Here is a 68,907-nt window from a genome sequence, read left to right on the forward strand (position 1 = left end):
TCAGAAGCTGAGTGCAAGTGACATAATCTTGATAATAATCATTAATTATTCTCCCGTGGATCACTTATTTGAAAATGTAATAATCATTTATCCCCCGCCCCCCCCCCCCCCCCTCAAAAAAAAAACAAAAAAAACAACAACAACAGTACATTTCAGGCGAAATACAGGCAAATTTGAATGATTAATAGCATGAAACAGTACATTGTCTTCTATGTTGGTGTTTGAAAATTGCTTTCTTTTCTCTCATCAAACAATTGTCTGCTTTGTTTATGATAAAGACAACATGGCCTTTCTGTCTTTTATTTGATTTTACTTTGTAAACGGAAATCCTTGACGAGTGGACAGCAAAGTGGCCTTCAGACGAAATGGTCAACAGTCGTTCGGTGGCGAACTTGAGCATTTTCGTGCGCGATACATCAAGCCATCGACGAAGCGTCCGGTGTAGACCGACACACATCCGGCTTATTATCCATTCGTTCAACATAATTATAGAGACGCTCCCGATCACATAAAGACATTTGAAACGTGAGCAATTATTCTTCATTATTTCGTGCTCGACTTCACGGTTCCGACGCGTTCTCCTCGACTTTCATTTGACCTTTATTTTTCCAGCATCACCGGATGTTTTTTTTTTTTTTCCCCAGTTTTGTTCACGCGTGCTTTCTTAACACATCTTCATTCCCAGCTGTAGAACAAATCGCCATCAGCTGGGTTTGCATCAAGTAGCACCTTGGTGACCAAAGTAGTGGAATTTTTGTAAGCATCTTCAAGGTGCGTTGTGCAAAGTGTCGACTATTGTAACCTTTAAAAGCTGCCCGATCTCTCTTTTGTCGCGGCGAGGCACGCGACAAACGAGCATCGAACCCCCGGCAAACAAAGAGCTTTTTTTTCTCAACGTCAACATTTTTCCTCCATATTCCATAGTGATGAGTCATGTGTCCGTCGAGAATGTCCACGGTCTAGAACAACAGGTAAGCAGCTCGTTTCACGTCGCTTGTGGCGTCATGCGGGGGGGAAAAAAGTATTAAATGGCGTTAGCTTACCGGCTAACGAGCGCTAGCGAGATGCTATCGTGCTAGCATTGGGTGCGCTTCGGTCGGATACTCGCCGGACCAAATGTGCCGAGCGGTCTTCCTGTTATTGGTATTCCCCGCAACATTCTTGACGTAACTGTCATATTTATCATTCCCACAAATATGCCTTTCCAATTATGTCGTTTCGTGAAGCGTGACAGCGCTGACAAAATGTTGCTTGATGCAGAAAAGGGATTTGACCAATATCAGCGGCCTCCGTCGGCGCTGTCCGGTGAGCAAATGAAACGCACCCAGCCTCTTATCTTCACTGCGTTTGTCTTGCAGCTCGACAAAAAAAAATCTAATCAAATGGAGGTGCGCTAAAGCACGCTCCGAATGCTGCCTTTGACAGCGCGACACGCTTGCTGTCACTTCCAACGCACGATTGTTGTTTTGGTGAAAAGGTTCAATTCGTCTGCGTCACTGGCGGCGTCGGAAAAGCCATCCGAGTGTGCCTGCTTAAGCGGCCAAATCAGATTTCGAATATTTCGCCAAATGCTTTGAATGGGCCGCAGAGGAGCTGAGAACGTTTCATTCACCGATACGTTTGCTTTCCCTTGCAATGCAGCAAAATGTGTTGAAGGATTTAATGGATGGTAAATGGCACAGTTCGGTACTGTGCCAAAAAAGAAACCGTCTCGAGCCGCCGCTGGTTTTATTGTTTGTTTATTGTTGTTCCCCCCATTTCATAGAGGCAGGTTTCTGCAGCTTGACTTTGCTATGCAATGTGATTTCCTTGTGTATCGTTTTGAGCGAGTGGTTCCCCAACCATTACTGAGCCGAAGCACATGCAGTTTTTACACTGTCAGAGAAAATCTCCCAGCAAAAATGGCCCAAAAAGTATACAGCCTACAAACTTAAAATCATGATGACATCTGGAAGTTGGCACAGACAGATAAACAAAGGTACACTACAAATGAATAATAATATTTGGGCCACGGCACACCTGACGGTGCAGCACGGTGGTTGTAGGTAATTCAATTTTCACTTTGTCATGCACTGGATGCTATTCAGGTATAACTATATACGGCAGTACTTTTCAAGTTTTTGAAAATACAAGCAGTCGTTTAGCTGATTTATTTTTATTTTCTGTGCTTTGACCTGTGAGCAGAAATTTGGAATATTAGCAGCGTATGGTGGCAGTGAACAACTCGACAACAAGGAACCATTCTTAAAATACGCTTCAAGCCGTTTACTTTCAAACTAAACAAAAATAGAATTACACAATTTGTATTTGAAACAACCACAGCTTTGCCTTAAGAAATTCAGCTCAGTTTATTGCTAACAATGCAAAATGCCATTGACAGGCTAATGAATGGCATTGGTGTTTTAACTACAGGTGGGACTTGAATGGATTAATCATGATTGATTAATTACAATGAAATTAATTAGTAAAACAAACAAAAAAACACATTTTAATCATATTTTGAGTTCCCAAAAATGCGGAACCTTTTTCATTGCACAATTTCCTGGTACACCGTTTACACTGACGCACACGTGAGAGCTCTGCTACTGGAATGGAGGAATTGATTGAAATAGCGTTGCTCGGACTGATGGAGGCAAATTAGATTAAAAAAAAAAGTAAACTACCCGCTGATAAGCGCATTTTTGAGTTTTCATCGCACCGAAGCACTTCAACCCTCCAACATGCGATCCAGCTTTTTACCGCCATGTAGAAACCATTTCAAGTAAAAAAAAAAAATGGCTCTGGTAAAAATGGTTAAAATGGCACTTTAACTTTAGGTCTGTTTAATATTGACGTGGGGTATTTCCCATGAGTTTTTCCTTTGTTTTGTATTGAAATGGAATTAAATGCGTTTTTCCCCAGAGTTAACGATATTCCTGTCTGTGTCAATTATTTGATTCAGTCATCCACTAAAATCTATTTCAATTAAACCATGTTGCGTTTTGGGACAAATATTGTTTTTATGATGAAAAAGGCGATTAGTCGAGATTAATTAGATTAGATGATTTTAAAATGTTTGTCCTCTTACGAGTTAAACCCCTTTAAGCAACAGACAATTGAACGCAAATGGTGGAGTAGCACTTGTAGACAGACTATATCCCAGCATTCACCGGCATATATATGATATGACGACCCTAACGCCTCCGCCCGCTACTCTAACTGCTGTCGGGCTGGCAAGGGGCTCATGCTTTTCCCTGCTTGCGTCAGTTCCCCGCTTGTTTTATCCCCGCTCGAAAAATGTACGTGAAAGAGTTTGAAGCTATATCTCAACAATTCAGTACTAAATTGTTCTGTTTTTTTTTCACATTTTCAGCACTTACCTTCAAACATATTTAATGTATTTAGGAACAAACCGCGTGAATAACTTTGGTTCGTCTTGAATACATTTGTATTTTTTATTTTATTTTTTTTAAAATCCGCTACAGAACCCGCACGTGAAGATAAAAACAAATCCAGGCATTTATCAGCCTTGGTTGTATTGTGTGTGGTGTGCTCCGATAATATCGACACAGAACACCACACGCGCAAAGATTTTGTTCCACCGGCGACCGCCGAACAAGTCCTCCAAAGCATAAATCTTGTGTGATCTAACAAAACCGAAGAAGAAGAAACACTTCAGTGTTCGCGGTGATGTTTCCCAAAGGTTGCCGAAAGCGGGACCGTTGTTAAATGGCAATGACGCCCCCAGGGACGTGCTTTGGAAAATACTTGGGTCAGCCCCGACTCTTTTCCGATCCGTTAAATCGGGGGAAAGCCACTTTTGACACAGATCGGAGCACAGGATAACATGATTAGACATAAGATAGTTTGGCATTTGTCGCCTTTGGTCAGGAAGGGGCAAAATCGGGGCAAAAACAGCCCAATTGTCTTTGTGAAGCGGGCCTCGCGGATACTATTGACAACGTGATGATTAGTTTGAGTAAATCTTGACTGTTGATGTGCTTTCATCCCCAGCTCGCTGTCCTAGACTTGAATGTGGGAGACGGACAAGGTGGTGGCACCAACCGTAAGCACTTCCTACATGTTTTATCTGTAAGAGCAGTTGGTAATCCATCAAAAACCCTGCTGATAAAGCAAGCAGCGATGCCTTGGAGACATTGAGGCAGCTGCATGGGGCCATAGAGGGGCACTGTGATATTGCAGATCGCCACCATAATTGTTGCATCCAGGATGTTTTTAGGTGTTGATTGTATGTACCTGCCCTATTTACTGATTATTAGAATGAGGCTGATGTCTCTCTCGTGTCTGCAGGAAGATACATTCCTCCACATTTACGGAACAAAGATGGTCCTAAAAATGGTGAGGAGCATCTATTTAGTGCTTCTTCCAACAAAATACTTTTTTCTGGATCCTAGAGGCCCACGTGACTCAGAATGCTACGTTTTGTAAAGCTAACTTGCCCCATTAGTTCACTACGAGCTCTACAAATTGACCACTGTTCACCTTTTACGAAGTCGCATTCAGACCAAATGAAACCATTGGTGAAATGTTGTCTTCTTGTTTTAGGAGGAAATGTGTTCGCTGCCAGGGCCGGCTACACCATCGCACCCGCCGCCGCCTGTAAGTTGCCTTGCCTCGACACTTTTAAGACGTTCGTCCTTCTTGCCGTCAGTTTTTCAGTTCTTCTTCTCTCTCTCCAGTCGGTTGGGACGGGGGCCGCGGCAACTTTGTCAACGGCTACCACGACAACCGCATGACTGGCGGGAACGCTTATAACCGAGGACCGCCTCGCATGGAGCGAGGCCGAGGTGGTGTGGGCGCCGGCGGCTATCGTGGCAACAGAGGCGGATCCTTCAATCCCATCAACACCGCTCCGCCGATGGGCTTCGGCTTGTACGAAAACAAAGGTGGCGATCCCGTTTGGCTGCGTCGAGCTGCTCGGTTGAGGAAGCGTTGATGCCCTTTGCTTCTTGTGTTCTGTGACCTTGTCAGATGCTGGCGGGTGGAACACTGCCAAGGACGCCTACAGCAGCTTTGGAAACAACAGAGGAAAGTCTGCTTTCTTCAATGACCGAAGCAACGCAAATCGTGGACGGTGAGATGACAGTAAAGTTCTCACCTCTCAATTTACGCGCAAGCTTCATGAAAGTCACTAAATAACATTTTAGCCAAGTGTACCGGAATCTTGACTTGGCCAGTTAATTTAGTTTTTTTGCTTTGTGTTACGATCCAAAATTTGACGATATGCCGCCGTTCGAGTGTAAGTGGAAAACAAAATTGAGCAATTAAGCCCCTTTTAATACCCTCGCATGTGGACAAGGAGAGCCACAGTCATTGCACTTTCAGCTGTTTATTGAACGTGACAAATAAATACAGTGCCTTAAAAAAGTATTCAAACCCCTTGAGCACCAACTTAGGTTTTTTTCACTGCAAGTTTGTCTGATCGACCAAAACAAAGTTGCTCAATGGAATGTTCAGATCAAAGACTATTCATGTGTTAGACATTCCATTGTACCTCGAGCTTCATGTTTAGGGTCGTTGTCTTGCTGGAAGATGAATCTCCTTCCCAGTCTCAAGTCTTTTGCAGCCGCCAACAGGTTTTCTTCCAGAATTGCCAAACTGTATTTAGCTGCATCCATCTCCCCATCAACTCAGCAGCTTCCCTGCGGTCCCTGCTGAAGCGCAGCATCCCCACAGCATCTTGTCGCCACCACCGCCGTGTGTCACAGTGGGGATCACGGTGTGGTCAGAGTGACGAGCAGTTTTAGCGCTTTGCATCGAGGCCAAAAAGTTCCACTTTGGTCTCATCTGACCAAAGCACCTTCTTCCCCATCTTTGCGGTGTCCCCCTACACGGCAAACGGCACTTTCTTTCAACATGTCTTTCTTCTTGACGCTCTACCAAAAAGTGGAGTGTACAACTTCGTTGTCCCGTGGACAGTGTTTCCCACCTGAGCTGGGGATTTCCTCAGCTCCTCCAGAGTGACCCTGGGCCTCTTGGCTTGCAGTTGTGCCTTACTTTTCCCATTTTTGGGTGATGGATTGAACGGTGCTCCTTGAGCTGTTCTTGTGCTTGGGATATTTTTTTAGAACCTAATCCCGCTTTCAACATCTCCACAACTTTATCCCTGACTTGTCTGGTGAGTTCCTTGGTCTTTATGATGCTGTTGTTCCCTCGTGCTCTCTAACAAACCACATAGGCTTTCATACTAATTAGGTGACTTCAGAAAGCAATTGATTGCACTGGATTGTATATAGGGGTATCGGCGTACAGGGGGATGAATACAAAAGCACACCGCACACATTTTGACAACCTTATATATATCACGTGATGTTTTTCTGTTTCTGCTAAGGTTTGACCACGGTGGCTACAGTGGCGGCGGAGGTGGGAATAGCCGCTGGGTGGAGGAGGCCAGCAGCGACGGAGACTGGTCCAAACCGACGCCGCTCAACGAACGACTCGAGCAGTAAGTCACGCCGATTGCCGGCTTTGCACGATGGGCTTGTATTTACGCTCACCCGTGTACAGTCTCATGATATCCAAGACAACAGCTGCATAATTTTAATTCTGCGAAGTTTGTCACAGTGTCGTGAGTGGAACCAGCTTTTTAAAGGCACATTTTTTTTAAACAACCCTTTCATTGGCCCTCATTACAGTTTGCAGCTGTGCGCAAGTCTGTGGAGACTGCTCAGTCACGAGAGTGTTAAATGTGCTTGGTAGTGATATAGGGGTACTTTTCACATTTGAACCAATACGTCCGTCCATCCATTTTCTTCTGCTGAGCCGAGGTCTGGTCGCGGGAGCAGTAGCTTTAATAGGGAAGCTCAGACTTCCCTCTCCCCAGCCACTTCCAGGGGGATCCCGAGGCGTTCCCAGGCCAGCCGGTAGACTTGGTCTCTCCAGCATGTCCTGGGTTTCCTCCCGGTGGGACGAGCCCGGACCACCTCACCACGGAGGTGTCCAGGAGGCATCTTAATCAGATGCCTGATCCACCTCATGTGGCTCCTCCTCAATGCGGAGGAGTAGCAGCTGTACTCTGAGCCCCTCCAGGATGACCGAGCTTCTCACCCCATCTCTTACGGGAGAGCCCGGACACCCTGCGGACCGGTAAATTTGAGGGAGAGGGCACCCAACCCTTTTCCGACTGAGGACCATGGTCTCAGATTTGGAGGTGCTGACTTTCATCACCACTCTGCTGCAAACCGCTCCAGTGAGAGTTGGAGATCACGGCTTGATGGAGCCAACAGAACCACATCGTCTGCAAAAAGCAGAGATGCAATACTGAGGCCACCAAACCGAACCCCCTCTACGCCTCTGCTGCGCCTAGAGATTCTGTCCATAAAAGTTAGGAACCGAATCGGTGACAAAGGGCAACCTTGGCGGAGTCCAACCCTCAAAGGAAACGAATCCGACTTACTGCCGGCAACGCGAGCCAAACTCTGACAGCAGTACGGTACGCAACAGTACCAACTTTCGGGACGTTTCTGGTAATAAATGTTAATGTTTAAATACATTTAAATAAAAAATCTCAAAAATGTTCTATTTAACATTTATTTTTCAGTATATAAACTTTAACTACTATTTTAAAACAAATGAGCAAAAGAGGAATGGTTTAAAAATAAGGTATAACACTTTACAAATAATAAAGTATAAATGATACAAACAATAATGTAGCACAAACTACACAAACGTCTTTGCGATGAATGCCAGAAGGAACGAAGATGAATAGTAATTGTATTGCAGTGGTTTATGATAACTAATGCAAGTTAAAAAGCCAAGCTTTTCATTAAACGCATGCGTAATGCAGTACAACATAACCTTGTAAGGACCGTTGGCATGCTGCTGCACCTCTGCCGCGTTTTTTCGCCATTTTGTACAGACTTTCATTGATTTACTAAACATTGTCTCATATGAATGCGGGACTTTAAACTCATTTGTTAGACTCGGCGACCCCAAAATGATACTTCAACGGCCTTTAGCTTCATGCTGCTTTACTGCCTTGCCACTCGTTAGCCAGAAGCTAGCTTCGTCAGCGAGACTCACCTCCTCTCGGTGCGCTGGTCAGCCTTTCTGGTGTGCCCCACGCAGCAGTCCCGCTCGGGCCCGTCCCACGCCCACGGATTGCCGTCTCTGACGCACCGACCGGCCGTCTATGGATTGCGCTGTATCTGACACTCACGAGCGCAACTCCGCCGCGTCGTTACTCTGTGGCAGAGATGTTACGTCTTTTCGAGCAGGACCTTTTCCACAGTACTTGTGAGCATGTTTGATCTCCGCTAGTTTGTTTTGAGTGACGTCATTGCACTCTGGTGCGGCACTGAGTGCGCCTTGTGCGCCTTGGAAATCTAGTGCGCCTTGGAAATTGACCAACTCTTCCACTCCCGCCGCCCGGACAGTCACAAGGGCACGCGAAGACACCGAAACACAGTGAATCACGTGAATCGGTACTCTGTAGGGCCGACCAAATCAGTTCTGTACCGATTTCGGTACCCATCCCTATTGCTAGGACAATAATCCACAAATCGTGATCAACTGGTCCTTATTGTGCCCTCTAGAGAGTTGTTCGCCGGCAGCAACACTGGAATTAATTTCGAGAAATACGATGACATTCCTGTCGAGGCGACTGGACAGAACTGCCCTCATCACATCGAGAGTGTAAGTCAGAGTGGAATTGATCTGTCGTTGTTTTTTTTTTTACCTGATATTTTGTTTGCAAGTAAATCCAAGGCTGTCCGCTGTGTAGTTCCAGGACATAGACATGGGTGAAATTATCATGGGCAACATTGCGCTGAGCCGTTACACACGCCCGACCCCTGTCCAGAAATACGCCATTCCAATTGTCAAGTCCAAGCGAGACCTCATGGCCTGCGCACAAACAGGTAGGCTATACCGCATGTGATTTCTGTCTTCTACACATAATCAGACTGAAGCTGCTTATTTTGCTGTGTTTTTGCATAGGTTCTGGCAAGACTGCTGCATTCCTGCTGCCAATTCTCAGCCAAATCTACGCAGAGGGACCAGGAGATGCCATTAATGCGGCTAAAGCCTCTGGGCAGGTGTGGAATTTATTTTCACTTCCACCCCTTTTTAAAAGAAGACCAATTCCTTTATTTTTACTGAAGACATTTGGGTTTGACATTAAACGACATGCATGACACGAGATCAGCATTTCATCTTTTATTTCGAGGTAGTTGCAGATGGATCTGACACACAACTTAGAAGCTAGCACCTTTTGTTGAAATGGACCCATCCATCCATCCATCCATTTTCTTCCGCTTAACCGAGGTCGGGTCGCAGGGGCAGTAGCTTTAACTGGCCCAGTCTTCCCTCTCCCCAGCCGCTACAACCAGCTCTTCCGAGGGGATCCCGGGCGTTCCCAGGCCTGCTGAGAGACATAGTCTCTCCAGCGTGTCCTGGGTCGTCCACGGGTCTCCTCCCGGTGGGACGTGCCTGGAACACCTCACCGGGGAGGCGTCCAGGAGGAATCTGAATCAGATGCCTCAGCCACCTCATCTGGCTCCTCTCGATGTGGAGGAGCAGCTACTCTACTCTGAGATCCTCCCGGATGACCGAGCTTCTCACCCTATATCTCTAAGGGAGAGCCCGGACACCCTGCGGAGGAAACTCATTTCGGCCGCGTGTATCCGAGATCTTGTTCTTTCGGTCACGACCCACAGCTCGTGACCATAGGTGAGGGTAGGAACGTAGATCGACCGGTAAATAGAGAGCTTGGCCTTTCGGCTTAACTCCGTCTTCACCACAACAGACTGATACAAAGTCCGCATCACTGTAGACGCTGCACCGATCCGCTTGTGGATTTCCCGAGATACTTGAACTTCTCCACTTGGGGCAGGATTTCATCCCCGACCCGGAGGGGGGGGCACTCCACCCTTTACCGACTGAGGACCATTGTCTCAGATTTGAAGGTGCTGATTTTCATCCCAGCCGCTTCGCACTTTGCTGTGAACCGCTCCAGTGAGAGTTGGAGATCACGATTTGATAGACAACAGAACCACATCATCTGCAAAAAGCAGCGATGAGGCCACCAAGCCGGACCCTCTCCTATGCCTCGGCTGCGTCTAGAAATTGTGTCCATAAATGTTATGAACAGAATCAATGACAAAAGGGCAGCCTTGGCGGAGTCCAACCCTCACCGGAAACAAATCTGACTTGCTGCCGGCAATGCGGACCACACTCTGACACCGGTCGTACACGGACCGAACAGCCCTTATCAGGGAGTTTGGTCGAACACCTTCTCAAAGTCCACAAAACACATGTAGACTGGTTGGGCGAACTCCCATGCACCCTGAGGACCCTGCCGACGGTGTAGGTCTGGTCCGTTGTTCCCTCGCGTCTGGGCAAGGGACACCTAGATCCATTTATTTTATTCGTCATAAGGGAGTCTTTAAGCTGTGCTTTGTCTGGTCCCTCACCTCGGATCTGTTTGCCATGGGTGACCCTACCAGGGGCATAAATCCCCAGACAACTTAGCTCCTAGGATCACTGAGACACACAAACTCTTCCACCATGATAAGGTGACAGCTCAGGGAGGAGTGAAACACCCTTTGTGAGCTAAATTATTGTAGCATGTGACTGACTATATATATATATATATATAATAATTTTTTTTTTTTTTTTTTTAAATAGTGGAGTCTTAGCCTTTCCAGCCAGGTAATGTCATCTCCAATTTTTTTGGTGAAGTCATCTGCAAGCAGCAGGCCTCAAGACGTTGTTGCTTATGTCACCAACAGTTGTTTTAGGGGCTTTTCCACTCTCAAAATGTTTGCCGTCATCTGCTGTGGTTTTCTTTGCTCCACCCGTTCAACCTCTGTTAACTTTGGCATGCCGTTGTTTGACCAATGGCTCTGACTGATTTTCTCTCAGCTTCACAATTGCTACTTTTTCACCCGAAAATATTTCTCTTGTCCACTCTGGTGTAAATATAGTCTGCACAGGCAAAAAACCCATCTGAAAACAGGTGTAGATGTTCAGTGCAGTTTGTTGTGCAGACACACACACACACACACACACACACACACACACACACCAAATAAATGGGAGACTGCTGAGACAAAGATAAAGCTGCAAGAATGTTCACATGATCCCAAACATACAAGCCTGTATGTGAAGCTCGGCGGAGATGATGTCGTGGCTGCCTCTGGGTTGGGCTCATCAAGTTTTATTGATCAATGACATGATTGTAGCAGCAAAATGAATTCTGAGTTTTGCAGAAACATTTTGTCTGCCAATTGAAAAAGAGATGCAATCAAGTTGTGCGTTTCTCCATCATGCAGCGAGCTCGTCATTCAAATATACTGCCCAAACAACGACGGAGGTCATCAAGGGGGAAAATGTGGAAGGTTTGAGACTGGCCATGTCAATCTCCAGACTTAAACCCTATAGAGCTTACATTTCACCTGCTCATGTTTTCAGTTTACAGCAAAAATAAAGGAAATGGTTCCAAGACTTTTGGTGTGGAGTGTATTGGTGTTAGTTTGGATTAGATTGGATCCGAATGTGACAACCACTCATGAGCTAATGGTGTAAACTGTTGCCTCTTACAAGAATCATGTATGCCATCATTTTTTGGCTTTGAATTTTTTTCCACCTATACGCTGCTGCCTATTGAGTTAAAATTTGGTGATTATTCCGCTTATTATAGGAGAATGGAAAATATGGCCGTCGTAAGCAGTACCCCATTTCTTTGGTCCTGGCCCCTACTCGAGAGCTGGCACTGCAGATATATGATGAAGCCAGGAAGGTAGGTTTGCATAATGAAAAAGAAGATTAAGAGAATATTCTTGATTTTCCATATTTTTGTGTCTCCTTTTCTAGTTTTCCTACCGGTCCAGAGTGCGTCCCTGTGTCGTGTACGGAGGAGCCGACATCGGCCAGCAGATCCGAGAGCTGGAGAGAGGCTGTCACCTCCTGGTGGCCACGCCCGGAAGACTGGTGGACATGATGGAGAGGGGCAAGATTGGGCTAGACTACTGCAAGTAAGATCTGGACAGGAGCGGAGGTTTTTTTTCACCTTTTCATCCAAGTTTGTTGGGCTTGCACGATGACAGGTTTTCAAAGTCCACACTAATTCTTGTTGTCGCTGATGATGCTGTTGATATTTTTTCAGGAAAAAAACATTAGGACATGCTTGGCAAAAATCTTTATTCACTCAAAATGCACAGCGCATACACCAAATTCACACAGAAGATACACATTGGAACACAAGAGTGTGGAAGTGGGCAGGCTGAAGGCTGTTTCATGAGAGTATCTCCAGTATCTCTCGCGCTGGCAAAATATTTCTGCCAGCGCTAGTACTTCTGGGGTCCACAGTCGCCACGGCATCAGGGTTAGATTTTTGTAAAACGTTATCTGCCGGTCAATGCAACGGCATGCTCCCAAAGTCAAATAAAACTGTTCGAGTTTCAGCCAACAAAAAGCACTGCTGATGTGTGCCTTGTTTGAGGCTTCTGTAGCAGTGGTTCCCAAATGCTTTTTGCAGCACCCCCCTTTTGGGAATAAAATTATTTTCAGCCCCCGCCCACAGTTTGTCAATAAATAGGCAAACGCTTAGCTTGCAAACATTATTCCTTGGGAATCAACAAAAACATGAACAACAAACATAACTCCAATAATCACTGCAGTGGTCACTTTTACAGTTGAAAAATTACACTGGCGAGCCACCAAGAATAAATAGGTGTAACCTAATAATGAAAAGTGTTCATGGTAGCCCCGCGCCCCTCCTGTCATAACGCCGGGCCCGCCCCAGTTTGAAATCCACTGTTCTATAGTATTAGCCCCTGTGAACGGCAGGCACACAGCACCGCTGGGCGGAGTAGAGGCCGGGCAAAATGAAGAGCGACGAGGAGAACTTTTCCCATCGTGGAAGCGTTACGCCAACGAAACATATGGCGACACATTGCTCGTTGTAGTTTGGAGCTTGTGGACGATCAAAGGCCAACTTGGAGCCGGTCGGTCACAAAGAATCGAGCCACGTAAGTGGGACATAACTCCTTTCAACTCTTCCGTGCTTTTCCGGGTCGACGTACTGTTTTAAAGGCGATGGGCACATACGATCACCCAATTATACGATCGCTACGTTCTCAGGGCGAGTTCAATAAAACGATGACTCTTGTGTGGTTGCTGGCTTACCCCAAATGATCAGTCTGCATTTTATTTTATGTTCCTCACTATTATATTTGTTGGCAGTCAACAAAACCCACTTTTAAATATGGATAGCAGTTCAGAATGTTTTGTGTGCATAAGCACGACGACCCCGGCCAGGTGCAGTCTTGCTCGCTGTCCCTAATCAAGTGGCCGGCCTCCCAGATTAAAAAACTGCTTTCTACTTGAAATCACCACGAAAGGAGGAAAAAACAAGACAATGTGGTGTTGATGTACAACCCCAATTCCAGTGAAGTTGAGACATTGTGTTAAACAATAAAAACAGAATACAATGATTTTCAAATCATGTCCAACCTACATTTAATTGAATACACTACAAAGACAAGATAGTTAATGTTCAAACTGATCAACTTGATTGTTTTCAGCAAATAATCATTCACTTAGAATTTTATGGCTGCAGCAAGTTGCAAAAAAGACTGAGAAGGTTGAGGAATGCTCATCAAACATGTTTGGAACGTCCCACAGGTGAGCAGGCTCATTGGGAACAGGTGGGCGCCATGATTGGATAGAAAAGGAGCTTCCCTGAATTGCTCAGTCATTCACAAGCAAAGATGGGGCGAGGTTCACCTCTTTGGGAACAAGTGCGTGAGGAAATAGTCCAACAGTTTAAGGACAACATTCCTCAACGTACAATTGCAAGGAATTTAGGGATTTCGTCATCTACGGTCCATATCATCATCAAAAGGTTCAGAGAATCTGGAGAAATCACTGCATGGAAGCGGCAAGGCCGAAAACCGACATTGAATGCCCGTGACATTCGATCTCTCAGGTGGCAGTGCATCAAAAACCGACATCAATGTGTAAAGGATATCACCACACAGGCTCAGGAACACTTCAGAAAACCAATGTCAGTCAATACAGTTCGGCGCTACAGCCGTAGGTGCAACTTGAAACTCTAGTATGCAAAGCAAAAGCCATTCATCAACGACACCGGCTTCTCTGGGCCCAAGTTCATCTAAGATGGACCGATGCAAAGTAGAAAAGTGTTCGGTAGTCCGACGAGTCCGCGTTTCAAATTGTTTTTTTAAATTGTGGTCGTCATGTCCTCCGGGCCAAAGAGGAAAAGAACCATCCGGACCGTTATGGACGCAAAGTTCAAAAGCCAGCATCCGTGATGGTATGGGGCTGTGTTAGTGTCAATAGCATGGGTAACTTACACATCTGTGAAGGCACCATCAATGCTGAAAGGTACGTACAGGTTTTGGAGAAACATATGCTGCCATCCAAGCAACGTCTTTTTCATGGACGCCACTGCTTATTTCAGCAAGACAACGCCAAACCACATTCTGCACGTGGTACAACAGCGTGGCTTCGTAGTAAAAGAGTGCGGGTACTAGACTGGCCTGCCTGCAGTCCAGACCAGTCTCCCATTGAAAAGGTGTGGCGCATTATGAAGCGTAAAATACGACAACGGAGACCCCGGACAGTTGAACAGCTGAAGCTGTACATCGAGCAAGAATGGGAAAGAATTCCATCGACAAAGCTTCAACAATTAGTGTCCTCAGTTCCCAAACGTTTATTGAAAGTTGTTAAAAGAAAAGGTGATGTAACACAGTGCTAAACATGAGCCTGTCCCAGCTTTTTTGGAACGTGTTGCAGCCATAAAATTCAAAGTTCATGATTATTTGCTAAAAACAATCAAGTTTATCAGTTTGAACATCTAATATTTTGTCTTTGTAGTGTGCAATTATATATAGGTTGAACATGAGTTGCAAATCCTTGTATTCTGTTTTTATTTATGTTTAACACAACGTCCCAACTTCATTGGAATTGGGGTTGTAGTTTGCTTAAAGACGTTACTAAACTGTCAACGATTGCGTTGTCTCTTACAACTACTTTTGACCAAAGAATGAGTGGTCTCTTGTGAGCTAACATGAATAGCTATGCTAGCTACGCATTAGACAATCGGTCCATAGCGAACGCAGGTATTGACGTGGATGAATTTGCTTTAATAATACGACTCTACCCGTTCTGCAAAATTCTTGGTGTGCCTTTAGTGGTTTGTAAATAATCCAGTCATTTGGCGTAGCGCTCAAGGGACCGGAAGAGGGGGGGCGGGATCGGTCCTTAAAATCGGAAGTGCGTGGCATAACCCCCCTTGACGACAACGTCAACATATATTTGATTGACCGGTGAAGGGGTTGCCTTCAGCGGACTAACCAGTACTAGGCATAACAGCTGACAATAGGTTGCTGAGTCATAATTAGAGCTTGTTGAGTGGGGGTATCTGTGACCCTGAGTTTCAAATGTCCACTTTTGGCCGTAGGTACCTTGTCCTGGATGAAGCGGATCGAATGCTGGACATGGGCTTCGAGCCGCAGATACGGCGCATCGTGGAACAGGACACCATGCCTCCCAAAGGCAGCCGGCAGACCATGATGTTCAGCGCCACCTTTCCCAAAGAAATCCAGGTGTGTCCGTTGATCCCCTTTCCCGAGCAACCGCCCTGCGCTCTTATTGGGCTTGAACCGATCTCGAACCGGAGCGAAAGCCCTCGTTTTGTCTCCCCTGCAGATTCTGGCCAGGGATTTCCTGGACGACTATATCTTCCTGGCAGTGGGACGAGTGGGCTCCACCTCCGAGAACATCACTCAGAAGGTGGTTTGGGTGGAAGAGAGCGACAAGAGGTCTTTTCTCCTGGACCTGCTCAGTGCCACGGGTGAGATAGTCAGAACGCACGATCGGTTTTCTGTCCCTGTGGCGACGTTCCACACGAATGCAGGCGCACGCACCAATGTTAGATTCTCAAGGTGGTCGGGGGACGGGTGAGGGGGCAAGTGTAGTGGTTGGTGTTGATGGTTTGGTGTGGTTTTATCCCAAGTCATCCCCAGCGAAGTGCAGGACAATGCTGGAGAGAACATGGAGAAGCCTGGTAAGCTCTTCAGCAAAGAATCTCGCATCCACAACCTTTCTTTCTTTCTTTAGTTTGTACTTGCCTGCGATACTCATCTTAGTGTGGTATCTCATCGGTTCTGTGCGTCCTGGCATGAGTCGGAGGTCAAGTCCAACATGCCCCCAGTTTTTATTACAAAAACCATCTGTGCGACATGTTTTTAATCAGTGGTCACAGTTATTAATATTATTACAATTATTTTTGTTGTGTGTTCCATATGTCCTGCAGTGCATGTTTTTCTTTTGTCATCACCAATATAAGCAGCTGTAATATTTGAGCAAAGCTTGTTGTAACTTGATTCGCGCCTGCTTTATTGCTCACTTGCGCCAGTCAATTTTAGGTGCGCTCTTCTCTTTAGGCAAGGACTCGCTGACTCTGGTTTTTGTGGAGACCAAAAAAGGCGCCGACGCCTTGGAGGACTTCCTGTACCGGGAAGGTTACGCCTGCACCAGCATCCACGGCGACCGCTCCCAGAGGGACAGAGAGGAGGCTCTGAACCAGTTCCGATCTGGAAAATGCCCCATCCTGGTGGCCACAGCTGTCGGTCAAATTCAAATGTAGCAAAATGCTTCGCAGCACGGCCATGTGGGCATTTTTTAAAAGCTGCTGTCCCCACCGCTCAGGTTGCGGCTCGTGGACTTGACATCTCCAATGTGAAACACGTTATTAACTTTGACCTGCCCAGTGACATTGAGGAGTACGTTCACCGTATTGGACGCACAGGACGAGTGGGAAATCTGGGTAAGACGAGCTGCTTGTGTAACTGAGTGGTAAATACTGGATAATAGTGAGTGCGAATGCTTTCATCAGAATCAGAATCCTCTTTATTTGCCAAGTATGTCAAAAGCACACCAGGAATTTGTCTCCGGTAGCCGGAGCCGCTCGAGTACGACAACAGTCAGTCAATTGAGAGAGAATACTTTTGAAACATAAAAACACAGTCACTGAGCAATAAAAGGTTACCAGTAATGCCGGTACAATATTTTTTGTTTGTTTGTTTTTATGGCCACACTCTCAACAATACAAATAAAACCTATTTTCCTTCAGGACTGGCCACGTCGTTCTTCAACGACAGGAACGGGAACATCACTAAAGACCTGTTGGACATCCTGGTTGAAGCCAAACAGGAAGTTCCTTCCTGGCTGGAGAGCCTGGCCTATGAGCACCAACATAAGAGCAGCAACCGCGGACGCTCCAAGAGGTCCGCAAACGTAGCAACCTGAGCACACCGTTTAAGATTCCTTGGAGACGTTGCATGCAGTCCAAACAAATCCATTCGCTTGGCAGGTTCGCTGGTGGTTTTGGAGCACGTGACTATCGTCAGACGGCCGCCGGAGGCAACGCCGGAGGCTTTGGAGGGCGTGGCGTTCGGAACCAAGCGGGACACGGAGGAGCCCGCGGCTTTGCAGGAGGTGCGGCTGTGATTTTAGTTGTTGAACGCCGTTTTCACAGAGGTCGACCCCCCGAGCATTCTTTAGTAAGCAGCAGTAATGAATAGGTAGGGTTGAAGGAAATACAGCAGTTTCTCCCAGAAAGTGGAGAAAATGAGCTTTTTGAAAAGAAGCGTATCAAGCAGAGCACTGACGCTAATCTTTTGCTGCAGTGACGCCACTTGCTAACGCCTCGCCGTGTAATATGACCTGGTGACGAGTAATGCTAATGAAAGGCCCACAATGACCAACCGCACATTATGGAACACGTCATAAAGCGGACCCAGTTACAAGCTGAGCCGTGAGGCATTCTGGGATGCCGTCAACTTGCCGACGCGACTGTATAAACTTCGCTCTGCCGTCGTCAATGCGCCAAGTCACGTTGTCATCATGTGGAAAACCCACGTGGACATACTCTACCACCTGAACTCGTCTCTCAATCAGAAGGCTGTGTGTTCGATCCTCGGCCCCTGTAACCATGACCGAGGGGGTCTTTGAGCAAGATACCGAACGCCCAGATGCTGTTGCTGATGATCGTCATCAGCATCAGCATCAGGAGGCGGTACAAAAAGCGCTTTGAGTACCTTAGGTTGGAAAAGCGCTATACGAGTGAAAGCCCGTTTACCAAGCAGCCAGCGGGAAATGAAACCGTTCACTGTGCTGTCCACAAAGTGTTAACTCTCTTCGAAAACTCGACGTCAAATTTGAAAAAACATTGCTGCGTTACAGCTGCTTTTATATTGTAATCCCCAAAAAGGATTTATGCTAAGTGAAGTGTAGAAATCCATCCATCCATTTTCTGTTCCGCTTTATCCTCACGCAAGCACGCTGGCGTCTATCCCAGCTATCTTCGGGCGAGAGGCGGGGTTACGCCCTGAAGTAGTCGCCAGCCAATCGCAGGGCGCACGTAAACAAACAACCATTGGAACTCACATTCACACCTAGGGGCAATTTAGAGTCTTCAATGAACCCACCCTGCATGTTTTGGGGATGTGGGAGGAAACCGGAGTACCTGGAGAAAAGCCACGCAGGCACGGGGAGAACACGCGAACTCCACACAGGCGGGGCCGGGATTTGAACCCGCAACCTCACCACTGTCAGGCGGATGTGCTAACCAGTCTGTCACTGTGCCGCCAAGTCGAGAAATACTTTTTAAAATGAAAACGAGTAGCCTATTTATGTTACGTAAAATCCAGAGACTATCATCCTTTTCAAAATGTAAAACAAGTATTTATGTTCAGTCCAAAAAGGCCATCTTTATTTTGAATAAAGACTTTATTCATAAACATGACTGTAAAAAAAAAACACTTCCAGTAAAGTAACGGCAAAACCGGTTGGCATTTATACGTTTGGGCGGTGTTTTCAGCATCTGCTGAATGTTACCAATAATAAAGTAACTTGGTTACTTTTCAAATGAATAACTAAGTTCCATTTTTCAAGTTGTGTTGATTTGATTGAATAAGCTGTCCTGTAGTGATACCTCTAACGTCTGCAAAGTAGTTTTGGCCAAAAGTAGGTTTAGGAACGGCTCGGTCAACGTTTCTTCTGTGCGTCTTTCCCGCAGGCGGCTTCGGAACCTTCTACACGAGCGACGGCTACGGAGGCAACTACTCGCACTCTCAAGTTGACTGGTGGGGCAACTAGACCATGAATTCTCTCACGCATTTTGTCTTTCTTCCTTTCTCAACTCTGCCGTCTTCACCACATCTGCCGCCCTAGTTGACATTTAGAACCCGTGTGCATGCTCTACAAATATACTCATTATTCAGCACCCCCGCAACCTACCTGGACAATGTAATCTACATTTATTTCATGCTAAAAGCTCACAAGAGACAACATGGTAAAAGGATTCTTCCGTTCGGCTATTTGACAACATTCCCCCTGTAGGATGTTTTCTTTTGTCACTTTTAATATTTGAGTTTTAGCTCTGTTTTGTTCTGCCCTCACTCAGTCACACAGACTTCCTGCGAGCTGCTCCCGATCCACGCGTCATCTTTGTGTTGAATGCATGTCCGCCATACAAGTAAAACGTACACAACTGAGACATGAAACCAATTCGGAAATGGGAACTGGCGGAGGCCTCCATCTGGAAGAGAGGCCACAAATATTGCTCTTATTTTTTAAACCCTTTCTTTTAATTGAAGTGCAGATGTCTTAGATTTGTGAGGAGACCCAGGAAGTTCTGGGATGGAAATTGGAACGCTAGCAAGCATTGTTGCTCATCACTTGAAATGGAATCGTAGGACTTGTGCTTTACTTGGGGAAAAAAATAACAACAAAGTAAAATCATTTGTTTTTGTACTGTGCCTTCAAGAATTCAAGCATTGGCTTTTCTTATTTCTGTTCTGTGAAAAACACACATTTAATGTCATGTATAGGTTTGTTATCTTGATTTCTCTTTGGAAGGAAACAAGCTAGACTTGAACTAAATCAAACCTTGGCAAAACAAAACTAAACTTCGTAAAACCGCCATGAGGAAACTCAAAGGTGATTCCTCGTTCTCTGATCCGGTTCCTAAAAGCATCAAGTTCAACCCTCCTGCAGTAGGCTTTCTGCTTTGAGAAATCGGATGTCAATCTTGTGGCTCTGCTTTGAGCTGGAAGTCAAGAAGTTCCTGGCGCAGTCGCCAAAAGTTGGCAGTTTCAGTAACTGCGCCACTAAGCAGTGCAGCGGTCAAACTTCAACGCATCAAACTTTTAGGATGTACATTTTCTTTTTCTTCCCCCCGATCGATTGGTGACCTTGCTGCTGCTGTTTTGTGAAGTTCCATTTGTCAGCGCACGTCTGTCGTGCCAACTCTTGGCGTCCGTACGCTCCTGGGAACCTGACTCCGCCTACAGCCGCCAACTTTGAAGCCCTTCTTGGCCAAAAGCGTCTTTCAAGGGGAAGCGCAACTCGAAAGACTCCGAGATCCAAAATTCCCTGCTCACTCTATCCTGGAGAGTCACATGAAGAGTTTTCTCTTACAACAAAAAAATCATTCCAGTATTGCTTTGAGTGTTTTTGGATAAATTGCGGTCAGGGATGAATGCATACGTCGGGCCCGAGTGTCTCCCAGCAGGGCGGCCGCTGGGAGGCCGCTTAGAGGACTGAGGCAAACACGAGAAATAGTTTGCTTACTTTTGAAGGTTTGACATCGGCCCGCCCAGTCTGTTTCTCCAAACCACACTTTGATGAGGATGATGGGCCACGCTCACATTTTGCCCCACCTGGCGAGTAGCCGCGCTAGACGACCGAAAGCCACAAATCGAGGACTTGCCCCGTTTTGCGCGTGGCCCTGCTGCGAAACCAGGTCGTGTCTCGTCGAGGAACGCCACCTTTCATTCCTAGTGTCAAGTCAAAAAGTAGGGGTGCAAATGGATTTTATTTACATGGAGATCTGAAACACATTAACATGTAGATAACGTGTACATAGTTGAAAGTATGCTCGGTCGCAACGTTGTCTCGAGAGCCGAGTTCAGTGGACATTTAGATTCCATTCAATAGATTTCCTCAAAATTGCTCACTGGCTTTGATGAAAACAGCCAAGCTGTGGGCTCAGACAGTAGGACATATGCAAGTGTTGTTGTTTTTTTTTGGTCAAGCAATTTAGACATGCAAAAACAAGTGTTAAGAGTTCTCCAACCAGGTTTTTAGTTATGCTGGTGGGGGAGCGGAGGGGAGGGTACCCCCTTTTTTTTTTTTTTGGTTCTGTTTGTTGTTTTTTTAACTGCGTTTCACTGGGAGGTAGTATTCAGTTGAGTAGTTTGTTTGGAGGTCACATTCATTGTAGAAAAAGTCCCCCCCCCCCCCCCCCAAAGCAGCATTTTTGTTTCGGTGCAGTGGAGAGAGCTCGTGCACATCATCATGTATCCCGTGGAAGCTGGTTCTCCCGATTGTGAGCTTTCTAGAGACGTGTTCACGGACAGCCGGTTTTGGGGATTTCAGTTCTTGTGGTTGAGCTGCAGGAGGTTGCAGGCAAAATGGCAGAGAACGATTTTGACCAGAATTGTTGCGCACTCGACACCGAGCAGACGGCAGAGTTGCAAATGACAATCGGTCGAGGACTTAATTCTCATTTCTTCCGTGGCGCTCCCCCCCCCCCCCCCCCGGGTTTTGATGACATCTCAACATGTCTCATTCACCAGGGATCTTTTTGTGATTTGCGTGCGCTTCGTACGCTCGCGAACGCTGACATGCTCGGTGCCTTGAAATTCTTCCTTCCGTGTGTTGTTCTCACACAGGCACTTGTTTATACCTTCCCTATCACTTTAGCTGCTCGTAAATGTCTAAACCTGCAACCCGATGTTGTTTATTCGCAGCAGGTTAGCCCGCTGATGTTAGCATTTAGCTCAAAGCACTAATTGCACAGTTTCTAGCGTAGCTGTGGGGTTTTCTGCGTTTTCTGGGTCTGTCGTTGCCATCTGGTGGCGAAGCGCGGTATGTCACACATAGCCTCCATAGCACATCATTTACCTTGCGATGCCTTAAATTCAAGACGGATTGTCCGGATAAAAGTGATATTGGTTACACTTTGTAATGTCTTAGCTTGGAGTCGGTTGTATCGATTGCACCGCCACGGCAGAGAATTCAGACTTTTAAGACGAAGAAGTGTGGTGTTGGGGAACAATTTAATGGTGCTATGCTCTCCCTTTGCTGCGGCCTCCAGGCCTTCTGTTTGTAGAAAGACTGAAAATCCTACTTTAGTTTTGACAAAAAGTACTTCAAATGTCTTCTGTAGCCCGGGTACTCCAACGCCTCTGAAGAGGTGCATATGAGCGAGTGTTTTGAGTTGCCAAAAGAAAGACTTCTCAGCAGTGATGCGTGTGTGTGTGTGTGTAAAAGGATGTTCCTGATGTGAATCTCTGTTTGTGGGGACTGGTTTGTGTTTTAGTTCAGAACCACGGCAAGATCCAGCTGTTTGCACCCAAAGTTCTTGTCTACTTTCGGTAGTTTGTGTAATTTATCAAACCTTTTTGAGAAATATTTATTTTTATAAGCCTAGTGCAAATGTTTAAAAAAGTGACTTGACCAAAAGACAGTGAACAAAAACACTGGCACATGAATGTTGGATGTCATTGGTACGAGTGAAAATTTCTATTTTTCTGGGGTAGTGTGAGCTTTTTAATAACGGCGTAATAGGCTCTCTCTGAGTCCGTCGCGTGACGAGCTGGAACGGCACACTCTCGCCGAACCGTTAGCTCGAACGGCATCGGCGCTCGCAGACGTGACGCGCGGAGAGAAACCGATTACCCCGAAAGTCTCATTGGACTCCGTATCAGATCCGCCAACCTGTTTGTACAACAGGTTCCGATGCCAATCGTGACGACGACGATGATAACAACACACCATTAGCAGCCATTTTCAATTGGCCCCCAAAAAATTTAAATTTGAAAGAATTCCACCAAATATGCCAAGGTTTGGATTAAATTGTAAGAATCAAAAACCATTTTGTAAGAAAAAAGAAAAACAAAAAACAAACATGCAGTACAAACATGTCCAGATTCGCGCCAAGTCAGTTTTGTTGTCGTCGTTCATTTGTTTTGACACTTTTCCTTCCTGTTAATACCTGTCGTGTGATTGTCTATCAAGTGGGGATGTTCAAAGTCTGTAACACAGAAGTAAGTGTGCTTCTATTGCTATGTTCTTGTGATCTGCATATTTTCAGGCACGGCGCGCTCACTGCCGAGCGTCCGGCCAGTCAGGAAATGGGCGAACGATGTACGGTGATACCATTCGATCTCGTTTTCCGTTTCACTGTCGTAGCTCTTCTGCCTTTGTGGTCCAGAATGCACATTCCCCATCGGTGGCACGTCAAAGATATGCAGCCTTTTCTATTCCCAACTTTGTAAATGCGAGTTGACGGCCCTTTAAGTTGTTTACAAATGGCAACCTGGGGAGGAAGAAAATACCCTACAGAGAGCCAACTGAGGTGATACGGCGACAGCAAACACTTTTGGGTTTTATTCGGTAAGGTGATTGATTGCGAGGAAATCTCAGTTGTACTCCCAGTGTGTGTGAAGCCTGATGTTGCCCCATGACTGACTGGCCAGACAGTTCAGCGTGGACACACGGCGCCACCAGCCTGCTAGTTAGTATTTGCTTTATGTATTAGTTTAGCAGTTGTGCACGATGAGGAGCACTAAAGGAAAAAAACAAAAAAAAACTATTGTGCATCCATTGTGATTTTACCACAATTAAAGGTTTGGATTTGCAAAACTAACTTGCTTCTGTTCCTTCTTGGTTGTACGCTTGAGAAAAGATCTCACTCAAGCGGTTGGATCATTTTATTTTTGCCGTTAAAGTGGCACGAAACAGGCGCAAAAAAACGTCAATTGGACACACCGCGGAGAAGAGTCATGTTAACGAGCGAGCTTGCCAAATTTGAATGGGGGAAGAAGAAAAGAATTGCCAAGTATATAAAATCAGGCTTCAGAACTCGATTTGTAAAGGGCCACCTCTCCGCACTCACGACGCTGCGGGCGTCTCGAATGGATGCGCCAAAAGGAATCGAACATACTGAGCGGGCGATAGCTTAGACCGTGTCAAAAATCCCCGCTACGAGGCTTAACTTCAAACTTGAATGGTTATTGGGGAGTAGAATCGTAAAAAATAAGCACACAAGTCCACTTAGCCTCGTGGTCGGCGACATCACCGTTCACTTGCATCAAGTTACCCACCAAGCCATGTCTCTGCTGAAAGTTTACAAAACTATCTGTGCAGTCACGTTGAGGTTCAGCTCGCCATCTGCGTGTCTTTCAAAAGTCAATCCATCGCATTTTTATTTATAACAAACGTCACCGAGCTGTTCTGTAAATTGAGGCATCCGGCGAAGACGCATTTTCGTTAGCCTGCGAACTTGCACGCTGGAGTGGTAAACGCGGCTAACGCTCAACCGAGCAGCCAAACGAAATGACATCAGTTTGTACTGGGGAGGGAACTGGCACGAGAGTTTTTAGCCCCGCCCACAAAAAAAATCAGGAAAATTCCAACAGGTGAAAAAGATGCTTCAGCTATAGCTCGACAATTCAGCATTCTATTGTTCCAAGTTCAAACATATTGAATGTATTTAGAAACAAAACACGGATATCTGCTTCGTGCCACTTTCACTCTCTTAACGGCTAACCGTTTCGCTAAAGCAGAAGGCCAACCGGCGTCTTGTTTTGTCAAATAATGAGAAAGGGGCACCTGCATTTTCTACTTGAACTACAATGTTGGTTGAGTTTTGTTTTTTTCAGAATCCTCTTTATTTGCCAAGTATGTCCAAAAACCACACAAGGAATTTGTCTCCGGTCGTCGGAGCCGCTCGAGTACGACAACAGACGGTCAATTGACAGAGAACGCTTTGGAGACAGAAAGACATCGACAAAAAAAAAAAGTCACTGAGCAGTAAAGGGTTGATAGTTGTCTGGTAATGCCGGTACATTTTATTATTTTTGTTTTAGCTGTTCAAGTAGGGCGACACGGTGGCCACGTGTACCTCACAGTTCTGAGGTTGTGCGTTCAAATCCGGTCTCCCTATGGAGTTTGCATGTTCTCCCCGTGCGACTTTTTTTTTTGGGTTCTCTCTCCGGTTTCCTCCCACATCCCAAAAACGTGTGCTAGGTCGATTGAAGACTCTAAATTGTCCGTAGGTGTGAATGGATGTTTGTTTCTTTGCGCCCTGCGATTGGCTGGCGACCAGTTCAGGGTGTACCCTTCCTCTCGCCCAGAGTCAGCTGGGATGGGCCCCGGCACGCCCGCGACAGAGAACGGGTGGATGGAAACAAGTGCGCAGTTGGAATCGAGGCAAAATAAGACCGCTATTGTCCGCGTCACCGCAGATGAAATGCGTTCACGTTTATGTCACAGTGCTTTGGTCCGACAAATGTTGCGCAGTACAGAAAATTGAGCTGGTGGTCAAAAGCCGTGTCGCCTACTCGTTGGTATTTTCCGACACGCTTGGAATCGCTCTTGGGCCCTCTGGTGTGTCTGACCAAAAGTCTGGGTGGTCCTGGTACCATCTAACTGAAAACACACACAGGACATGAAATGTTAGCTGTGATGCTGCGCGTTTGGCCAGTCTTGCGTGCGCCTGTTGTACCGGTCCGTTCGATGCCTTCAGGCCAGGAGACCTCGGCCTTCCAACCCAACTGCTGCAGCTTCTCGCTTTTGATGGGGTAGCGGATGTCAACCTTCGGCCTGCAGAGCGTTGGACAGCGACTTGGTGCTTTACTGAGTGTTGTCATAATGTGCCGGGGATGCTTTAGATCAGTTCTCAAGTGCTGTGACAATTTGACATGTCGCGACGCCCACTTTGAAAGGTCAAAAATTGTTTGGGGAAACATGTATGAGGGAAAACAACTACTGCATGTATAAAATGATTATACAGCAGCGCCCTGAAATACGAGTGACCCGACTAAAGTTTTTCAAAATCTCAGCTGTTCGGCAGATTTTTTTTGCGTTGACTTGAGAGCAAAAACTCGAGAGACAACCTCACAGGAGCTTAATTGGGCGAATGTTCCTAGCGTGACTGAGTACCTTATTTGTTTAAAGCCACAGAGTTTGAGGAACTAAATTCACAAATACCAAACTTAGTCTGACAACTAGCTAATGCACACACTCATAACAACAGGAGCAACGTTTAGCATGATTTTCTACAACTACAGTATTGTAGTTTAACACAGGGGTGTCAAGGCCACATTACCATGGCCTTATTAGCTATAAATATTGACAATTTAATTTTTTTTTAACATTTGTTGGGGGGGGTACACAGAATTACAACTACAGTGCTATGAAAATGTTATGTTTAAGATCATGAAACAAATGTAAATAGACCAATATAACCCAAGTGAGCTTAAAATGCTATTTTTAAATGGTGGTTTCATTTATTGAGAAAAAAAACAAAGTTACCTGGCCCATAAACCTAAGAACTGGTTGGGCCATCCTCAGCAGCAAGAACTGAAATCAAACATTTTCTAGAAGTGGCAACGAGTCTTTCACATCTCTGGGGAGATATTTTGGCCCACTCTTCGTTGCAGAATTGTTTGAATTCAGCAAAAATGGAGGGTTTTCGAGCGAGCATGAACGGCCTTTTGAAGGTCAATCGAGTCAAGCCCGGCCTTTGACTAGGCCGCTCCAAAACCGTATTTTTTTTTTTATTCCCCCCCCCCCACAAAACCCATTCAGAAATTGACTTGTTGGCGTGTTTTGGATTGTTATCCTGCTACACAACCCAAGTCCACCTCAGCCTGAGGATACAAACCGATAGCTGAACATTCTCCTTCAGGATTTTCTGTCAAAGAGCAGAATTCATGGTTGCATCAATCACAGCAAGTTGGTGCAGGTCCTGAAGGAGCAAAGCAGCCCAAGACCATCACACAACCACCACCATGTTCTTTTTCGGAAATGCTGTGCTCCATTTACGCCAGATGTAAAGAGACACACACCTTCCAAAAAGCTCAACTTTCATCTCATTACGTGACTAAAATGTTCTTTTGTTGAAAATCGTTGCTTTAGTGGGCGTGAGTGACTTATAAATGTGAATGAACGAGTAAATGTGGCCGCACCTGTCCGGCACAAACTCAAGCCAATCGTTCAGCTCGACATCTGGCACCTTCCGAACCTTAAACACACACACACACACACACACACACACTGTACTGTATTGTTGACGTCACAGGCTATATTTGGTGCGTAACCTACCATCTTTACGAGTTCCCTGGCCAATGGCACAATGCCTATCTCGCAGTTTGCCCCAATGTTGTACACTTCTCCCACAATCCCTTTCTCCAGAATCAGCAGGAGGGCGTTGATTGCATCATCGATGAACAGGAAATGACGGGATTTGGGGAGGGTTCCCTGAATAGTACTGTGGCACAGAGGACACTAATCGGGACACTGCTTGGTATAACCTTTCAAAATAAAACCCCTACCACTTCTTGTTCATTTGCAAGAGGGTGAGAAACTTGGGGACGACCTGTGAGTAGAAGAACAACAGCCAATTATTTACCGGCTTTGATTCAAATTTTACAATCACACGCTAAAATAACACAAAAACATTTAGAGTGGGAGGGAAAAGGATGTGAAGCACAAATCGGTCATCAAACCTAGTCGGAACTTCAGCTACAACACAAGAATATGTTTTCAATGTTTCAGGGAGGGATAAACAAAGTCAACCCTTGGATTTCCGAACCGGTTGACCCTGGACCCTTTGGGAGCAATAATCTCAAGCAAACGTTTCGTTTAGTTGCAGATGAGAATTTTGGACCGTTCCTCTCGACAAAACTTGCAGTTCAGCAAGATTTCTGCAGTGAAAAGCTCGCTTGAGGCATCACACTGGGGTTGAGGGCAGGACTTTTGACTGGGCCACTCCAGAACATGCATTTTCTTCTTCTGAAGCCATTCTGTTGTTGACTTGCTTCTGTGTTTTGGATCATTCTCCTGTTGTCCTCTTTTGTGCTTCAACTGTTGGACAGATGGCCTCAAGTTCTTCTGAAAAACATCTTGATGATAGAAAACTGTCCAGGCCCTGAGGTAGAAAAGCACACCGATCCCATGATGCTCCCGCCGCCATGCTTCACAGTTGGTGTGCTGTGCCATTTTCCTCCACACACAGCATTGCGTGTTCTTCCCAAACAATTCAACTTGGGTTTCATCTGTCCACAGAATCATTTGCTAGTAGTGCTGCGGAACATCAGAGTGTTCTTTAGACAACGCCTGTTGACAGGAGATCATTCTAAACTGCTGTGTTTTCTAGTGGCCGGAGCAGCTTTAAGACACGCTTGCACTCTTGACTCATTGATTGGATTCCAGGTCGGCTCACACTTGACTCTGAGGTTCACTTTTTCCTCCCTGTGCTGTGAATGTTTACATATTTTCAAATGAAATATGAATAATATATAATTGTCGGTTTAAGCAGCGTGTGTATTCTTTAGTCATTCATTTAGATGATCAGGCCACATTTTATGACTAATTTATGCAGCAATTTAATCAATTCCAATGGGTTGACATACTCTTTCCTCTCATTGTACGCTTGAGCAGTGGTGACAAAAGTAGTCCCAATTTTTAGAATGACTGATTCAACCCCTGTACTTTGTTACTTCTCCCCACCGCTGTTGAGTTGGTAAGTGTGCGCTGTACCTTATCTATGTATTGCTGCGGACCATAGATGTTGTTGCTCCTGGTGATGATAACAGGAAGCTGAGGAGGGCGAACAAACTGCATTGATCCCCTCAAATACTACTGTGTCCAAATTATACTTCCCATGAAAACAAACTCTTCCATGTTGTACCTTATACTTTTGCCAGTATGACCTGACCAAGTCCTCTGCAGCTGCCTTTGAGACGGAATACGGGTTGGAAGGCCTCATGGGACTGTTCTCATCAAAAACCTGCAAAACACAAACCCCTGAATTCACGGAGTACCTTAAGCTTGATGACCTACATTGGATATACAAAGTCTACCACGGCCGCCCCTGACCAAATCGGGACTCCAAATTTTACTTGAAAATACAACACGAGTAAAAACAAAATGCATTTTTTTTGTTTTTTGTTTTTTTAAATGGTTTTTTTTTGTTTTTTTTTAGTCATTGAAGGAGAAAAAAAAATAATCCATATGCCCCGTGTGAAAAAAGCGATTGCCCCCCGCGCCCCCTGTTAAAACATAACTGTGGTTTATCATACCAGAGTTGAATTTCTGGAGCCACACGCAGGCCTGATACTGCCGCACCTGTTCTCAAGCAGGAAATCACTTCAATAGGACCTGCCTGACAAAGTCAAGTAGACCGAAGGATCCTCAAAAGCGAGACATCATACAGAGATCTCAAGAAATTCAGGAACAAATGAGAAAGAAAGTAATTGAGATCTATCAGTGTGGAAAAGGTTCTAGCGAACCATAGGGAGAGCCATCATCCACAAATCGAGAAAGCATAGAACAGCGGTGAACCTTCCCGGGGAGTGGCCGGCCGAGCAAAATCACCGCAAGAGCACAGCGACGACTCATCCAAGAGGTCACAAAAGACCCCACAAGAACATCCAAACAACTGCAGGCCTCGCTTGCCTCACTTAAGGTCAGTGTCCATGACTCCACCGTATGAAAGAGACTGGGCAAAAATGGCAGAGTTCCAAGTTCCACTGCTGAGCACAAACAACATTAAACCTTGTCGCAATTTTGCCAGAAGACACCTTGGTGATCCCCAAGACAAAAACAAAATGAAGACTTAGGAGTGGCCTCGTCAAAGTCCGGACCTGAATCCTATTGAGATGCTGTGGGCATGACCTCAAAAAGGCCGTCGTCCATGCTTGAAAGGCCTCCGATGTGGCTGAATTACAACAATTCTGCCAAGATGAGTGGGCCAAAGCATCTCCACGGCACGATGGGCCACCCACAGAAATCAAGCGTTGATTTCTGTGGGTGGCCCGAGCAGTTCTTGGGTTTAGGGCGCAATCGCTTTTTCCACACGGGGCCATGTAACTTTGGATTGTTCTTCTAGCTTAATCATAAAAACCTTCATTTAAAAACTGCATATTTCCATTTGTTTGATGATTGTTTCCCACCATTAATGTCACCAAGTCAATGAAACAAACGTGCTTGCACAAGTGTGCACACCCTCTTAGAAGTGTGGACGTGGTCGTGTTCAGAATGAACCAATCACATCCCAACTCATGTTAAATGGGGCTCGGCGCACACCTGCCACCATTTAAAGTGCCTCTGCTCTGACAAGAGTTGAAACGTTCGTGTTTCTAAAATGGGTTTTTACATCACAAAAAGCTGGCATTTGAAAGGGGTGTGTAGACTTTTTTGTTTTTTTTTTGTTTATATGCACTGCAAGTATAAAATGACAACTCGATCAAATCCGCCAAACCTCATCGAGACTAGAGCCGTACACTTCGTCGGTGCTGACGTGGATGAAGCGCCGAGGCCGGTGGCGGGTCTGACTGGCAGCGGCCAGCAAAACTCGGGTTCCGTCGACGTTCACGTGCCGGAAAGCGGACGGGCTTCGGAAGGACGAATCTGGGGGGAACCGCGACGACACAACTGCAATCAATCGTGTGGCGGCTGGCTGCCAAAGTGCGACTTGCTGCTCACCCACGTGAGTTTTGGCGGCCAAGTGAAAGATGACGTCGACATTTTGTGTCTCGAAGATGTTGCTCACCAGCTGCGTGTTACATATATCGCCCTGTTACACAAATACGTGAGAATTTAATTGGCGCAGTACAGCAGGAGGAGTGAATGGTGGCACACAGTTCATCGGTTATACAGCCCTACATCTCAACCTACCTTTCGAATCTCATCAGATCATTGGAAACATCTCAAAGCCATTTTGAACACAGCAGCCAAAAAAAAAAAAAAAGCAAAGTATTACCTTGATAAACGTGTAGTTTGCTTTGTTTTCAACGCTCTCCAGACTCCTTGGGCTGGAGCAGTAATCTAACTGGAATCAAATCACATTCAGCCACACTTAGGTTGCAGTCATATTCATGCATGCGTTGATTATATTCACAGCAATTTGACTTCCTTTTTGATGATAAACGCTTACGTTATCCAAGTTATAAATGTTCCATTCTGGATGCCTCTTAAGCAGGGAACAGACAAGGTGGGAGCCACTGTGTTTATAAGAAGAACAGAAGAACATCTCATTACTTCCAGCAGCGTCGTAGCAAGTGTTGATGTCATTTTCGCTCACATGAATCCTGAGCCCCCAGTCACCAGAACAGCTTTGATGGAGTCCATCGCTCTTATATCCAAGATGCTCTCCTACGCGCCTCCATGTTTGGGTCTCCCTTTGGGGACCTTGGCCGAATGTCGACGTCGTAAGTTTGCTTTTGTACAGCGACGTTTGATTTAACCTTGTACAGAGAGCGTGCGACAGTCGCTGATCGTTTACGGTCATGTCGACACGTCGAAAATAGGTGGAACCGATTGGGCCTCAATAATGTCTGTGATTGGCTGGAAATGTGTGTGGGCCGAAACGTTTTTGTGATTGGGTAGATTCTAAATCCATCAAATTGTTAACAGTGCCGATTGGACAAAGTCATAGTCGCATTGCCTATTGCAGCGAGAAAATTAATGTGGCTTCCGAAATGCGGTGTCAAAATAAATGCTTATGTAACGGCAACCGGTTAAGTTGACGTTACCAACGGGGAATGAAGTTCACACATTTCGTTGAGGTGTGGTGTTTTATCATCATATTATTTCGCGCACCTTCACAAAAATACTGAAAGAAATCGTTGTTTTTTTTTTTTTTTTTTGTAAGCGTTTATGGGCATCATAATCTTTTGATTTCCGCTTAATTTCTTCCCGCGCGTGTAGCTTGACGCAGTCGAGATGTCTCCTGGTTTCGTGGCTCATTGAAGTGACGAGCTAACATTCACGGGCTCAAAACGCAACGCTTAGTGTGCATAAAATGTCGCGTTTCCTAACCGCACTTCTGGCTGCAGTCCTTTTCTCTGCGCAGGTGTGTGGGAAAACCGTAAGCGGACTTTTTAAGACCGAAGTAGCGAGGCAGCACAAAGGCCAGTTCATCACTAAATTCATGTATCAAGGTAATATGCGCTTTGTGCGCGCGTGTCATTCATCAGGATTTCCATTTCCGTCTCTTCTTCTTCTTCCCTGAGCTTCTTTCTAATGGCAGATTTTCCGAATCAATGACGAGCTGTGGAAATGTTTGCCGATCTGTGTGTAGGTGAGGAGGGTTTGCTGGTCTGTCAGTTGGACAACCCCTCACTAGCTGCAGAGAAGGAATCCCGACTGCTGCTCTACCCAAATGCGGACGAGGATTGGGAGAACCTCGGCTGCTCCGAAAGGCTCACCCGTGCCCAGTTCACCGGTAAGAAGTTGGCACCAGTTGCATGGATGATGCCGAGGCCCTACTGGATGCACTGTACCCTCACTTGTGCACTTGTCCTCCTCTTGCTTCAGTATCTCTCAGTCAAGAAGAACACAACCAGACGATTCCTCAGCGGTCGTCGCCTACGGTGTGGCACGCTCTCTACGCAGACCGATACACGTGCCAGGTAACCAGGTAACCGGGCGGAGTGCGCCAGGAGTAGCCCGCCGTTTCCCAGCCTTTATCGAGCCGAGGCGCATATTCCGCATTCGGAAAGTCTACTGAACGGGACAAACGCTCAAACACCCAAACGCAAAATGAGAACACGCGCAAGGAGCATGCTCACACGGCTCCCCTTGTCGATGAAGTTGTCTCATGTGGCAAGATTTCGGGTACTGCGCCTCGGTAGAGGAAGGATACGCAAACCGTCCTTACGGACGGCGCCTGCGAGAGGAGGCAATCGCTCCGATACGATATGACATTTATGAGCGCACCGCACATCGTTCAAGGTAACGTTAAAGTATTATTGTAAAAGCAGCCACGGGAGTTAGCGTTTCTCCGATCGGTCAAACAAATACGATACGCTTGCTAGCCAGGCAACTAATATGGCTAATCGTTTCCGCTCTGAGGTTTCTTCACAACGTGGGGAAAAGCGGAGAAGTAGCTCCTCATTTTCGGAGAAATAAGTACTGTTGCCGTTTAATTACATTGAGATTTTCCGTCCATCCGCCCATTTTCTTGAGGGTCGGAGATGGGCTGCCGCAGCCCATCTCCGACCCTGAACCGGTCGCCAGCCAATCGCAGGGCAACATTTGGATTGTATTCAGAAAAACACTTGAAAGGGCCAACCCATGCTGGCGTCCGTGTTGCTGACATCACTCACAAGGCCACGCCCTTTAGAGGCACACCCCAACACTGGAATGCTATTGGAAGTGTGTGACTCCATAAAATCCTGGATCAGAAAAACACGGGTGGTTTTTTTTGTTTTTTTTTTGGTCCGATGAATGACATGAATTTCAATAGAGAAAACCGATTTGCTATCGTATCGTTATAAGTCAAGGTTGTGCTGTAAACAAATAATTTCCTGCAGCACACCGCACGATCTGGTGCAGCGGTCGGGAATGACTGGAATATCCGCTTGGTTCGAGTGACTTGTGTTTATCATCCCTTCCTGCAGGAGGCTGCAGTGATTCCTTCTCACGGTGAGCTGAGGTTTACTGTCCTCCTGCTTAATGCCGATTCTGCGGGAAACCCGCTGGAGCATTTTAGTGCCGAGGAGGCAGGTAATACATCCGCCATGTACAGTCGAGTACCGAACCGCGTGGCTGTTGTGGCTATTGTTCGCGCTGGAGTTTTCTCTTTTGCCTCTCCTCTAGGTCTCCACACCTTTTACTTCCTCCTGCTGCTGGCGTACTTTGTAGCTTCGTGCATCTACATTAAGCCTCTGTACCAGGCTCTGAGGAAAGGCGGTCCCATGCACACGGTCCTGAAGGTGCTGACCACAAGTCTGGCCTTGCAGGGCTGCTCTGCCCTTTGCAACTACATTCACATGGCCAGGTAAGCGATGAGACCGCAACGAGCCTAGCCCTAGCCCAAGACCAAAGAAACGGTATTAATCCGCAGATCATTTTACGCACGAGACGATGTGAGTCCCAGGATGCGCGTGCCTGGAAACAATGAGTCCCAGCCCTGGAACAATGCGTCCCAGAAACTTACCATCACGCACTCCTGATACAGTAATGGTCCGCTAGAGTATGCTTCGCAGTCCTGCTAGATTGCAGATTTGGATTTGTACACTCATTTTGTGTTATCCACTGCTCTTGCTCTCTCTCAGTATATTATGTTTCGGCCTGCCACAGTCGCACATTTTTTAGAACCATATATTTTCCGAAAAGCTATCGCCATAAACGTTTTATTTATGCCACTGATAATGATGTTCTAGCGCATAATCATTCAAGTGCATCCCTTTTAAGGACAATTAACTTTCAGTTCGAAAGAACATTGAACATTTGCATTGTAATATAGAAAAATAAATAAAATATCTAAGCTAAAGAAACAATATAAATCAACCAGACTGGCTCTGTTCACGAAAATTGCGCTTAAACAAATATTTCACATTTGGCATATATTTATCGAGTCATTAACCCACTGAAGAGGCCCAAAAAACCTCTCGAAGCCTGCCGAATTTGAATGAATAAAAAAAAGAAAAAAATGTATATACTGTTTTTCAATCAGATGCCATAATCATTTTTTTAGCCCTTATTTTGATTGTATGGATATTGTCGCGTTATGTACCGTATCCTTTCTAAGAGTGATTTTATCTCTCAATAAGCTTTTCGCTGGTTAAATAAAGGATGAAATCTAAAAAAAGGGGCCTGCCCTGGACACGTTCACCAGTCACTCCAATGCCGCTGAAAAGGAGTTCGCTGAAGTCAACTAGTGCCTAAATATTGTGTGCCGCTGTGCTTACGCTTTATAAACAGTTAACGTTCCCATTTCTGTGTGTGCGTGTGTGTGCGTGTTACACGGGTAACGCCTACACGCAACTCCGAGCGCTGACATTTTGATGTTGCGGCGGTCGAGTGAGCTTTTTAGTTCCAGTCCATAGCCCGCTATCTTATTGGCTCGGAGGCTAGCGAATGTAATAAACAGTTAACATTCCTTTAAGTGTCCCACTTGTGGCGGTTGTGTCGCAAACGCGGTTCCGCCAGCGGCTTGTTCCGTCGTGAGCGCCGCGCTTCGTGTGTTCTTTCACAACATTGAAAATTGATCGAGTCCAGAAAAAACGGCCATGAATAGTGAGTATGAATAGAAATGATGTAAACTGTGTATAGCGCAGGGGTTCTCAACTGGCGGGCCGGGACCCAAAAGTGGCCATTGCAAAAAAATGACACGTATTCCTGATCTGATTTTCTCGATACACTACAGAGGCGGAACATCGTGGGAAAGTGAGCAAAAAAAAAAACGGTTACGTCCTTGTTTTGTAGCCATTAGTTTTCCTCTGTAAAAAAAAAAAAAAAAAAAAAAAAAATGCAGCTCAGCTGCTGGCTGGCGGATGTTGTGTCAAGCAATATGCCTTTGGCGGTTCAGCAAGCTCATTTGAAACAGTATTTGAAAATAGAATATACCGGTACTGTACATGTTTTCAGAGGCTATTTTTAAACCCCCCAAAATCTTAATTGTTCTTAACTTCTATAAAAGTGGCTCGCGACTTTGCAGGGTGACAGCAGTTGAGAACCACCTTATATAGTGTGTGTGTTGATCATTGCTAATATACATGTGAAATCTATATACATTGCAGTGTCCAATCTTGTGCTCCACAGGTACTCTCGAGACGGCGTGGGTATCCCACCGATGGGCAGCCTGGCAGCGTGTATGTCTTGACTCCTTTTTGTGGAAAACCTCCCGAATGTTCTGGCATCCGTTTGTAAGCGGGCACCGAGTGACTCGTTTGGCTTGTCGTCCTCGTGCAGTCTGGGCGGCGGCAGCTCAAGTGTCAACGCTGTACACGTTATTGAGCCTGTGCGCCAGCTGGTCCCTGAGCCGAGGCCGGAAACCTCAGTCGCGCCCTCTGCAGTGGGAGCAGTCTCCGGCGTCCACGGCCGTCGCCGTGTGCGGAGTCGTCTTGCAGGTACGGACGGCTGCTTTTTGCTGGACGGCCCGCGCGTGCCCGATGCAGAGACGCTCACGGTGTCACTTCCAGGGTGCCCTTCTGCTGTGGGAGCAATACTCTGCGTCTGAGGGCCAACACCGCAGCTATCGGAGTCTGGCGGGCATTCTCCTCATCGCCCTGAGGGTGACGCTGGCCCTCCTGCTGGCCTCCGTTCTCTACCAGATCATCTCCACAGAGAGGAGCACCCTGAAAAGAGACTTCTACCTCTGCTTTGCCAAGGTTATCTGCTCCGGCACGCAACTTGCCGCTGCCCCGGCTTCTCCTCACAATTGTGTGTTGTCCACAGGGATGCTTGCTGTGGTTCCTCTGCCATCCTTTCCTCGTCCTCACGTCCGCCATCTTCAACGAGCACCAGAGGGAGAAGGTTTGGCAACATTTAAGCATTAATTGCTTTGCTGCAGGCTTAAACCGAGTGCCGCAGTGAATAGAAAAAGTCCCGTACGCCCCTGATCAAATGCCAGGTGTTTGTGGTGTTAAAAAAAAAAAAAAAGACGACGCTAGATCATTTCAACATTTTTTCCCCAAGTGGAAATGTTCAACCTTGACTACATTGGACCATAACAAAACTTCCAAACACAAGTGGGAAAATGTGTTCTGGTCCAACGAAACCAAGCTTCAACTTTTTGGCCATCACTCCAAAAGGTTTGTTTGGTGCGAACGGAACACCGCTCATCACCAAAAGAGCACGGACGGGCGTGGAAGAATGGTCCTTTGGAGCTGGTTTTCTTCAGCTTGAGCTGGGGCCTCAGGCCTGGTACACATAAACATAAAGGTGGTCAGATCTGATCCATTTTCTCAATGGGGGGCACACCGACCGATACCTGAAAAATCTACCGCACTACATCGGTGAAATAGTTCCACTTGTCGTCCAAATTGGTGCTTTGTGTTTCCTGCAGGTGGTCACCATTGGTGTGATTCTGTGTCAGTCCATCTCCGTGGTGATCCTCTACCAGCTGTTTCTGTCGCGTTCCCTCTACTGGGAAGTCTCCGCGCTCTCCTCGGTGTCGCTGCCGCTCACCATGTCCAGGAACAACCAGAGGGGGCGCTACTGAGTACGTGCTCCGGCTCTATGTGCTCCTCATTTGCAGCGCTCAGGTCGCCCTCCCGCCGCAGAGAAGACGGGAGGCGTCGCGCTGCGGGGAACGCTCGAATCTTGCCGTTTTCCGGGGAAGCACGGACACAACGGGCAGAAGCGCGTCTGCCCCAGTCCAGAAAATAAAGGCGGGAGGGACTACAAGACAAAGACCACCTTGGCTGAGGGACGACAAGAACAGAAACCGGAAGGGCTTTGTTGTAGATCTCTCGTTGTTTACGTTCGTAGGTAGAACATACAGTTTACAAGACAGGGACTCACAGTGGGATTTATTTGCTATATTCAGAAATGTCGGCCTTGAACGTGATGTGGGATGAAGGTCTCGAAGAAAGTCACTACGTGCATACACAAATGTGAATTGAATTGCTGGTAATAGATCAACTACAATGTTTTTTTTTCTCTTGAGAGTCTATCGCGCAGTTTTCATCATTCATCTCAAAACCTTTTTAGCAAGTTAAGTTATTTAAAGTCTGGGAATGCATGACGTTCAAATATTGGCGCCTCATTTCAGACTTGATGCTTGAATAAACCTTTCTTGTTTCCGTTAAACATTGTGACTTTATGTAAAGGTCAAGAAAATGAAAAAACCAAGAAACTGTTCTCTATTATTGATGTTTTGTTCTTGACAACCTGCGGAAACGCGTAACCTGAAATAAATGACTTCGGGGCAGCAAACAATGCACATCCCTTGCAATCGTTTCATTTTTCATCTTTGAGCCCACTAAGATTACACCCCTGTCCCAAAAAAAAAAAAAAAGCTGACTCTTTGCAGTTATTATATAAAGGAAAGGAAAGGAAGAAGACATTTCGCCGTGACGCGATAGCCTCAAAACGTCATGCGTGTCCCAAGTCCACCGCAGGTGGAAGTTAAGGAGAAAAAGCTCAAATGCTGGACACTATCATTCTTTCATGAAAACTAAAAATATCAAAATTGTTTCATGTGACAAAGAATGCAACTTATGGTTTTCCTAATTAACTGTATATTTAAAACAATGTTACAGGATATGACACTACTTTTAAAATTGTTAAAAGAACATAGATGATGTGTTCGGCTAAGTTAAATATCTATCTATCCTATCAATCTATCTATCTGGCATCCCGGCTCTGTCGGACTAACTACAAGTCCCATAATGCATTTGGCCGTGACACTCCAAGGAAGTCGGACAAAACTCCCCACACGCCAGCTCGGACGCAGTAAGAAGGTAAAGTGCGTAACTTTTTACGAAACTATAACGAATAGCGCCTACGTGGAGTTCGTCAACGTGGTTTGTGGCCTCCGGTGAACTTTCTGCAACTTGAGTTGGCATTTAGCACGTCGTTGTCGCGCACGGGATCCACGTGGCGCGTGCGCGTGCCTGCCTCAGCGTCCGCGTGTCTGCGCGTGCGCTTGCGCGTCCGCGGTCAGTGTGCAGACTGCAAGCAGAGAAGACGCGTCTGCAACGCGAACCGCTGGGCTCCGGCTAAAAACTCTCAGGTTGGTCTTGCTATGATTCTGGAATGGAAACAATTTGCCGATCAAACGTCCTGTTGCGCAAGTGTGGTCGCATACCGCGCGTCTCAACGCAAATGAAGCACGGCGAAGTCGCTTATTGCGAGATTCATATCGGCGGGTTTGGATGGAGCTTCTCTGAAATGTGTCACGTTCGGCGTTCGGCGTCAGAACGGATGAGCTCAGTTCATCGCAACGCTTCTTTTCATCAGAGGTGGCAAAAGTGCTTAATAATGAGTACAAATAGTCATGCAAAAAAAGTTGAAGTACAGACTGAAATACAAAAGTCCAATATTGAATGTTTTTTTTCTGTCACTTCCAGTATATACAATCGTCGTTTCGATGAGTTGGCTCAATCAATGATACACAAAACAAACGTTTCCCTTTCTATGGGAACTTAAATAGCGAGAAGATGAAAGATGTTCCTGTCAAAGCGACGGCAACTCCAAGTGTGCCCGGATCAAACAAGAGCTACACCTCGCTTGACTTTCCCTCTCGCTATTTGTCTGGGGTTTTTTTTTTTTGACTTGAACAAATGCCAACGTCTGGACTCGGCCTCGGATGAACTCTGACCTGATGCTCTTTGACTTTTAGGTCGAAGAGTGCGATCGGCGCGCATAAAGGCTGTAAGTGTCGAGCTCAGGAATTGCATCGGCCCAATCGGAGCGTTCCGCTGACGAGATCACGTGTGGGCGAACGGACGTCACGAGGGTCGTCGTGTGACCGTCCGCTCGCTGTCTAATGACACAAAATTAGACGCACGAGCAAAAAGATTCAGAATGTTCGCTGCGGTCGGCGGAATAAAGTCGTGTACGCTCGCTCGCCTGACGAGAAGCTCCTCGTTTGGGGTTTGCCCGATCGGGCCCGTCGTAGTGTGACAAGAGAAGAGCGCGCTTGTCCGGAAAGGTCGGCGCTTCCTCGCCGCTCGGCCTTTCCGGACAAGCGGTTTGCGTAAATCGACGTCACGCCGTTGTGAAAGGTCATTTTCCCATCTGGCAGGTGCCATGGCTGAACGGGTGCTGGTGGTTGGCGGAGGAGGGCGGGAGCACGCCCTGGCGTGGAAGCTGGCCCAGTCGCCGCACGTCCGGCAAGTCCTGGTGGCGCCGGGCAACGCCGGGACGCTGGACTGCGGCAAAATCAGCAACTCGGGTGAATGGGAAATGGAGAGCGGGGCTGTGCGGCGAAAGACGCGTGCATTTCTTTTTTGCTTCGCGCTTTGAAGCGGTTTCCATGCGCCTCAGTACTGGGGCTGTGACCTGAAAATAAAGGAAATCGTTTAGGTGACTACAAATCACGGTGGGGGGACGGAGTTAAGACGTTCGTCGCGACAAGTCGTCGGTTGTTACTTTAAAAAGGGAACGGTTATTTCGCGTGTGGCGTCTGCAAGCAAAGTTCCTCTTCTGTTTTTGAACAATATGACATTAAAATAAAAATTGAAAGCCGTGACTGCATTATCGGGTACTGGTACTCGATATCAGCGACTACTCAAATGTAAGTACTTGTAGTCATAATCGGTATTTTGTTACCATGACGACTAGAAGCTGACTTGATGACGGCTGCGCTTCGAGCCCTGAATCTAAAAAAAAAAAAAAAAGTGAGCGCTAACTTTGAAACGTACTCAAAGACGGAATGGATTCGTTGCCGTCGTGGAGGCACAAATGGGTCACCGCACTGCTGAATTGTCATTAAGTGTTTGTGTGTGTGTGTGTGTGTGTGTGTGTGTGTGTGTGTAAAATTCAGAACGGTTTTATGTTTATTAATTTCATATAAGGTAATTTAATTGTCCACTTGAGGACCCCGTCCACACACTCGACACAAGCGCGTGCCTTTGTGCTCTGCTCGGGTGACATGAACAAACAGCCCATGCATACATAGTGTGTGTGGGCTGCTTAAGGCAGGAACCTTAAGCATTGGTACCGTTCATCACACTGACGATCCAGGCAATTTAGTCAGCGAAAAGCATTACGGCAATTCATTGCGCTTATGTTTTTAACTACAGTAATGTAGTCGTAAAACAATCAAGCTCAACGTTGCTCTTTACTTCCACTCGATATGAGTGTGTGCGCATTAGATATTTGTTGGTATAAGACTGGTGTTTGCGGATTTATTTCATAAAACTCAAAAACAAACCAAAAACTTGTATCGTGAATTGACCAAATGTATGAGTTGCGATTCCTCAGTCAGGTTTGCTTTCCTGCCGTGAACAAGAACCCAATTGAGCTTGTGTGAGTCAGTGATGACTGTAATTGAGTGATGTGTCAGTGAGCGATGTGGAGATTCGATTAACTTATACAGTTAATCGAATCAACAAATATGATGATAGCTGACACAAGATAACAGTGCACAATGTGATGTCATACGAAGGAAATGTTTTTTTTAAACCTGTCGCAAAACGGGTCTGGATCCGGCCTAAACGATGACGTCGTCGAAATGTTCATTCTCACTTGCAGCGGTGTCTGTGAGTAACCACGCCATTTTGGCTCAGTTCTGTAAGGACCACCACGTCGGGCTGGTGGTGGTCGGCCCCGAGGTTCCGCTCGCGGCGGGTAAGTTCGGCCGCCGTCTGCGCACGTCTTCTTCGAGCGCTCCTCGGCCTCTTCAGGGCCGTTCCCGTCCCACGCAGGTATCGCGGACGACCTGGCGGCGGCAGGAGTGCCGTGTTTCGGCCCGTCTTCCAAAGCCGCCCGGTTGGAGGCCAGCAAGAGCTTCTCCAAGGCCTTCATGGAGCGCCACGGCATCCCCACGGCACGCTACGGCTCATTCGCCGACCCCGAGGAGGCGTGCGGCTACATCCGCACGTCAGTGCAACCGCTTTTCTAAAAGTAGGTCCTCACCGACCGACCCCCGGCGTGAAAAAAAGATGTTTCTCTGCTTTTCTGGGGCTCCCAGGGCTGACTTTCCGGCGCTGGTCGTGAAGGCCAGCGGCTTGGCGGCAGGCAAAGGAGTTATTGTGGCACGTGACCGTGAAGAGGCCTGTCGGGCAGTGATGGACATCGTGAAGGTAAGCGGCACTCGTTGCGCCACCGGACACGTTCGTTGAGCGAATTGTTGTCACCTTCAGATCTTTCATCGCTGAATTGCAGGATCGAGCGTTCGGCTCTGCGGGTGACACGGTTGTGGTGGAGGAGCTTCTAGAAGGAGAGGAAGTATCTGTGAGTTGTTTTACTTTCAAGTCGCCGACAGAACAGAGGTCTCCGACCGGCCCGCCGTAAAACAAATAAAAAAACTAATGATGACAAATACGACTCGCCTTGAGACTGAATGTAATAGTACGACTCCAAAATTTGGTTTTGGCTGCAGAAAATTCCGATTGCTAAAGGTAGGATTTTGAAAATGTCTTGTTTGGGAACCTTTCGCCTCAACTCGCTTGCTGCCAGAGTCACCTGCGGCGACAAACCAGAATTTGATGTTTTCGAGCTATTTGACGGTCAGAATATTGTTATGTGACAATATAAGTACTGAACCCATCAAAATAAAACCTAGACCCTTCTTGCACCAGAAAGAACCGGTGTTTCTAGCTTTTTCTGTTCTTTAGTAATCAACAGTAGAACATGAATTGCGTTCACCAAAAACGCTGGTTTCTGACCAAAAGCGGACACAAAACTGAATTGCACTCTTTCTGGATCTCTGCTGGATTGTTGAATCTTCTGTGTTTGCTAATCCGCTGAAGCCCACGCGCATCTCTCTTCTCCTGCCACATTTTGTCCTTCCATTGATACGCTTGGACGCAGAAAGCCTCCTTGTGGTTTAGGAGGTGATTAGTGTGTACTCCTTGAACGTCGGCAGCTAGATCCATTCCACACATCCACCGTCCACACACATAATTGTGAGTATTACTCCGCGGCGGACTAATATGCGAGCGCATCGGCCGGAGGTTCCGCCTGTGCGCTCGTAGTCACGGGAGCTGACGAGACCAGAAAAAAACATTTCGGCCGCTTCTACCGTGAAGAAGAAACGGTACTTTCGCTCCCGTTACAATGATCTCAAAGTCGCTCGCTGCTTTTATTGATCAATTATTGCTTGTTTATCAACTATTTTGTGTGTGAGACCATGACTTTGACTTCCACATTGGTCGCTGGTGTGCGCCAATCAAATTTAAGCGCTGGCGACGTGTAAGTCTAGTTCACCTATCAAACGACACAAGAAAGTCACATGACCTCACACGACGTCTTCCGTTGGGCTTCCCCGGTACGGGTATTAGCACTAGATAAGCCAGCCCGGCTGATCGTCGCGCTTGCGTGGCGGCCATGTCGGGAAGGTCGTCGTGACCGTGAAGGCGACGGCGCGCTACTCGAGTTTACATTTAGACGGAGAAAAACAACAGCTTTCGTGTATTGTAGTGTTTGTCTGCTACTGTCTGCCCAAACGTGGATATTTCAGCTCACTTATAACTTGAGAAAACACCGTGCAGTAAATTGCAGATGTTTTTTGGGGAGTTTTGACTGCATACGCACACACACAGCAACATTAGAATTTGAGTTTTTTTTTTTTTTTTTCAATTGATGTTCATGCTGTGGTTAAAAAAAAAAACAAGCACTATTTACTCAGGACTTGAGTAATTATTTCACCGTGTACTTTTTTTACTCTGACGTATTTTTTTGGGAGGAGTACTTTTGACTTTTACTTGAGTCACATTATTGTCAAGTAGCAGTACCCTGAAGGCGTCTTTATACTCGCGCTGGCGGCGACCACGCTGACGTCACTGTGCTGATCTCAAATCCAAAGCGATGCAACGGCGCCATCTACAGGGATCTGTCAGTCAATTCAATTCCGCCGGCCCCCCCTGTTGACAATTGGCCAAGGGGGCGCCATTGATGACGGTGGCACTGGGCGCCATTTCTTGCAGGAGCGCCTGTGTCCGTGGCAATTCGCAAATGTAAATGTCCACGGCAGAGAATGACTTAAACGCAGCTTTCTTGGAAGATGTAGGCTACTCTTTTGTCCCATCGTTTGGCCTTTTCTTTTCCACGACTGTATCGCGTGACCGAGACGGACGGTTTGTCGTGCACGGAGACGCCAGGTGGATGCGCCCGATTTTCAAAGTAAAACTCCTATCCTCAGGCTAATGATCAGGTTTCATGATCGGGTCTGCACTCGTTGCAGTGTCTGTGCTTCAGCGACGGCTCTTGGGTGTCGCCGATGCCTCCGGCACAGGATCATAAACGTCTGCGAGATGGCGACCGGGGACCGAACACAGGCGGCATGGGCGCCTACTGTCCGACTCCTCAGGTGTGTCTGCTCTTTCGTCTTTCTCACATTTTTTTGTACAGGCTGTATTCACGGGTATTTAAAAAAACAACAACAACATCCGCACCAATGGTATTAACAATGTCTTGCCATCAATTGTTTTTTCACAATCTTTGATGTCCTTTTATCGAGTTTTCAAGATAATTTGGGTTGGAAATGCCCAGAATGTCCTTTTTCTAGTAGACTTCACGCCGATCTGATCGGTGTTCTCGGTATCGGCCGATAATTAGCATTTTATGCAGATCGGCTTTCATGTCATAAGTTGCTCCGCACAAGACATTTAACTCCGCGTCTTCGTCGCGTATGAATGTATTAAAGTTATTGAGTTACAGTAAGTTAGCACCGAACGTGATCTGAAAGGGGATGTGGCCAATGAAAATAAAAAATAAAAAAGAGAGGAATATTTTAAGGTCTTACGCTCGTCATCCGCGCTCATTTATTTGAATTCAACCTGCGTGCGACTTTCATCGCCGGCGACGATAATTGCAAGCTTCGCTATTGTATCCACAGTTACATTGGAAATCATAAATATCGTCAAGAATTGTTGTATAACACAACCTATGTATACTGTATTTGTCCGGCTGAGGCGGCGGGTGCCAACTACCAAGTGGGCGGGTATTTGAATATTCCTTGTCGAGACTACGTCACGGCGATGGCAATTTCAAATCGACCCGTCTTGTGAGCCCCGTGCCGTTTATTGACTTGTGCGTTCAATCAACAACGGCGTAAACGTTCGACGCCCATTCATGGGAAATATGTATTTCAAACAATGGCGATTACAGAAATTGAGGAATCCCCTTCCCCGAAAAGAGGTAATTGTGCACATGGATATGGCCTTCAAGGGAGATGGGCAAAAAAAGAACAAAATCAAAGATTTCCCCTGCTCCACTCAAATGCTAAAACTACCTCGGCAGAAGTTCCCTAGAAGTTAAGCTTGTGTGGCCGAGAACGCACACCGCGTTGCTGTAGTAATGTGTCTGGAGTCTGCTAAAGACGTTTGTGTGGCGCAGGTGAGCCAGGAGCTGCTGGTGCAGATCCGAGAGTCGGTACTTCAGAAGACCGTGGACGGGATGAAGCTGGAGGGAACTCCCTACGTTGGTGAGTGCACATTTTCTACCCAACTTGCTTTGTGATGGAAAGGCTGGCGTCAACATCGCTGCCATTTGATTCTCCAGGCGTTCTGTACGCCGGGCTGATGTTGACCCAGCAGGGAATCAAAGTTCTGGAGTTCAACTGTCGCTTTGGAGACCCTGAATGTCAGGTCTTGCTTCCCTTACTGAAGAGCGACTTGTATGAGGTCATCTTGAACACCATGAACGGCAAGCTGGCCTCCAGCGCCCCCGAGTGGCACCGGGACAAATCTGCAGTCACGGTGGTGATGGCGAGTGCCGGCTATCCTGGCGCCTACAGCAAGGGAGTGGCGCTCACTGGTCAGTGGTCGGGCTACTAATAAAGTTGCGTACCGTAATGACGGGGGACAGAGACCGAGTCAAATCTGCATCTCAGGCCGTAATCGCTGAGTAGAAAAAAAAATCTTTATGATGCCAAAACACTTACATTTTCATTTCAAACTAATCTTACAATCCTAAAAAAAGGGATGTCTTACAGATGATGATATTTAAAAATAAAAATACACAAGAAGTGTACGTGCCCATGCGGCGCAGACTCTCCCTAACTTCCACCACTTACAACCCAGGCTAAACTGAGAGAATCAAATAAAATCAAACTCCCTTTCATGGATAAACATGCAACACAAAGTGCTTTAGAAAAACTCAAACAAACCACAGCCATAGAAAAGATGTGACAAACACACGCCCGCACACACACACACACACACACACACACACACGTATATGTGAACACACACAAATGCAATCATAGCGAGTGCGGCGGCATGGCTAACGAGGAAGCGGGTGCGGAATGGCCGGCTCAGAGGAGCGTCCACACCGAGATGTGCCACAGCCCGCGGCTGCGGGGAGCGCCGCCAAAGAGTCCAGCTCAACCCCAACAAACCGGGGTAGACCCCACAGACCGCACCCGGCCCATCCGCAGGGTAATATATTCCTAAGAGGAAGCATATTATTAAAAAGTAGCGGCCCTAAAATTGACCCTTGGGGCGCCCCACACTTAATGTCATGTGTTCCTAAGGAACATGTATCCATAGAATTATCCAAATAAAAATCGATCTGCGAGATAAGAACTGAACCAGTTAGAAACCGTACAAAAGGCCAACATACAAGTACGTTGGTGTCAAGGCAGCATGTTGAAGTGATGCATATAGACTGTGAGACGAATGACTACTTTCTTACTAGCCGGGGCTTTGTAGACATCTTGTGGCATCTTAGAGCATAATAGAAAGAGTGCACAAAACCCTCAAATATTCAAATTGTCAACTGCAAATTGCGGGAAATTTGTGGGTTCACCATATTTGTTTTCTGACCCCTGCTGTATTCTACCACTCCACCCCTTACGCCTCAGGTCTGTCCCAGGTTGAGGACACGGGGATTCAGGTGTTCCACGCAGGAACAGCGTTGAAGGACAAACAAGTCGTCTCCAGCGGCGGCCGTGTCCTAACGGTCACGGCGGTCAGACCGTCGCTGGGGGCTGCGCTGCAGGCGGCCAATCGGGGCGTGGAGGCTGTGGGCTTCCCCGGTGCCGTGTACCGCCGCGACATCGGCCACAAGGCCGTTGCCCATTTGAAGCAACGCAGGTGTGTTTGACTGCGGCTCAAAACACTCCATCTTTTCTATGGTGACTGACCTTTTTCATAATCAAACGAGCTTTGGATGATGTGTCCTTGGTTTTGTTTCTTCACTTGGAGAAGAAGTAACCCTCCATACCGATTATTCACTTTCTTCACTTCCCTGATTATGTTACACTGTCCTAACACTGAAAGAAGCGCCGATCCTCGGATGTGTTGCTGTGACAGCCCACGCGAACATAGCAATGATTTGACCGCGTCTCTGACAGAGGCCTGACCTATAAGGAGAGCGGCGTGGACATCGCCGCTGGCAGCAAACTTGTGGACATGATCAAGCCACTGGCCAGGGCAACTTCCCGTCCAGGTAACCTCAACGCCAGAAAACATTTTTTTTTCATGTTGCTGGCGTCGGGCAGAATTGCGGCACCTCCAAAACCAACCCTTTTTAAGGAAACGAAAAAGAAATGACATCTTCGTTGAGCCGTCAACATTGCATCGTCATTAATTTGGGAAATTTCAGAGCCACAAGGGGACTGACCAATAGTATAGATTTGTGAGAAGAGAATATGAAATTGACCAAATTTGGACCAAGGAGGTTTCTGCCTGAGAGTGTCAATGTGCAGGAAATATGATCGCGTATGGTATTTTCAAACTTTCTTCTCACCAGGATGTAATGCAGAGCTGGGAGGTTTTGCTGGACTGTTTGACCTTAAAGCTGCAGGGTTCATCGATCCGATCCTGGTAGCTGGAACTGATGGAGTTGGGACCAAACTTAAGGTGTGGATTTGCAATTTCCATGTACCCGCTTGAGAAATCACTAGAACACATTAAGAAAGCGAAAAATTGGTTTTAAGGACCATAGATGTCAGCTCAGCTGTTTGGTAGACCAATGGAGTAAAAAGATTGACTCATAATTGTACAACTCAAATGTGTGCTGTTGCACCCTTCGCGGATGAAGAGAGAACAAGTCTCGATGCTAATACAGTATTTAATATTTTCTGCATTGGGAAAAAAATAATACAGTGAATCTATTGTCAACAAACCTGAACTGTGTATTTAAAAAAAAAAAAAAAAAAAAATGTTGCCATTATTATGCCCATTTGGTTGCCTTGTGTAAATGCCATTCATCCCTCCAAAAAATGTTGTAATATGTATTTATTGAGGAAAAATAGCACCCCATAATATTGTACTCCATAAAAATGTAAAGTAGAATTTAAAAAGCAAATATGTTTTTGTCACACTGCATCAATTGAATGGCCTTTGTACTGCTCTTTCTAGTGTGCCTGCCTTGGCCACCTGGGGGCAGTATAAGACAGACAGATGGCTATACTGTTCATTGAGACTTCTTAACTCGTCTTAGCTATAAATAATGCAGTATATGACTGAGCTACATGTGCTGCGGCACCGTTCGTGTTCAAGCCTTTGCTTAAAGGGCTCTAGCACGGCAACATAGATGCTAGTTTGCGTTAGCTAGCGGCCCGAAAGGCTAAGCTATGAGGTTGTTTTGAATACACGAGTTGTCTTTCTCCTTGTTTAATGTTGAGTTGGCCGTTAAACTTCAGGCGGGAGTGGCGAGAAGCAGTTTGAAAGCGCTTTTATCCGATTAAGGATGAAATGATTTATTGAATTAATTTTGCTCTGAGTGATTTGAGAAAGCTGGCCGTGTGGTTCAGGTTGCCCAGGCATGCGGGCAGCACGGCAGCTTGGGTCAAGACCTGGTGGCCATGTGCGCCAACGACGTGCTGGCTCAGGGCGCCGAGCCGCTCTTCTTCCTGGACTACTTCTCATGCGGCAGCCTGGACGTGGATGTGGCCGCCGCGGTGGTCGCAGGTATCGCCAAAGCGTGCGAGATGGCCGGCTGCGCGCTGCTCGGTAAGTGGAGAAGCAGCTTCTGTCGCCTCTGTCGCGACGGGTCCGCCGTGTCGTAGCGTCCCTGTGCGTGGGTGCCCAGGCGGCGAGACCGCAGAAATGCCCGGCGTCTACGCTCCGGCAGAGTACGACCTAGCCGGGTTCTGCGTGGGGGCGGCGGAGCGGACAGCCCTGCTGCCTCGGCTGGCGGACATCGGCGAGGGAGACCTGCTGATCGGCGTGGCGTCCTCTGGTATCCATAGCAACGGCTTCAGCCTGGTGCGCAAGGTCTTGGAGCAAACGCGTCTCGGCTGCAGCTCCCCAGCACCTTTTGGTAAACCGGGACAGACTGTTGGTAAGTGTGGGCCTGACTGCACTAATATGTTTTCAGCCGCTAGTGCAAATTATATTTATTTGTAAAGTTTCAGTAGCCGCAAACTTTTTCTCCCCCCCCCCCCCCCAAATACTGGCCAATTTTTGGCACGCACCAGTTGCCTGAGTAAGTGCAGCTCTGCTAAAAACGACAAAAGTGTACACCAATGCTCACCAAGAATGATTTATAATGTCTAATTTCTGTGCATTTTTATATTTCAACACAAACTGCTAACAACAGCGCGGCGGTTTTGCCAAGTAGCAAATGAATGCAATTTCCAAAGGGGTGTAATATTTTTCAACACAACTGCAAGTGGTGGCTAAGGTGAAAGTATCAGGCCTCGTCGTTGTCATCATTGGCCCGCAGGGGAGGTTTTGCTGACGCCGACAAAGATCTACAGTCGTGCGCTCCTTCCGATCCTGCGCAGCGGTGCCGTCAAAGCGTGCGCTCACATCACTGGGGGAGGACTTTTGGAAAACATCCCTCGGGTCGTGCCCCAGGAGCTGACTGTCGATTTAGGTAACGCGCGTCGCGTATGTTGATCAATGACGTCCACCGCTCTCTCCTAATCTTGATTCAGACGTTGTCAGCCGACCTTCGCCGCCCACTCATTTCCTTCCATTCGAACTTCCCATACCGTCGCACGGCCGTTTAATTTGAACTGATCCGCAGATGCGTCTCGTTGGAGCATCCCTCCAGTGTTTTCCTGGCTGCAGAAGGAGGGCGGCCTGAGCGAGCGGGAGATGAGCCGCACCTTCAACTGCGGCTTGGGGGCGGTGCTGGTGGTCGCCCCCGTGGACGCTCAGAGGGTCTTGCGGCAGCTGCGAGCCCACGAGGAGGCCTGGATTGTGGGCTCGCTCGCTCACAAGCCACCTGGTGAGACGGCGAGCGTTTGGAGACCGTACACAGTAAAATTGCATTCGTTTCAGGATCGATTTATTAAGCTGGTTTTTAAGGGTCCTAATGGTCTTGGACCTTCGTATGTCTCAGAGCTGCTTTCACCCCGCGGGCCCCGAGGTCGTTCGGCTCTCGCCTTCGACCTCTGCCAAAAGTCACGCCGCACGCTCACTCGCGGTGAGGCGTCGTTGCAGTTTTACAGCCCTCGTCCGCGGAACAGCCTGCCGCAGAACGTTCGTGTTCGGAAGAACGGGCTCAAGTCCCAACTTTTGAACCCTGTTTTTAACTAATATTGAATTGACCTTTTAACGTACGTTACAATTGTTTTGTTTGTTCTTAACTTTTATTTTATCTTCAATGGTTTAGTATTATTTACTGTATTATTATTATTATTTTTTTTACAGTCTTAGGTCTTCGTTGGGTTTTCTGCAGCCATACGTGCTTTTTACTGTGCGCCTGAGCCCTGTGCACTGGGAGCTGCGAAGCCCTTTGAGACACTTTCGGGATGAATTATGGGCTCTTAAAAAAAAAAACCGCGGCCGTGGCGCTGCCTCAGCCGCCATTTGCGGCTCCTCCTGTTTACGCCGCTCGGCCGGGGCGCCGTGCCGGTGTGCTGCGGCTGCAGTCTGGTGCAGTCGGCTCCCCGAGATGCCGCTTCCCACGTGGTTTCTCTGTGTCCGAGCATCGGTCATGACATTATTATTGTCTTGTTTGCTCTCTCCGTGCGTGCGTGCGTGGCCATTTATGTATCTGTGTGGGTGGGGATTGATTTGAACTGGCACTCGGAGATGCATATCATTGTATGGAAATTGCTCTACAAATAAAGTTTGATTTGATTTGAACATGAATGCGGTACCGCAGGTGCAGAGTCTGTGGTGGTCCGTAATCTCAACCACAGCCTGCTAAACGCTGGTCCAGCCTCCAAGAATGGCAGTTGCCTCTGTGATACCAGCATTCCTCACAAGAGGACCAAAGTTGGGGTTCTCATCTCAGGCACAGGTTTGCGTAATATTTCACAGAGCGGGTTCCCAAAGTCGTGCAGATTCCAAACTGCGGCTCTGCTTTCTCCTCCAGGTACCAACCTTCAAGCGCTGATCGAGCAGGCCAAGCGTCCGTCGAGCTGCGCGGAAATCGTAGTGGTCATCTCCAACAAGCCTGGAGTTGAGGGCCTCAAGAGAGCGGCACTGGCCGGCATCCGGACACGGGTACTGTTGCCGTGACTACAATTACAAATGTTGACTTTTCAGGACTGCTATCTTGCTCGAGTTAACAAACACCTTTTATTCTATACCGTTGCACACCGACATCACTTCACCACTCCAAAATCGGGTTTATTTGCTGATTTGATATGCTTACATTTTGTTTTTTTATGCGGTCATCGGTTAAAACGGTACGACGCGTAGCCCCCTTCTCAAATTCTATTTTTGCATAGTTTCCCCGCGTTAAGGTCAAACAAATGTACAGTAAATATCAGACAAATATGAACCAAGTAAACGTAAAATCCATCCCTTTTCTGAGCCGCTTCTCCTCACTCGGGTCGCGGGTGTGCCGTGGCTGTCATCGGGCAGGAGGCGGGGTATACCCTGAACCGGTTGCCAGCCAATCGCAGGGCACATACAAACAAACAACCATTGGCACTCACATTCACACCTACGGGCAATTTAGAGTCTTCAATCAACCTAGCACGCATGTTTTTGGGATGTGGGAGGAAACCGGAGTGCTCGGAGAAAAGCCACGCAGGGACGGGGAGAACATGCAAACTAAACATAAAATGATGTTTCTAAGTGATTTAATTTATTAAGGGGGAAAAAAACAAAACGATTCAAAGTTACCTGGCGTCACGGCTCCCGTGACTTCCCCGCGGTGGGCTGCTTCGACCCCCACATTTTCCAGCCAATTCCAACTTCAACCTATTCCAAAAATGCACACCTTCCGGTGGTCAATTTTTCTAATTGAAAAGTTACCCACATTTTCCTCCCCAAAATTCCCCATACATTTCCAACGAGACGTTCCACATTCAAAGCCGTGAGCTCATTCCTGAAAACACATTCCCGCATTTTCACCCGCTGACATTCTACATTGCTTCCTCCTCCAACCTTTCTTGACCGATTCAAACCATTCCACCTATGGAATATTTTCGACATGAAATTACCCCACATAAACACCTATTTTACATTCCCTCCTCCTCCTGGATTTCTTGACTCAAACTAGATCGAAACCATTCTGCCTACAAAATGTTTTCCACATTACCCTAATTCTACACTTTCCAACATTAAAACCTACATTTTCCACACAGTAAGACAAATTCTCCATTTTCCCTCCTGCTTCCACATTTTTTGACCGGTTCAAAGCATCCTAACCACAAAATATTTTCCGCATTACCCATATTTACCCAAATTCTACACTTTTACACATTTTTTCCCCACAGCAAGACTAATTGTATATTATTCCCTTGTCTCCTATTTCTTGACTGCTTCGAACCATTCTAACAAAATATTTTCCAAATTCCCCCATTCCAAAAATTAGACACTTTTGCACATTAAAATAACCAGATTTATTTATTTTTTTACACATGGACACATTCTACATACGCAAGTCCGGACGTGAAATTTCCTCGCTCCTGAATATTCCACAGTCGACTGTCAGCGTTTGGGAACGACAGCGACTCGGCCGGCCTCGTAAACAGCCGGAGCGCGGACTGACGAAGAGGTTGCCCACTTTCTGCCGGGTCGATGGCCGCAGACCTCCGAACTTCATGTGGCCTTCGGATGAGCTCAAGAACAGTGCGCAGAGAGCTTCACGCAACGGCTTCCCAGGGCCGAGCAGCTACATCCGAGCCATACGCCATTAAGTGCGATGCAGAGCGTCGGACGCGGCGGTGTAAAGCACGCCGCAGCCGGACTCTAGACCAGTGGAGACGCCTTCTCTGGAGCGACGAATCACGCTTGTCCGTCTGGCGATCTGATGGCCGAGTGTGGGTTTGGCGGTTGCCAGCAGAACGCGACTCGTCTGAGTGCATTGTGCCAAGTGTGAAGTTTGCCGGAGGGGGGATTATGCAGGTGTGGGCTCGTTCCTCAGGACCCGGGCTTGCCCCTTTAGTTCCCGTGAAAGGAACTCCAGACGCTTCAGCATCCCAAGACGTTTTGGACAATTCCATGCTCCCAACTTTATGGGAACACGTTGGAGATGGTCCCTTCCTCTTCCAACATGACTGTAAACCGGTGCACAAAGCAGGGTCCATAAAGACGTGGATGAACTTGACTGGCCTGCACGGAGTCGTGACCTCAACCCGACAGAACCCCTTTGGGATGAATTAGAGCACAGATTGAGAGCCAGGCCTTCTCATCCAACACCAGTGTGTGACCTCACAAATTCCCATAAACACACTTCTAAACCTTGTGGACAGCCTTCCCAGAAGACTTGAAGCCGTTATAGCTGCAAAGGGTGGACCGACGTCATCTTGAACACTATGGATTAGGAATCGGATGGCACTTAAATTCGTACTGTAGGGGAGTCAAGGCAGGTGAGCAAATACTTTTGGCAATATCCTGTCTTTTGCAGAAGAGCTTGAGGCCATCTGTCCGACAGTTGAAGCTGAAAAGAGGATGGGTTTTGAAACACAAAAAGCAAAACAACAAGAGGAAATGGGTGTTCTGGAGTGGCCCAGTCAAAGTTGTGACCTAAACCCCATTGAGATGCTGTGACATGACCCCGAGAGCTTTTCACAGCAGACATTCCAGGAATCTTGATCCACTAAAACAGTTTTGTCAAGAGGAACTGTCCAAAATTCTGATCTGCAACTGTTGCTTGAGGTTCTTGTTACCAAGGGTCAACCAGTCATGAAATCCAAGGGTTCATTCATTTACTTTTTCCTCCCCGTCCGGTGAATGTTCATATTATGTTTGTGTGGTATTTGTTTAAGGAGACTCTGTTAAATCTTGTGATTTAAGTAATCAGTATGCAGAAACTTACCAAAATCTTTTCCTGTCACTGCGCATGTGAAACTTTTGTCCAAAAACTCCAGCCATAGAGGAAAATAAAATTGGAGCAATTTTGGATTCAAAGCATCTGGTCATCGACCCGTTGTCATGCTGGTCATCACGGCATAACCGCATAAAGTCCGCTAACCTGTTCTGTTTTTTTCGGTTTGGTCACGTTCCGCGTGAAGCGAACGGTATCGATTTCGTGAAAAATATCAAAGTGACCATATTTGGACGTAGGAGGTTTCCGTCTGACAGTGCCGGCGTTTGTGCGTGATTTACAAACTAGGTGGTGGATCACAAACTGTACGGGAGCCGAGCAGAATTTGACGGCACCATCGACCGCGTGCTGGAAGAAGTTGGGGTGGAGCTGGTGTGTCTGGCTGGATTCATGCGGATCCTCACAGGATCTTTTGTCAAGAAATGGAACAGTGAGTGCAACTACTGATAACTATTAAATGTTGAGGGTATTTATTTTTCTTTAAAAAACCAAACGTGTCTCGTCTTAGGTAAGCTTTTGAACATCCATCCCTCCCTGCTGCCCTCCTTCAAGGGCCTGAATGCCCAAAAGCAAGCTCTCCAGGCCGGGGTGCGGCTCAGCGGCTGCACGGTCCACTTCGTCGCAGTAAGTCCGACACGTTGACGCCGGACGCCTTCGCAGCCCAGCGGAAAATGCTCGTTTGTGTGACAGGAGGAGGTGGACGCGGGGGCCATCGTCGTGCAGGAGGCCGTGCCGGTGTTCAGCGGCGACACGGAGGAAAGTCTCGCTGACAGAATCAAAGAGGCCGAGCACAGGGCCTTTCCCGCGGCTATGGAGCTCGTAGCCAGTGGAGACGTCCAGCTCGGTGACGACGGACGTGTGGTCTGGAGGTCCAAGTTGCAGCAGCAGTAGTACTAACACAGTCAAGGAAATGTGGAGTTTGACACTGGAGGAAGTTGGCCTTTGGGGGGGCAGGGGGGGACATTCCATATGCACATGAATGCTAATGCAATTAAAGCAACATTTCTGTACGATTCTAATCTCTCGTGCATGTGTGTGTTCAGCTTCCTTTTGAATATTTGGACTATCATCGACTTAAAATGACGGTTTGGTAATTTCTTTTCAAGATTCTCGGGAAACGTCCATGCTTGGAAATGAAATTTGTTGTTCATTGAGCAGGTGACGGTGACACTTTCCTCTTCTTCCTCACAACCGCGTATGAGTGGTCATTTCATCCATCCATCCATTTTCTGAGCCGCTTCTCCTCACGCAGGCGTGCCGGAGCCTATCCCAGCTATCGTCGGGCAGGAGGCGGGGTACGCCCTGGACTGGTCGCCAGCCAATCGCAGGGCACATTGAAACCTTTCGCACTCACAGTCACACCTACGGGCAATTTCGAGTCACCAATTAACCTACCATGCATGTTTTTGGGATGTGGGAGGAAACCGGAGTGCCCGGAGAAAACCCACGCAAGCACGGGGAGAACATGCAAACTCCACACAGGCGGGGCCCGGGATTGAACCCGGGTCATCAGAACTGTGAGGCAGACGCTCTAACCAGTCGTCCACCGTGCCGAAATAGAATATGCATCATCAAAATGACTCGTTTTATCAAATAACTTGCTGCGGACAACAAAACCATGTAAAACATTTTTGTTTTTTTTATTTTAGCATTAATTAACCACTTATTGTTAGCAAAGCAGGAGTGGGACGGGAAAAATACGGTATAAAAAGAAGGAAAGACTTTTCAAGATACTTCTCACTGTACTGATCTGTGCGCAAATGTTTGGCCGCTTTGTAAAATGGACCCGGTCGGTCACGTACGTTGGCGCCGGTGGAAGCGCAGGACGCTCAGCCTCTCGTTTCCGGCTCTGGTCAGCAAGCGTGGCTTTCCCTCCAGCCCGTATCCACTCAGTGACTGGATCATCTCCTCTAGGATGTAAAGGGACAGCAGCTGGATTCTTTCAATCGAGCCAGTCGGCAGCAAAAACGTTCAACATATATCATAGGAGTTAATGGTTGTCTGTTTCAGTCTTGCTATTCATACAACCGGCTAATAGCTTTGCCCAAATTCCACACTGAGCAAATAAATTGAGATGAGAGCATCAATATTTCAAGATTTACCGGGTACACCTTTTGTGACATTTTTGTTTGGTGTCGTGCTGTGAGATTTGTCTTTCGTCAAATATGTACAACGGCTCAGGAGGGGCTAGGCACCGGTGCCCTCGGGTGGCCGGGATGGACCCCTGCCCCCTCGTGACCCCGAGCAAGAAAAACATGCGAGGTAAACCCACCCGGATCGTTCTCTGCTATCGCGACCAAGTAGAACAGCCCTCGACTGGACAGCAACTCGGATACGACCGGTAAAAATCTGTCGGTGACCTCGCGGCCCCGCCTGCCGCCGGCCCAAGCGGCTTCAATTCCCGTGCTTCCCACCTTGGCGACAGGAGGAAAACAAATAAATAATGACAACATCTCCCTTCGGCAAACTTTCGACTTAAGATGCAGAGCCACCTCACTGGATGGCGTGACCACATATGGAGGGTTGAACAGGAGCACGTCCACTTGTCCGCTCAACCGCGGCAGGAGACATTCCACCTACAGCACAGCGCAAACGTCAAAGCGGCAACCGATGCGTTCGAGCCCAGTCGTACGTGCGACGCGGAGTCGGACCAGGTCGGTGACGACGGGCTCGAGCGACACGCCGTTGCGTGATGCCGTCTTGGCCGTGCACAGCGCCGCTGCCCGATTCACGTCCGTGCATCTGCGAACAAAAGGTAAGGTAACGCGGAGGGGGAGCGCGGGAGGCCGAGCTGTCGATCAACTCACAAATAGATCGCCGAGGGTCCGAGCAGGGACGCCAGGAACGCGGAAACCGCGCCGGAGCCGCTGCCGACCTCCACGCACACGCGCGGCCTGCGGGGAAGACGCAGGCCGTGAAAACAACAACGACGACGAAGGCAGACTACAATAGATCAGTAGCGCAAACAGACTGTTCTTAACCGCCATTTCTAACCATGAATCTTCTCATTTGAAAAAACAAACAAACATGCTTATTAGTTTATTTTTAATTTACAAATCAAGTCAATTGGGTAAGTATTCTAGCTGCTGCTGCATATGGGGGAGATTTTTAGGGCCGATAGCACTTTTATTGCAATTGAGTAGTCTGAAGCAATCTTTGAGGTAACACGTAGGAAGGAAATGAAATTGCTAGACTGATGTATCGAACAACTTTCTTGTCTTGTGGTCATCCAATACTTCCTGCTCAAACTTAACACAACACACACAAACCAAAAATAAAACAACTTCATGATAGAGTGTGTTTTTAAAATGAGAGCTACACATCTTTTAAACAAATCTTTGCAGTTGTGTTTTGTCACTAAATCTAAAATTGACAACAATCAAACGCTGTAAAAAAAACAATCAATAATCATTTGTGTTATGTAATATTTGTGTTTCAGTAAAATGCGGAGATAAAGTTGAATACTGTGCATAAACAGCAAGTTTTTATTGCTGAAAATGCATCTCGGCCGAGGGGCCGTTACAAGATTTTGCATTCTGTTTTGTCAAAATAAAGTTGAAGTCTGGTGTGATTTCACGACCCTCTAAATGTGTACACTCAAATATTTCATGCGGACTTCATGCCTTTTATTTTGAAAGATGTTAACAGGTATGCGTCACAAAGACAACAGTACACATATTTGTACATGGGAGGAGATATTAGTTCAGGGACTTTAAGAAAAAAAAAGACCAACGCCAAGATACAGCTGATGTCTTTTTTTGGGGTGTTGGCGTATTTTGTGCTATTTTGATTTCGAATGTTACTCTATTGATTTATGTACACGCCGTTGTCATGTGAATCTTCAGTTTCTTAAGGAGCTCAGAAAGGCACAGCGTAGTTATGTTTAGAAAATATGATGTAATCATTTATAAAGGCTATTTTTGAACAATCCATTTTCTTTATTTTTCTTAGCTTCTCGCTTTAAAAGTGGGTCACGACTTGTGTTGAAAATGTGACTATTGGCAAAACCTTACGTTTTCTTTGTATTTTTATAAAAAGGGACGACGCATACAATTGAACTTTGACGTGCCAATATGGCCGAATATAGCCACTGGCCACTTTCCATCTGTTGTCCTTTGGCAGGTCGATGTGACATTGGCTCGTATTGTCAAAATTAAACAACAGTGTTTCATTATACACTTTAGCTAATTAGTTTAATGCAAGAGTCCCATTTAAGTACCCCGGGAAAAAAGTTAATTAAATTAGCTCAAACGTACGTCGACTACACATGATTAAAACTAACATTTGCTTAATTTTTGCGTTGGTTTAAGGCTCGCTTGAGGTATGTTCACGTACTTTGAATACGAAACGGCTCGCAGGCAGGCAACAAAAACGTTATGTAGCCTAGCAAGCTAGTGCTAGCGCTAACGGCTGTATGTAAACATGCAGGTGTTCTGTCGAATCATTCTCTAAAGTTTCGGTGTGGGTGAAATAATTTAATTACAATAAATTAATTGAATGACAGTAAGTTAGCACCCATTATTTCGGCCATGTTGTAATATTGGGTTTGACCTGACTGATTAGAATACACGATCTGACGAGCGCAGTGATTTCCAACCTTTATGGAGCCCAGGAACAGATTTTACAATTGGAAAATCTCACGGCACACCAACAAACAAAAATGTCACAAAAAGTGGATATTTTAATGACTGTATTTACTTCCTGCCATCTACGAGAAGACCATTCATTTGTTATGCCTGTCACTGTGCCCCAACGGCATAAATAGAGGAACAAAGATACATTGTTTGCTTCTATGTGCCCTGCGATTGGCTGGCGACCAGTTCAGGGTGAAGCGAGCTTGAGGATACGCGGTGTGGAAAACGGATGGATCGATGTAATGCAATGCAAAGTTGAGGTTATTGTGCAGTATTGACAATGATCTACTCAAATTTGAATCATACACAGGTTCAAATATGATTCCTTTTTTATTTTAAGCAATATATGAATGGGAGCTCAGTCATGTTAATCTGTATTTCAAGCATTTAAATTTGTGATAGACAAAATTTTATTTATTGTCCATTCAGCAAGTGCCGAAAAGGAAGATGAACAGTCGCGGCGCCGCGTATCGGGTTACCTTTGCAACCGACGTCCGCGTTTCTGCGCCCGATGAAGCCGCCTCCGCGCGCTCCTCCGTCGGTTTGCGTTGCTACGCGAGTCGGCTGCTCCGTGGGCCGTCGGGTCTCGCCGAGGCGCGGTCGCCGGAGTTAGGAAGGCGAAGTCAGCAAGGGCTGGCGATCGTATGCTACATTACGTGGAATATTGACTTGTTTTGGCGTCGTAGGTAGGGATGTCCCGAACCAACTGTTACTTCCGATACGATACCGATATTGCGGCCTCGAGTTTTGGCCGATGCCGATATCGCTCCGATTTGAGCAATAATCATACATACGTTACTTATTTTGTATTATAGATGGTTAGAAAAGGCTTGCGCAAGTGATATTACGCAAACAGAGAGAAGCAAACTTTGAAAGTTCTTGATGCGACTGGGCTTTAGTTTTATTGACATTATCGCGGCAGATCGGAAATTCGGAATCATGTAGTGATTGGCGGGGGTGCTTAGCGGTCTCTGTGTGAACCCTCCTCGTTGGGCTCGCTGTTCCTGCTGTGCACGTCTTGACCTCTGTGGGGCAGTGTGGTGCACGCAATGACATACACACTTGCAGTAACTAAGAAAGTGGAAGTCACGATCGATTGTTGTTAATATAACTCACTTTTCACAGAGTTTGAAGAATATATACCAGAGCGCCTTTTATATTTTATATTTTATACATATAAAATGTTTGTATGTATTTATACAGCGTTTGTGTACCAATATTCATTATTTTGAGCGATAGCAATGTTGCTCGTTCAATGTTGAGTTCAAATTTTCATTAAGTCGACAATGTTTCTTTTCTTGCATTTATTGCGTGTGAACCTGCGTTGCCTTCAAGAGTCTTTTTGGACTCGAGCAAATAAATTGCGAGTTATTGCGAGCATCGCATGATTACTGCTGCTGCAATAATAATAATAAAAAAAACCGTTTCGGAGGTTCTGTATGCGAATGCATGAAAACGAGTTTTGCCGGTGCGAGCGGCTCAGCTCACCGCATCTTCCGGAGCTCGTCAACATCCTTTTCCAGCGCGTCCATGAGCAGGAAGGAATCCTCCGACGGCTCGTAGACATCGCGGAAGTGTCCCCGTGCCGCGTGAGCGTACAGTGGCGTCGCGTACTTCGCGGACATGGCGAGCTAAATGTCGCGGCGCACGTTCGCCGTTTGCCCAAACAAGAAGCCGCAAGGCGGGCGCCCACGTTCACTTCCTGGGACGTCACGGCCGGAAATGGCGTCTGTTCCCCGTCTTCGTCACTTGTCAGATGTTGCTGCCGCCTCGTGGACATTTTCCACAACTACACTATGTGTTGACTTTGCCTTGTGCTGCTTTTTCGTCAACTCGCAGTCGAAGTGGCGGCCTCCCGCACCTCAAAACACATGCTTCTTCGTTGCGTCAACATTTTCTTAATGTTACTAAACAATAGACGCCAGGGTACCTTCGGGTGGCGGAAGAATCCGAATCAGAATCATCTTTATTTTGCCAAGTATGTCCAAAAAACACACAAGGAATTTAATTTGTCTGTGGTAGTTGGAGCCGCTCGAGTACGACAACAGACGGTCAATTGACAGAGAGCACTTTGGAGACAGAAAGACATTGAGAAAAACAGGGTTGCTAGTTATCTGGTAATGCCGGTACAGTTATTATTTTTTTTTTGACAATTGTGCAAAAAGATGCAGAGTCCTCTAGCACTGAGAGCAGCTTGAATGACTAATGTCGCAATAGCGACGATATCGACATTTTATGGAAGACCCACAATCAGGGGTCAGCAAACTTTTTGAAACAAGACAGATGTACGGTTCGATCAACACTTCTGCAATGTGCTCAAAATATTCGGGGGCAAATCCTCTCGTGGTCGTTCCGTAGCTCGGCGCCACGAATGCTCACGGTTTGCTCCGGTGGCGTAACTTCCATGCGAAAGGTGGGGACGACAAATATTTTTGGGTGCCCCGACCCACCCGCCGCCCTTTGGAGAGTTTTTTTCCCCCGCAATTTCAAATGCATCAATTGGTGGACTGGAGGGTCAAAATTGTGGTACAACAACTTTATGGGAAGAAGGGATTTCTAATCAAAACAAATAATCTCGTGATACCTGTTAGACGTTTTTGACAAAATGCATGAAAAGAACAAACCCATTTAGCAAGAAACACTTGAATGACTTTCCTGGGCTACATCAAGTGGTGCGAGGGGCCAGGTCTTGCCCTTGCGGCCTGCGTGGAGTTGGCGTGTTCTCCCCGTGCCTGCGTGGCTTTTCTCCGGGCGCTCCGCTTTCCTCCCACATCCCCCAAAACATGCGTGCTAGGTTGATTGAAGACTATAAAGCGCCCGTAGGTGTGAACGTGAGTTTGTTTCTATGCGACTGGCTGGCGACCGGTTCAGGGCGTACCCCGCCTCTCGCCCGAAGAGAGCTGGGATAGGCTCCGGCACGATATCTGTAGTTTCGAATCCAAACTTTGTGAAAACGGACGGGCGGACGACGAGGCGATGCGGAAAAGACCAAAACAACGAGCAGTCAAGCCGACCGCTGTGGAGATCTTGATTGACAACTTGAGGTTTTGTGTTCAGAGAATTGTTTTGTTATCAAAATGATTATTGCATATCGTAAACAAAATAAATACTGTATAAAAAAAGCACTTTTGTACTCAGAGTACGCACTTTATTTGTGTCTAAAGGAGTTGAAGCGGTACCTGTACTTGAGTCAGGTATCAGTGTCCCAATGCGTTTTTGTTGGCTCGCTTTTGATTCGATTTTTGTGATGTTGTTTTTTTTTGTGCGACAGTGACCGCTTTACACGATCAGTCCAGCGGTCCAGGGTGCACGGTGGAGACGCCCAGCGAGCCCGACATTGGCCTAAAGGCAGCGCATTTGACCTTTGCGCTCGCGGTTCCGAGCCTCTCTCCCGCGTAAACGAAGCGAGTCCCCCTGGCTGGATTCATCTCTCGTCTCTGTGTGACCTCGAAGTTCCTCTCGACAAAATCGTCGCCTCATTTCAATGCTAATGCGCCGTCATGGCTGCTTTCGAAGCCTGAGCGCTAGTTATTATGAATCGGCTTCCCCGCGAGGCCGCGGTTAATCCGGTCGATCCGTGCGCCGAAAGGTCAAGACGATAGTCTCGAAATAGACTCGGCCGTTCTTATGATTCTGAGGCGACAGCGGTACGACCCGCCCACGCTACAAACGTCCGTCCGTCCGTTTTGTAGGCCGCTCGGGGTCACGGGGAAGCCGGAGTCCCGGCCGACCTTCGGTGACGGGCGGGCTTCGCCCGACGCTAGTGTCACGGGACCGAGATTCCGACTTCCGTTTTCCATCTTAAATATACATTTTAACCTAAATGTTATATACCGTATCTAAATGTGAATATATATCTATATATTTAAACATAAATGTTAAATATATATGTAAACTTATATCTAAAGATTACATTTAAATAGAGAATATATATATATATATATATATACACATATATAAATGTTAAATCCAAATCTAAAATATCAATGGTAAATATATTTCAATCTTAAATGTCAATGGAAATAAATATACTGTATATCTAAATGTAAAACATATTTAAATACAAATATGAAATATAAATATTAAATTCATATTTACATGTCAACTATATATCTAAAACTTAAATGTAAATGTTTTGCGTGGAAGTAAATATTTAGCGAATGCAAATTCAAACTGTTGATAACCGGAAGCCCCCCCCCCCAAAAAAAACAAAAACAAAAAAAAAAATCGAGGTCAGAGTGTTTCTTTGTGTCAAATAACGTATGACAACCATCTTATTTGATGAAACGGACCCGTGGACATAGATCATTGTGATAATAACTACCTGAAATAACAATCACGTTTTGCTGAGTACATTGAGTTTTGAGTTTCTTTTATTTTGCCACTCGCAGCAGTTTATGCATATAAATGGCTTTTGGCGATTTAACATTTCGATGGAGGGCAAAGTTGGGTGAGACGAGCCAGTGGGTAAGTTGACCCATCCCTCGCTGCGAAGCAAATATTTTTAGAAAAAAAGAGCATGTGGCTAAATATTTAGGGAGAGGAGTTCAAGTTCAGTGAAAGTTGTGGTGCTGCCGAAATGTAGCCAGCCACGCCCACAACAACGCTCTCTGTGGGTAAGAATGAATGCGATGCTAAGATCTCCTGCTGTCCAATGGCTAAATGCAAGACGCCAGCTCGGCGCCGGCTCTGCGGCCTCGTCCGTGAACACGAACCACATCGCTTGCCACTTTCAATTAACGTGTGGAAGAATTCACAAGGACGGGTGTGACATGTTTGATTAGCAAATAAACGCAGGGTCGCATTTATTTGTGGGGGGGCGCACAAATCGATTTTGCCTTTCGCTGCGCGGAAATTGTGCCGCGAGTTGCTCGTTTTGTGCAATACTGAAGATCTCAAAAGCGTGGGTATTTCATTTCGAGGGTGGATCTTCTGGTATCAGCGGCACCGACATTCGAGACCATCGATCATTCGCCCCACGCCAGCTCGCAAAGGCCACTTTAAGATTACGTCGCGGGAGGACGATTTACGGACGCGAACCATCCATCCGTTGAGTCCTTTGTCCACAATTCTACAGTTTTAAAGTTGTGTAGAGGAGCTTTGTGAAAGAGCGAAGGAGACATGTTAAGTCTCACGTCCCCCACGAATGTAAGACGGCAGCGTCACACTGCAAAGTTCTTCATTCAAACCATTGAACCACCAAAAAGTTCCAACGAGAGTTTTACACGCAGTAAGTACTGCATGTTTTGAAAACAAGCGCATTGTTACAGGAACAAAAACAAAATCAAGTTGTGCTCATTTGGTAAGAAATAAACATTTTATATTCAGATCGCACGTTTTCGACCCTTGAATCCAAACCCTCCGCGTACGCTGATATTAAGTTCAAGTGAGGAGAAGCGCTACAGAAAATGGATGGATGGACCCGTTCAGTCAGCCACGGCTTGTTGCAGACAAACTTCATATTCCCAGTCAAATATTTTACAGATATAACTTGAGTCACTGTCAATCGTTATTACATACAACGCTACGGTATGGCAATTACGTAAGAGTAAGAGTTTTGTATTAATTGGTTAGAAAAGAACGTTTTCCCACTTCAATGGCAATTGCTGCTACTACACGGATTCAATACAACAAGGACATCGAGACCAAACATCTTTTAACAAAAGTTTATATGCAAACAGTTTTCATCGTCATTACAGAAATAGAGAAAACCTCACAGACTGTATATGGATTAAGAAGTCTAAGCACTTTATCTCATTCGCTCTAATGCTCTTCATTGAAGAAATGACTAATTCAATGGGCAGGAAGAAATTTGCAGCGTGGGTGATCAGTGATCTCAGAAAAGTTTTCAATCTATCCATTTTGTGTACTGGTTTGAATTCTCCAAAACTTAAGGCGAGAGGCAAGGGCCCACCCTTGAAAATGTCACACATTCACATCCGTGGGCAATTTACAGCAGCGGTTCTTAACTGTTCTCACCCTGGGACCCACCCGCTTTTGCCAATTGTTCCAAAGTCACGACCCACGTTCACAGAAGAACAACATTGGCCTCTGAAAACACATGTAGCGTACATTATATTTTGAAATGCTATTTCAAATGAGTCCGCTGTACCCCCGAAGGCTGACGTGCACAGTGTTTGTTTAGTAGATCAAAACCCTCTGAAACGGTTCGGCCTTTAGTTTTTGTATTTAAGTTGTAGTTCCACTCTCAACCACGAGATGGTGGCATGTCATTTTGTTTGACACTGTACACTTGCCCAAAGAAGAACAACTATAGGAAGTATAGCGTAGCCTCCTTTTTGCCGTAGAATTGTGAGAATACTGAATGCCACAATCTTTGCCCATGCCTTCAGACAAGCAATGACTAAGTTCATTTTAAAATGGATTTATTAAGAAAGACGTTTGTTCGCCACAAAATGGGATACACTTATCAGCTAGGTTGTTGATGTATGCTACCTATTTATATTCCTCTTACCATTGTGTATTCAGTTTAGGTGTTTAGGTGACACTGCCTTTTTCCCCCCCATTGCAGTTTCACTCAAAGTCATTACATCTCGTGACTAAGAGTTTGGCTTGCCGCTCATCTGTGTTTCACACTTCCGGGAAGTAAACACACAGAAGGATCAGTACAAATACATCATTTCTGCAATGGCAGCACGAACCCACCACTTGAGAATCACCGATTGAGTCTTCAATGATCCTACGGAGCGTGTATTTGGGAGGAAGCCGGCCGGACCAAGTGCAGAAACTAGTCCGAAAACGAACACAAGCTGCATGCGCAATGTACGTGTCGTGAATCCTCTCATGAGTTTGCGCCTTTGATAAGAACCACCACCCCGCACAAAAGAAATCATCGGTACTCAGAAAGTTGGTGTGACGTTAGAGGCATATTTCTCCATCAAAATGTCGCTCAAACTCAGTCATGTACAGAACATTTTCAACAAGTCTTTAACACACGCTCTGGTTTAAAATCGAAGATCATGTGAGTGAAAATCCAAGCAGGTTGTTTGCAGCGCACCATGTTTTTTTTTGCACACAGCGGCGTGGCATGCCGCAACCGAAACTGGACTCAGTAGAACGTGCGTCCTCTGGGATGCCCGAGTCAGTCACCCCTGTATGAAGTACGAAGAGGCCGTTGACACCGTGACGCTTGGCCTGTCTCTGGGAATTTAGTGGGAACGCCGGTAGGGGTTCAGCGTTTCATCGTCGAGCGCCGAGGAACGGTTCGAACACGGAGAGCTTGGCGATGGGCCGGCGGGCGCAAGTGCCACATAGTCAACGTGTGGTAGCGAAGATCATTCTTGTGAGCGCAGAGCGAACAAAGACGAGGCGGCGGGTGCGGATGGTTCCGCATAACGGCGGCCATTATGAGCAAGAGATGGAATGGCAGGGGGTCCGGTCAGATTATTATTATTTTTTTTCCTCTCCACAGTTTGGAGAATGTTCAAGCGCCTGCACTTAACAAGACACGCACAATGAGCCCTTGACCCCTCGCCGTCCGGCCGAACATTTACGAGCGCATCTCCTCTTTGGGGTGACGGGTGAGCTGGAGCCTTTGACACCTGACTTTGGGCGGGGTACACCCTCGACCTGTTGCCACTCAGTCACGGGGCACATATCGAGAGACAATTCACATTCACCTATATGCCATTGAGAGAGTGTTGAATGCATGCTTTGGAATTTACAGCAAACCCTCACTAAAAGCACCAACCCTTGCTGCAAATAGCCCAAAACAAACAAATAAACAAAAAAAGTAATTACTGACAGCCCCCATATATTCATGGTTTAAATTGTAAAAATGTAATGCAAATGACAAATCTTTATTTTATCTGATTCATTTGTCACCTCTTGAGACTTTTTGGGCTATCAAATTTCATGCCATACCATGTGTAAATGTGTGTTTGTATGACAAAGTCCTTGAATCACTGAAATGTACGACAAAGTATACATCTTTTGTCCTTTTCGGCCGTTCGGTCAATCAGAAAGGATAAAGGGATCACTATCCCTTTTATGCCGGAACAGTTTTACGGTGTCACAGTGGACCTTTTAAGCTGCCACTGTGGTGTCTTTGTATTCTGGTGGATATTTATTGAGAATTTCAGTTGCTCAGTCAAACAGAACAACGTTTTTAAAGGGGAGCGCCAAAAGGTAACTACATTCAGGAAAAGAAGACAAAAGACAAAGCACAAGCTGTAAACAAGATGAGGAAAATAAAGCATTATATAACTAGTACAGTGACACATTGGATTCGAGTGTTGTATGGGTCAGTAGTGCGACATCCTGTGAGCGAAGGACAGGACAAGATAGGACTGGACAGGACAGGGGGAAGCATCCAGGACAACTGTACAACTGAAGTGTGGTGGGAGTGGCTATGTCAATTATAAACGTCTGTGGGACCAGAGTGTGAGTGAGGGGATACACAAGCGATTTGCATATTCATGAGTCCTTTGTCGCAGTAAGTGCGTGACCCCACGCCCAGTGAAAGAGTCCCAGGGGTGTGTGTCTGCAGACGCATGCAAGTGAAGCGATACCGTTTTACACCGGCTGAGGACCCCGCCCGATCAATCGAGGGGCGGGATCAGGCCCAGGGGTCCACAAATTTGCATAAGCATACGTTACTTGTCGCAATAAGTGAGTGGCCCCACACCCAGCCAATAAGTCCCAGGGGTGTGTGCGTTTGCGGACACACGCAAGTGAATTGGCACAGTTTTGCACGCACAATAACTGTCAGAAGTGTGAATACCACAAAGTATGATCCCAAAACACTGTCATTGCACACTCACCTTACAACATATCCCTAAACAATAAATGGCTTTCAGAAGATTGCATTTAAAAAAAAGAAAAAAATGCACCAAAACTGCGAGGACTCCGGTGCATATGTTGCCTTCGCAAACTGTAAAAATAGCAATCGTCAAGCAATAACGGGACCATGATTGATTGTTTGCTTAAGACTTTAAATAGCCACTCAGCAGAGCAAAAACATGCACATGTGCCAAAGACGCTTCGTAACGTCCAGTAACGACCCGAGCTAAATTAACATGTCCATACGTACAAAGATCTCAGTCCGCCAGTCGTGACCCATCACGTAACATGCTCCCCGCCAATTACTATTTTACTATCAGACAGAGATTTAGTGCCATCTTGTGGCGCCTTAGGGCACCAAAACAGTCAATTGGTGACTAGCAAAGGACAGGCTCCACAGAAAAAACTTGAATGCTTGAATTCATGGACAGCGAACAGCCAACTGTACAGGGAGAACATACTGCATACCTAAAGGTAGATAATCGAGATTCCAATCCAGAACATTTGACTGTCAGGCAGACACGCTTTTAGACACACCGCATTTGGCAAAAAAGCACTGTAAATATTCTGTGAGAACTTGTAATATACACCGGGGGGGGGGGGGCTGCAAAGTGCTGCTCCAGAGAAGAGAAGGAATATAGAGAAGTAAAACACGAGTGACTTTTACCCAGGGTCTTTGTCCCAACCAACATGGCACCCACCACTTCCCACTTTTAGGCGCTCTTCTCTACCGTGCAATTATAGCAATGCAAATAAGCTATGCATGGTGGGCGCTGACAGATGGGAAATGTAATTACTGGATGTTCCCGGGCTGGAGGCCTGTCACAAAACGGAGCTCATGAAACGGAGACAGCCACATTTATCTTGTGAGTTTGGAGAAACTCAATCACATGCTAGTTACGTTCTGGTGAGATTGCCTTTTAGCCATGCTCTCTTTGTTTGGAGCTTGTAAAGGAGGCATGATGAGATAGTCTTTGTTCAAAAGAAGAAAATAGGCTGTCATGAGAAAAATACTAAATAACGCTAACAGAAAAAGTCCTCAAAGCACACGTAAGGAAATAAGAAAAACAAACAAGCAAACGGAGTCGAAAGCACACACGTAAGAAGCAGGTGACAAACAAAGCTAGACTGTCCAATTAAGAGTACAACAAACACTAGGGATAAGAAAAACGGTATTACTTCCAGGCGGAGAAAAAGCACACCGACAACCACTGGCAAACAAAAAGGAGTGAACAATTTTCCGGCAACGAGCTCCCGTCTGTCGACTGATGTCGATTCAGAGCAGGTGTGCGCCAGTGGCTCTGCCCGTCCGCAGACCCGGGCACTGGAAAAATACAGAAACAAATAAGTAGCAAAACACAGGCTCGTGTCAAAAAACTGAAACCCCATGACACTGAGAGACTCGTTAGCTGCTGGACAAGGGATGGCAATCAAAAAAGAAAACAAACAATGGCCCTCGAGGCAAAACTCCAAAAATCTCAACTTTCTAATGACAAAATGAGACCGTCCTTCTCGCCTGTTGGTGGTCTTTTGCTCGCCGGCGAAACACACACAGTGTATTTTTGGAGTGACCAATATATGTCAAGCTTCGAAAGGTTGCTTACGCATGAAACGGTGTCCAACCACCAGAACTTGTTTTTTTCTTTATGTGTATGTGCCCAAATGTGTTTGACAAAATGACGGCCTAATTACGACACGATGCTTAGAAATATGTGGTTGGGGGTTGAGCCGTATACTAACCATGAGCCAGGGTAAGGAAGTCATTGTAGTATCAAATACCACAGACACTCAGCAAAACGTATATTTGAACTACAATAATGAAGGAAGGACAAAATAAGAAGATGAACAATTTCATTTGAAGTTCTGCTCTGTTCACGATCCAGCTGGTGCAAGGTCA

At 46.5% G+C, this 68,907-nt stretch overlaps 5 protein-coding genes across 18 annotated transcripts; 3 read left to right on the forward strand and 2 right to left on the reverse strand.

Annotated features, from left to right (window-relative positions):
- Positions 1-465: 465 nt before the first annotated feature.
- Positions 466-23,686, forward strand: LOC133412155 (ATP-dependent RNA helicase DDX3X-like). Of its 3 annotated transcripts, XM_061695303.1 has the most exons (20): positions 466-971; positions 3,994-4,045; positions 4,291-4,338; positions 4,546-4,599; positions 4,680-4,886; positions 4,972-5,074; positions 6,332-6,445; positions 8,535-8,634; positions 8,723-8,858; positions 8,938-9,035; positions 11,642-11,740; positions 11,815-11,975; positions 15,428-15,572; positions 15,676-15,820; positions 15,983-16,033; positions 16,413-16,594; positions 16,678-16,795; positions 17,102-17,255; positions 17,342-17,466; positions 19,049-23,686. In XM_061695303.1, exons 1-20 carry the CDS (start codon positions 927-929, stop codon positions 19,126-19,128), a joined length of 2,217 nt encoding a protein of 738 aa, XP_061551287.1. In that variant the 5' UTR covers positions 466-926; the 3' UTR covers positions 19,129-23,686. The 3 variants fall into 3 exon arrangements, with proteins under 3 accessions (XP_061551287.1, XP_061551305.1, XP_061551296.1); XM_061695321.1 differs by lacking the exon at positions 15,983-16,033; XM_061695312.1 differs by lacking the exon at positions 4,291-4,338.
- On the reverse strand, positions 22,471-31,335 carry LOC133412169 (dTDP-D-glucose 4,6-dehydratase-like). Of its 8 annotated transcripts, none has more exons than XM_061695336.1 (12): positions 31,130-31,335; positions 30,983-31,049; positions 30,809-30,877; positions 30,532-30,622; positions 30,308-30,456; positions 28,736-28,834; positions 28,585-28,644; positions 27,378-27,421; positions 27,148-27,313; positions 27,012-27,067; positions 25,547-25,644; positions 22,471-25,470 (listed from the first exon to the last, which is right to left on the reverse strand). In XM_061695336.1, the coding sequence occupies exons 1-12, from the start codon at positions 31,174-31,176 to the stop codon at positions 25,379-25,381; spliced, it is 1,038 nt and encodes a 345-aa protein (XP_061551320.1). In that variant the 5' UTR covers positions 31,177-31,335; the 3' UTR covers positions 22,471-25,378. The 8 variants fall into 8 exon arrangements, with proteins under 8 accessions (XP_061551320.1, XP_061551318.1, XP_061551319.1 ...); XM_061695334.1 differs by having other exon boundaries at positions 25,547-25,677; XM_061695335.1 differs by having other exon boundaries at positions 30,308-30,480.
- Positions 31,336-31,550: 215 nt separating this feature from the next.
- On the forward strand, positions 31,551-37,714 carry gpr180 (G protein-coupled receptor 180). Of its 4 annotated transcripts, none has more exons than XM_061666623.1 (10): positions 31,551-31,613; positions 31,884-31,988; positions 32,129-32,272; positions 32,365-32,459; positions 33,450-33,555; positions 33,649-33,829; positions 35,596-35,645; positions 35,746-35,903; positions 35,976-36,309; positions 36,842-37,714. In XM_061666623.1, the coding sequence occupies exons 2-10, from the start codon at positions 31,979-31,981 to the stop codon at positions 37,162-37,164; spliced, it is 1,401 nt and encodes a 466-aa protein (XP_061522607.1). In that variant the 5' UTR covers positions 31,551-31,613; positions 31,884-31,978; the 3' UTR covers positions 37,165-37,714. The 4 variants fall into 4 exon arrangements, with proteins under 4 accessions (XP_061522607.1, XP_061522528.1, XP_061522693.1 ...); XM_061666544.1 differs by having other exon boundaries at positions 31,552-31,613; positions 31,901-31,988; XM_061666709.1 differs by lacking the exon at positions 31,551-31,613 and having other exon boundaries at positions 31,632-31,988; positions 35,976-36,164; positions 36,232-36,309; positions 36,842-37,078.
- Positions 37,715-38,185: 471 nt separating this feature from the next.
- On the forward strand, positions 38,186-54,706 carry gart (phosphoribosylglycinamide formyltransferase). 2 transcript variants are annotated; one of them, XM_061695279.1, is made up of 21 exons: positions 38,186-38,240; positions 39,527-39,676; positions 40,978-41,073; positions 41,151-41,325; positions 41,417-41,528; positions 41,611-41,679; positions 43,631-43,756; positions 44,785-44,872; positions 44,950-45,204; positions 46,253-46,484; positions 46,745-46,839; positions 47,143-47,252; positions 48,149-48,347; positions 48,427-48,678; positions 49,063-49,215; positions 49,369-49,572; positions 50,455-50,592; positions 50,668-50,798; positions 53,863-54,004; positions 54,083-54,198; positions 54,265-54,706. In XM_061695279.1, the coding sequence occupies exons 2-21, from the start codon at positions 39,532-39,534 to the stop codon at positions 54,463-54,465; spliced, it is 3,039 nt and encodes a 1,012-aa protein (XP_061551263.1). In that variant the 5' UTR covers positions 38,186-38,240; positions 39,527-39,531; the 3' UTR covers positions 54,466-54,706. The 2 variants fall into 2 exon arrangements, with proteins under 2 accessions (XP_061551263.1, XP_061551272.1); XM_061695288.1 differs by lacking the exon at positions 38,186-38,240 and adding an exon at positions 38,249-38,512.
- Positions 39,498-59,954, reverse strand: n6amt1 (N-6 adenine-specific DNA methyltransferase 1). Its single transcript, XM_061695341.1, has 7 exons — positions 59,697-59,954; positions 56,382-56,468; positions 56,226-56,316; positions 56,067-56,150; positions 55,847-55,988; positions 55,377-55,484; positions 39,498-39,783 (listed from the first exon to the last, which is right to left on the reverse strand). The coding sequence occupies exons 1-7, from the start codon at positions 59,831-59,833 to the stop codon at positions 39,665-39,667; spliced, it is 768 nt and encodes a 255-aa protein (XP_061551325.1). The 5' UTR covers positions 59,834-59,954; the 3' UTR covers positions 39,498-39,664.
- Between the last annotated feature and the right edge of the window lie 8,953 nt (positions 59,955-68,907).

This window comes from Phycodurus eques, chromosome 1, assembly GCF_024500275.1.
Source record: "Phycodurus eques isolate BA_2022a chromosome 1, UOR_Pequ_1.1, whole genome shotgun sequence".
Lineage (NCBI taxonomy): Eukaryota > Metazoa > Chordata > Actinopteri > Syngnathiformes > Syngnathidae > Phycodurus > Phycodurus eques.

Excerpts from the sequence above, each read along its gene's own strand:
- LOC133412155 (XM_061695303.1), top strand. The coding sequence starts at position 927 with ATGAGTCATGTGTCCGTCGAGAATGTCCACGGTCTAGAACAACAG. Across the intron at positions 9,036-11,641 it reads CGGCTAAAGCCTCTGGGCAG|GAGAATGGAAAATATGGCCG; the intron begins GTGTGGAATTTA and ends CGCTTATTATAG. Across the intron at positions 16,595-16,677 it reads CCATCCTGGTGGCCACAGCT|GTTGCGGCTCGTGGACTTGA; the intron begins GTCGGTCAAATT and ends CCCACCGCTCAG.
- LOC133412169 (XM_061695333.1), bottom strand. The coding sequence starts at position 31,176 with ATGGACTCCATCAAAGCTGTTCTGGTGACTGGGGGCTCAGGATTCAT. Across the intron at positions 30,481-30,531 it reads GGCCGCCAAAACTCACGTGG|TTGTGTCGTCGCGGTTCCCC; the intron begins GTGAGCAGCAAG and ends GATTGATTGCAG. Across the intron at positions 25,471-25,546 it reads TGAAGGCATCGAACGGACCG|TTAGATGGTACCAGGACCAC; the intron begins GTACAACAGGCG and ends GTGTGTTTTCAG.
- gpr180 (XM_061666461.1), top strand. The coding sequence starts at position 31,850 with ATGTCGCGTTTCCTAACCGCACTTCTGGCTGCAGTCCTTTTCTCTGCG. Across the intron at positions 33,830-35,595 it reads AACTACATTCACATGGCCAG|GTACTCTCGAGACGGCGTGG; the intron begins GTAAGCGATGAG and ends TGTGCTCCACAG. Across the intron at positions 36,310-36,841 it reads ACGAGCACCAGAGGGAGAAG|GTGGTCACCATTGGTGTGAT; the intron begins GTTTGGCAACAT and ends TGTTTCCTGCAG.
- gart (XM_061695279.1), top strand. The coding sequence starts at position 39,532 with ATGGCTGAACGGGTGCTGGTGGTTGGCGGAGGAGGGCGGGAGCACGCC. Across the intron at positions 41,529-41,610 it reads CAGTGATGGACATCGTGAAG|GATCGAGCGTTCGGCTCTGC; the intron begins GTAAGCGGCACT and ends GCTGAATTGCAG. Across the intron at positions 50,799-53,862 it reads TGGCCGGCATCCGGACACGG|GTGGTGGATCACAAACTGTA; the intron begins GTACTGTTGCCG and ends TTTACAAACTAG.
- n6amt1 (XM_061695341.1), bottom strand. The coding sequence starts at position 59,833 with ATGTCCGCGAAGTACGCGACGCCACTGTACGCTCACGCGGCACGGGGA. Across the intron at positions 56,317-56,381 it reads GGACCCTCGGCGATCTATTT|ATGCACGGACGTGAATCGGG; the intron begins GTGAGTTGATCG and ends TTTTGTTCGCAG. Across the intron at positions 55,989-56,066 it reads TGGTCACGCCATCCAGTGAG|GTGGGAAGCACGGGAATTGA; the intron begins GTGGCTCTGCAT and ends CCTGTCGCCAAG.